This window comes from Mirounga angustirostris, unplaced genomic scaffold (assembly GCF_029215605.1).
Source record: "Mirounga angustirostris isolate CCGP_5_RB_7025 unplaced genomic scaffold, mMirAng1.0.hap1 SCAF_6, whole genome shotgun sequence".
NCBI lineage: Eukaryota > Metazoa > Chordata > Mammalia > Carnivora > Phocidae > Mirounga > Mirounga angustirostris.
Genome location: NW_026991714.1, coordinates 57,892,974 through 57,949,139, shown reverse-complemented (window position 1 = coordinate 57,949,139; position 56,166 = coordinate 57,892,974). Strand labels below are relative to the sequence as shown.

The following is a 56,166-nucleotide window of genomic DNA, read 5'->3' as shown; positions in this document are numbered from 1 at the left end:
CTTCACCACATCCTCACCTCCCCTGCCTTTCCCCACCCTCCACTTACACCTCCCACCCCATCTCCACCCCCTACCCCTCCCAATGGCCCGGTTCAAAATACTTGATTTCCTTGTGATTTCTTCCACCCATTGATTACTTAGATGTGTGTTTAATTTTCAAACATTTGGGGATTTTCCAGATACCTATTACTGGTTTATAATTTAATTCTTTTGTAGTCAGAGAACATATTCTTTTTTTTTTTTTTTTTTAAGAATTTATTAGGGAGGGAGGGCGAGAGCATGAGTTGGGGGGGGTGGGGCAGAGGGAGAGGGAGAAGTGAACTCCCCACTGAGCAGGGAGCCCTAACTCTGGGTTCCATCCCAGGACCCTGAGCCGAAGGCAAACATGTAAACCGACTGAGCCACCCAGACGCCCCCAGAGAACATACTCTAAATGATTTTAATCCTTTAACATTTATTGGGACTTGTTTTAGGCTCTGCATATAGTCTATCTTGGTAGATGTCCCATGTGTATTTGAAAAGAATGTGTATTCAGCAGTTGAGTGGAAAGTTCTAGAAATACCAAATTGGCGGTGTTGTTCAGGTTCTAACCATACTGAGTTTGTATACTTCTATCAATTATTGAGAGAGACATGTGAATTAGAATGTGGATTTAACTGACTTTTCCATTCAGTTAATTTTTAAAAATTTTGTTGATTTTATTATTTTTTTTATTTTTTATTTTTTTAAAGATTTTATTTATTTATTTGAGAGAGAGACTGAGATAGAGCATGAGAGGGGGGAGGGTCAGAGGGAGAAGCAGACTCCCCGCCGAGCAGGGAGCCCAATGCGGGACTCGATCCCAGGACTCCAGGATCATGACCTGAGCCGAAGGCAGTTGCTTAACCAACTGAGCCACCCAGGCGCCCAAAATTTTGTTGATTTTAAACAAAAAAATAAAATACAAAACACAAAAATGTACGGCTCAGTGAATTATTTCAAAGTGATGGTATCACCACCGCCCAGGTCAAGAGCTAGAACGTTGCCAGCATCTCAGGGTTCCTGAATGTTCCTGTATGGTTATTACCCCCTGGGTCCCTCCACGAAGTGACCACTATCCTGGCTTTATCGCGCCACTGCCTTGCTTTTCTTCAGAGTTGTTTTTTTTCTTTTCAGTTTTATCGAGCTTTAATTGACATACAGAACTGTGTAAGGTTAAGGTGTACAGCATCATGATTTGACTTACATATATAGCAAAATGATTACCACAATAAGTTTAGTTAACATCCATCATTCATGTAGATACCAAAAAAAAAAAAAAAAAGTAAAAATGTTTTTTTTCCCTTGTGCTAGGAACTTTCAGGATTTACTCTCTCAGCACCCAGCAGTGTTAACTGCAGTCGTCATGCTGTACATCACATCCTCCGGTCCTTAAAATTGAAAGGCGGTTGCTTCTGACAGCCTTCCTTCTCTCGCCTCCCACACCCGCCTCTGGCAGCTGCAAATCTGATCTCTGTGAATTTGTTTGTTTTTGGATTCCACATATATGTGTGACATACAGCATTTGTCTTTGACTTGTTTTGCTTAGCATGGTGTCCTCAAGGTCCATTCATGTTGCAAATGGCATGATTTTCTTTCTTATGGCTGAGTAGTATTCTCTTGTGTCTACATACCATGTTTTCTTTCTCTGTTCACCCATCGATAGACACTTAGGTTGTTTCCCTATGTTGGCTGTTGTAAGTAATGCTGTAATGGACATGGGGGTGCAGATACTTCTCTGACAGGGCTTTTGTTTCCTGGGGTTTTAATTCTCAGAAGTGGAATTCCTGGATCATGTGGTAATTCCGTGTTTAGTTTTTTGAGGAAACTCCATACTGTTTTCTGCAGTGGCTGCACGAGTTTGCATTCCCATCTACAGTGCACAAGGTTCCCCATTTTCCACATCCCCATTTTGATCATAGCCATTTTAATAGATGTGCAGTGATATCTCATTGTGGTTTTGATTTGCATTTCCCTAACGATTAGTGATGTTGAACATCTTTTCATGTACCTGTTGGCCATTTGAATATCTTTGGAAGCTGGCTTTTTATTGGATTTTTTAAATTTTTAATTGGATTTTTAATTAGGTTACTTTTTAATCGGATTTTTAATTGGTTTACTTGTGGTTTTGCTATTGAGTTCTTTATAGATTTTGGCTTTTAACCCTTTATCATATGATTCGCAAATATTTTCTCCCATTCCATAGGTTGTCTTTTCATTTTGTTGATTTTTTTGTCTGTGGTTTAGTTTGATGTAGTCCTCCCTGTTTATTTTTGATTTTGTTAGCTTTTGGTTTAGGTGTCATATCTGAAAAATCATTGCCAAGACCTATGTCAGGGAGATTTTTTCCTGTGTTCAGATCTTATATTTAATTCTTTAATCCATTTCAAATTAATTTTTGTGAGTAGTGTATGGTTAAGATAGGGGTCCAGTTTCATTCTTTTTCATGTAAATATCCAATTTTCTCAGCACCGTTTATTTATTTAAAGATTTACCATCTTAACCATTTTTTACTCTATAGTTCAGTGGTTTTAAATATGTTCATATCATTACCTAACCTAATATTGTGAAATTTTTCCCTGTGTTTTCTTCCAGGAATTTTATAGTTTCAGGTCTTTTTTTGTTTTGTTTTTAAGATTTTATTTCTTTATTTGAGAGAGAGAGTGAGTGAAAGAGTGCACAAGCTTGGGGGACAGGCAGAGGGAGAGGGAGAAGTAGACTCCCCACTGAGCAGGGAGCTTGATGTGGGGCTTGATCCCAGGACCCTGGGATCATGACCTGAGCCGAAGGCAGATGCTTAACTGACTGAGCCACCTAGGCACCCCAGTTTTAGGTCTTATAATTAGGTCTTTGATCCATTTTTAGTTATTATTATATTGTGTTAAATGAAGATTCAACTTCATTCTTTTGCATTTGGTTATCTGGCTTTCTTAGCACCATTTGTTGAAGAGACTGTTCTTGAGACTGTCCTTTCACTATTGAATGGTCTTGGCAGCCTTGTCAAAGATCATTTGACCACATATATGAGGTTTTATCTCTGGGATCTTTATGACATTCCATTGGTTTATGTATCTGTCTTTACTGTCTTTACTTGTCTTTACTCTCTTGATGACTATAGTTTGTAGTAAGTTTTTAAATCAGGAAACGAATCCTCCAGTTTTGTTCTTTTTCAAGATTGTTTTGGTTATTCAGTTCCTTGGAGATTCCATATGAATTTTAGGATTTTTTTTTTTTAATCTCTGCAAAAAATGTCACCGGGATTTTGATAGGGATTGAATTGAATCTGTAGATTGCTTTGAGAAGTATGGACATCTTATTGAGTCTTATAATCAGTGTACATGGGATATATTTACATTCATTTATATCTTTAATTATGTTTTGTGGTTTTCATTGTACAAGTCTCTCACCTCCTTGGTTAAGTTAATTTTTAAAATATTTTATTCTTTTTGATACTATTATAAATGGAATTGCTTTTGTAATTTCTTTTTCAGAATGTTCATTTTTCTTGAATAGAAATGCGACTGATTTTGTGTGTTGACTTTGTATCCTGTTAATTTCTTGAATTCATTTATTAGCTGTAAAAGGTTTTCTGTGTGTGAAATCTTTAGGGTTTTCTACGTGTAAGATCATACCTGCAAACAAAGATAGTTTTACTTCCTCCTTTCCAGTTTGGATGCTTTTTATTTCTCTTCCTTGTCTAATTGCTCTGGATAGAACTTATAGTACTGTGTTGAATAGAAGTGGCAGAAGTGGGCATCCTTCCCTTGTTCATGATCTTAGAGGAAATTGCTTTCAGTTTTGTACCATTGAGTATGATGTTAGCTGTGGATTTTTCATATGCAACTTATTATGCTGAGATGGTTTCCTTCTATTTCTAGTTTGAGTGTTTTTATCATGAAAGGGTGTTGAATTTTGTCAGATGCCTTGTCTGCATCAATTGTAATGATCATGTGTTTTTTTTCCTCCATTCTGTTAATGGGGTGTATTGTATTGATTGATTTTCCTATGTTGAACCATTCTGAACCAAGGAATAATCCCACTTGGTTATGGCTTACACTCTTTTTAGTATGCTGCTAAATTCAGTTTGTTAGTATTTTGTGGAGCTTTTTTTTGCATTGATGTTTATAAGGGATATTCGTCTGTAGTTTCCTCTCATAGTGTCTTTGGCCTTACAGAATGAATTAGGAAGTCTTCCCTTCTCTTCAAGTTTTTGGAAAAATTTCTAAGAATTAGTTCATTAAATGTTTCATGGAACTCACCAGTGAAGTCATTAGGTCCAGGACTTTTCTTTGGCAGGAGATTCTTTTTTTCTTTTTCTTTTTTTTAAGATTTATTCATTTTAGATAGAGAAAGAGCGAGAGAAGGGGCAGAAGGAGAGGGTGAGGGAAAGAAGGCTGAGTGGGGGGGCCTGACACAGGGCTTGATTTCACCACCCCAAGATCATGACTGGAACTGAAATCAAGAGTAGGATGCTCAACCGACTGAGCCACCCAGGCACCCACAGCAGGAGATTTTTGAGTACCAATTGATTCCATCTTATTAGTTATAAGTCTATTCAGATTTTTTATTTCTTCATGATTTAGTGTTGGTAGGTTTTGTGTTCTTAGAAATTTGTCCACTTCAACTAGGTTTTCCTATTTTTTGGCATATACTTGTGCATAGTATACTCATAATCCTTTTTATTTCTGTGGGATTGGTAGTAATGTCCCCATTTTGATTTCTGCTCTTAGTAATTTAAATCTTATGTCTTTTTTTTTATTTCATCTGGTGAAAGGTTTGTCGAGATTGTTGATCTTTTCAAAGAACCAACTTTTTGTTTTATTTTTCTTTTTATCTCTTTATTTCATTTATCTCTGTTCTAATCTTTATTTCCTTCCTTTTCCTAGTTTTGGGTTTAGGTTGATCTTTTTCTAGTTCCTTAAGTTGTAAAGTTAGGTTGTTGATTGGAGATCTTATTTTTTATTTATTTATTTATTTATTTTTAAAGATTTTATTTATTTATTTGAGAGAGAGAGAAAGAGAGAGAGCACATGAGAGGGGGGAGGGTCAGAGGGAGAAGCAGACTCCCTGCCGAGCAGGGAGCCTGATGCGGGACTCGATCCAGGGACTCCAGGATCATGACCTGAGCTGAAGGCAGTCGCTTAACCAACTGAGCCACCCAGGCGCCCGAGATCTTATTTTTTAATGTAAACATTTATGGTTATAAATTTCCCCCTTAGCACTGCTTTTGCTGCATCCCATGAATTTTGGCATATTGTGTTTTTGTTTTCATTCATCTCTAGGTATTTTCTAATTTCCTTTGTGATTTATTCTTTGATCCAAACGGCTGGGTGGCTCAGTTGGTTAAGCGTCTGCCTTTGGCTCAGGTCATGATCCCAGGGTCCTGGGATCGAGTTCTGCATCAGGCTCCCTGCTCAGAGGGCAGCCTGCTTCTCCCTCTGCCTCTGCTGCTCCCCCTGCTTGTGCTTGCTCTCTCTCAAATAAATAAAATTTTTTTTTTTAAGATTTTTTTTTAAATTTATTTATTAGAGAGAGTGAGAGAGAGAGCGCAAGAGGGGGTAGGGTTAGAGGGAGAAGCAGACTCCCCGCCGAGCAGGGAGCCCGATATGGGACTCGATCCCGGGACTCCGGAATCATGACCTGAGCTGAAGGCAGTCGCTTAACCAACTGAGCCACCCAGGTGCCCACAAATAAATAAAATCTTAAAAAAAATAAATAAAAGTGTGTTGTTTAAGTTTCACAATTTTGTGGATTTTCCAGTTTTCTTTATGTTACTGATTTCTAATTTCATTCCATTGTGGTGAGAGAAGATATGTTGTGTGCTATCTGTGTTTTAAAATCTTTTGAGACTTAATTCCTGGCCTAACATATCTTCTATCCTGAAAAATTTCCCATGTGTACTTGAGAAGAATGTTTATGCTGTTGTTTTTGGATAGAGTGTTTTATATTTGTCTATTAGATTAAGTTGAGTTATTATGTTCTTTATGTCTTTGCTTTCCTAACTGCTGTTTGGTTGTTCTGTCCATTATTCCAAGTGGGGTATTGATATCTCCAATGATTATTATAGAACTATTTCTCTCATCAATTCTGTCAGTTTTTGTTTCTTATATTTCGATGGTCTGTTGTCTTTGGGTGTGTAAATGTTTGTAATTGTTAAAAATTCTTGCCATATTGAACCTTTTATTAATATATAGTGTTCTTTTCATCTCATAAACTTTTTTGATTTACAGTCTATTTTTCTGTTATGAGAATAGATACTTCTACTCGTTTTTGGTTACTATTTGCATGGAGTATCTTTTTCCACCCTTTCATTTTCAACCTGTTTATGTGTTTGGATCTCAGATGAGTGTCTTAGAGGCAGCATATAATCGGATCGTGTGTTTTTTATTCATTCTGCCAATCTGTCTTTTGATCAGAGAGTTTAATACACATATTAAAAGTAATTACTGATCAGAGGGACTTACTTCTGTTACTGTGTTATTTGTTCTTTTATAGGCCCCATGGCTTTTTTTGCCCCTGATTTCTTGCACTCCTGTCTTTTTTTATATTTGGTTGGTTTTTTGTAGTGAAATGTTTAAATTCCTTTTTAATTTCCTTTTGTGTATATTCTGTAGTTATTTCTTTTTGGTTACTATGGAGATTACATTTATTTTTATTATTTTTTTTAAACTTTTTAAAAAAATTTATTTATTTGACAGAGACAGAGCGAGAGAGGGAACACAAGCAGGGGGAGTGGGAGAGGGAGAAGCAGGCTTCCCATAGAGCAGGGAGCCCGACGCAGGGCTTGATCCCAGGACCCTGGGATCATGACTTGAGCTGAAGGCAGAGGCTTAACGACTGAGCCACCCAGGCGCCCCTGGGGATTACATTTAACATCCTAAAGTTGTCACATTCTAATTTGAATGTATAACAGCCTAATTTCAATAACACACTAAAACTGCTCCTTTATAGCTGTGTACCTACCTCTTCTGGTTGTTGATGTCACAGAATTACACCTCTGTATATGTTGTGTACCCCCAAACACAAACTAATAATGGATTTTAAATGCATTAGTCTCCTGAATTATGTAGAAAACAGGATTTGGAGTTACAAACCAAGGTTTCAATAATACTAGCTTTTACAGTAATTCTTTTTTTGCTTTAAATGTATTAAAGTATATTGTCTCTAAAATCATGTAGAAAACAAGAATACCATTACAAACCATTCTTAGAACAAAATTAGCTTTCATAATTGCTTATGTGTTTTCATTTTTTGAGATCTTCTCCATATGGTTTCGAGGTATTGGCTAGTGTGCTTTCATTTCACCTTGCAGAGCTACTGGGCATTCTTGCAGGGCAGGTCTAGTAGTCATGAACTCCCTTAGCTTTTGTTTCTCTGTGATTTTCTTGAGTTCTCTCTCACTTTTGAAGGGCAGTTTTGTTGGATATAGAATTCTTAGTTGACAGTTTCTGTTTTCTTTTAGCACTTTGAATATATTGGCTTCCTGTCTTCCAGCCTCCAAAATTTCTGATGAGAAATCTGCAGATAATTTTACTGAGGTTCCCTTGTATATGATGATACACTTTTCTCTTGCTGCTTTCAAGATTCACTTCTTTGTCTTTGTCTTTCAAAAGTTTGACTATAATGTGTCTTGGTGTGGGTCTCAGAGTTCATTTTACTTGGAGTTTGTTGAGCTTCTTGGATGTTTATATTCATATGTTCTCATCAAATTTGGGAAGTTTTCAGTCATATCTTCAGATATTCTCTCTGTCCCTTTCTCTCTTCTTTAGGGACACCCACAGTGCATATGTTGGTCCACTTGACAGTATCCCAGTGGTCCCTTAGGCTCTGTTCCCTTTTCTTTGGTCTTTTCTGTTTCTCAGTCTTGATAGTTTCCATTGTTCTACCTTCAAGTTTAATAAATTCTTCCTTCTGCCTGCTCAAATCTGCCTTTGAATCTCTCTAGGGAATTTTTCATTTCAGTTATTATACTTTTCAGTGCCAGAATTTCTTTTTTTTAGGCTTTCTATCTCCTTATTGCTATTTCCATTTTGATCCCACATCATTTTCTTGACTTTCCCCACATCTTCTTTTGGTTTTTTAAGCCTCTTTAGGACTGTTGTTTTAAAGTCTTTGCTAATCTATCTGTCATTAAATCTTTTTCAGGGACAGATGCTGTTGAATTCTTTCTTTCCTTTGAATGGGCCATTCAAAGGGCCATTTCCTGTCCTTGTATGCCTTGTGACCTTTTTTTTTTTTTTGTCGAATAGTGGACATTTGAATATAGTAATGTGGTAACTCTGGGAATCAGGTTTTCTCTCTTCTCCAGGATTTGCTGTTTTGTTGTTGTTTGTTTGTTTGTTTGTTTTTATGCAGGCTCCATGCCCAGCATAGAGCCCAAAGGGGCTCAAATCCATGACCCTGAGATCAAGACTTGAGCCAAGATCAAGAGCTGGATGCTCAACAGACACTGAGCCACCCAGGCACCCCTTGTTACTGTTTTTTTGATTGTTGTAGGCTGTCTCTGTGCCAAGGATAAGCCTGAGGTGTAGTAGTTTCTGAGCCTTTTCTTGGACGTGCACTTCCTATTTTTCCCAGTATATGTCTCGTTTTTGAATATCTTAGTCTTGAACGTATGGTTCCCTAACGGGAAAAGAAAAGAATGAAGGTGGGTGGGGAGAGGGTACTGGCCCTTTAAATCTGGAAGTGACTTCAGCTGGAGGGGGTGGAGCTTGCAATAAGTGGGGGGAGTGAGCAACAACAATGGCTCCTTGCCTCTTTTGTGCACCTCTGTGATAAGGAGCAGCAGTCAGCCACCAGAGCACAGATCTCCGACATTTAGAGGTCAGGGTCCTTTTTACCCTTGCTTTCGCAAGCTGAGTGTCTCTGCCCCAGGAACCTGTGCACAGCTGCCTGTCAGGTGCCCAGGGGTTGGGGACGGGTGGCTCTTCCTGTGCTAAGAGCTGAAATTCGCTGAAATACGCTGCAGTTTACTGTCCAAGCCTTCCCTTGGAAGTTGCAAGCCTTCAACAGATTCCGGAGTCCCAGCGTAGTTCTCTCAGATTCCACCAGTGCAGTTGTTACCTAGATGGGAAGACATATTTCAGGTTCTTCCTAGTGTGCCATCTTTCCAGAATCCTCCTCAGCAGTCTGTTGTCCTTTTACTTCCATTGTTTCTGTTAGGAAGTCTGCTTTATGATAATCGGTGTGTCTTTGAAGAAAGTCTGCCGTTTGCCATCTTTGTACTTAGTTTTCAGTATTTTACTGTGATGTACTTGGGTGCCAGTTTCTTTTCAGCATCTTCTTAAGATGGGCTTCACGAACCTTTAGCTCCATGTCTTTCATTCGTTTTGGGAAGGTCTTAGCCTTTATCTCTTCAACTACTGCTTCATTGTTTTTCTTCTCCTTCTGGGACTCTAATATGATCTCTCTCTCCCTCTCCTCTGTGTGCTTTAGTTCTCTTGTTTCTTCAGACTTCATTCTAGATATCCTGGCCTCTTCTAGTTTAGGTGGTCTTCAGCTGTGTCTAATTGTTGAACCTATCCACATTGAGTTCTTATTTTCAGTTGTATTTTTAGTTCTAGAATTTCCATTTAGTTCTTTTAATAGTTTTCAGTTTCCTGTGGAAAAATCCCTACACTTTTACCTCCCTGATAATGGTCAGCATGTATCTGTCAAATCTATTATCTGAAGCCCTTATAGTTCTGTTTGTAGTGTCCTTTGGTTTTTCTGGTGTTCCTTCATATTGTCTTTTTTCCTTGTTTGCCTCTTTTTATTATAGGCATTGGTGTTGCATTTGCAGAATGCTTAGTTGAAATCATTTGAAGCCTGGGATCTTCAGAGACAATTTACACTTGCTCTGCCAACTGGCTGGGGGGTACCAGCCCTCAGGGTAAATTCAAGGCGCTTAGTAGCTAAGTTACGCCTGGTTTATTCACCCGGGGCACAGCTCTTCAAGGCCAAATCCAAAGATAAGGAGGATGTATCAGTTGTTCGGCCTCTTTGCACCCTAGTCTCCCTGGCCCCCAGACTCTGGAGGCCTTCAAAGTGCTCGTCAGATTGTTAGCCGCCTCTTTTGAAATCGGCAAAAATCTTCCCAAGAAAAGCACTGCAAACACCCAGATCACTTCCCTAGCCTCTAACTTCCTCTGTACCCTGACCTTGTAATTCTTTGCCATCTTGTTGGTTCTCTGATGACTTCAAGGAGATGAATCTATTTTGTTCAGATTACCTATTTGTCCTCAGCATGAGGACTTGTTCCGGATTATTTAGTTTGCCATTAGTGGAAACAAAAATACCCTCCTATTAACTTTTGAGATTCTATCATAGCCTCAAATGGCCTTTTTATGCTTTTTTATAATTCTTAAGCTTTTGACTAATTGACTAATAAGGGTAATGACCATTTTAGTTCCCCTTCCTGGCTTTTTTTTGTGTGTGTGTGTTTTTTTTTTTTTTTGCTCAGCTCTCACATTTTCCTTTATTTGCCATCTTCTTTCAAGTTCTATCAAAGCAGATGCAAAACAAAAGAATAGTTAAGTATTGTGAATATGTCTGTGTAGGCAGGGTGAAATTTGATTTCATTCTTCCTACTTTCCTCATAACGAGAGTAGTTTGTTGGGCTGCCTTAGAATTTTTGTGCTTCAGCATTTAGTTTTAGAAGATTACATTTAATTGAGGTAAAATGCTTCAGTTGTACATTAAAAAAGCCTGTTCATTTGGTTCCTCATATATATGTATATGTTTTTTATTATAAAAGACATTTCTCATTAGATTTAGATATATATACATAGTGGGTATTAAAAGCCTCTTTTTTGGGGCACCTGGGTGGCGCAGTCCGTTAACCATCAGACTCTTGGTTTTGGCTCATGTCCTGATCTCAGGGTTGTGAGATCAAGCCCTGTGTTGGGCTCCATATTCAGCATGAAGTCTGCTTAGAGTTTCTCTCTCCCTCTCTCCCTCCCCCTCCCCCCTTTATTTAGTAAAGAAATAAAGGTTCATTTATTAGAGAACACAAGCAAGAGGAGGGGCATAGGAGGGGGGGCAGAGAGAGAGAGAGAGAAGCAGATTCCCCGCTGAGCGGAACCTGATGAGGGGCTTGATCTCACGACCCTGAGATCACGACCTTAGCCGAGATCAAGAGTCAGAGGCTTAACCACCCAGGCCCACCCCCCAAAGTCTCCTTTTTTAAACTTTTTACATTTAAATTCATTCATTCATTCATTCATTCATTCATTCATTCATTCATTCATTTCAATTGAAGTATAGCTGACACATTAGTTTCAGGTGTACAATAGAGTGATTTGACAATTATATACATTAGGAAATGCTTACATGGTAAATACAGTTACCATTTGTCACCATACAAAGTTATTATAACATCTTGACTATATTCCCTATGCTGTACTTTTCATCTCTATGACTTGTCTTATAACTAGAAGTTTGTACCTCTTAATCTCCTTCACCTATTTTGCCCATCCCTCCACTCCCAAAAATCTAGTTTCAACTTACTTTCTTCTGAACTGTTGGATAGAACTCACGCTTCTGTTTTCTGGAGTCATGTTTATCCTTAAGGTAACTCAAGAAGGAGAAAATGTTAGCTTCTATTTAGAAAGTCAAAGAACTTGATTTGAGGTAGATAAGATAATCAACCAATGGACAATGTCTAAAGAAAAAAAAAATCACTAACAAGTTTGTATATAGAAATGATTTTGGACCAGGGGCACAAGTCAGGGAGGTGAGGGTAGGTCTCCCAGAGGAAGCAAGGCTTATGCTGAAATCTGAAGGGGAGGTAGGAAGGAACTTGGCAAAAAGGAGAAATACAGGAAGATGAAACCGTATATGCAAGGCCCACACGGCCAGAGAACGAGGAGGGAAGAGACTAACAAAGGAAAGTGGCAGGGAGGTAGGGGCCGGAACAGACGAGACCGTAGTGATTATTAAATTATCATGAGGTTGAGGGAATTAAAATAAGAAAGAAGGAAATATGTCAGGTAGTGAGGTCCACTGAGGATCAAAATTGAAATTGCTTCTATTTTAATGTTTTCATAAACATTCCTCAAGAGGAAGTACAAGGTGAAATTGAGAAATTTATAGATAGTACAAAGTTCACCTGAAAATAAAAATTCTGCAGCCGATATAAAAGTGCAGGAATATCCAAGCAATTCTTAGGACTGGGCAGAAAAGTGGTGATTGACTAAGCGCACAGTGAAAAACCGCTCAAAGTGTGTGTGTGTGTGTGTGCGTGCGCTCCAACTTGCCATGAAGGTCTTTGGACGTTCATGTGGATATGGTGGGAAGGTATTGTCAACAGAGCAGAAAATCCTTCTGCGGCATTTTTAACCAAAACCCTGGGAATAATTATGAAAGCCCACCTCGAGAAATCTGTGATAGAGCTGGAAATTGTTCACAAATTCCCAGGGTTTGTGAAGAGAAAGGGCCAGAAGAGAAAGGTTTGTGGTCTTCATGACAGAAAACCGCAGCTGGCTGACAGTCTATAAGGGGACATCGGGTATGGAGAGGATGCGTGTCCTACAAGAAAGCAAACACAGGCTGGTGCCCCAGATTCTTGATCCAAGAACTGGAGCTGTTCCTTGAGAACCAACAGAGGCCATTTTAGATTCGAGTTACTGCTGTACAGTAGGGGGGCGATGTGACCTTGTGATTCTGAGAGATAGTGTGGGGGTGGGGGGTGGTCCAAGTCCCCACTGTCACTTGTTGGAGATACAAAACGCCCCTAATTTGTCCACTCCTCCAGTACATTCCCTTCATTGTAACCAGAATGGTCTTCTCGAGATGGATTACTTTTAGGATGAGGCAATGTCTCACACCCTGACCCACAAGACTGAACCGTCTCTCCTGGTCTGGCCCCTACCTCCCTTCCCACCTTCCTTCATTAGTCACTTCCCCGTCATGCTCTCTGGCCGTGTGGGCCTGGTGTATGCGGTGTCATCTTCCTGTATTTCTCCTTTTTGCCTGTATTTCTCCCACTTGCCCTTCAGCTTTCAGCGTAAGCCTCGCTTCCTCTGGGAGACCGACCGTCACCTCCTTGACTTGTGCCCCTGCCCTTAGCAGACTCTGTTCCAAGAGGGCGTGGGCTGTGTCTGTTCTTGCCAACTGCTCTACCCCCGGCCCTTCGCACAGCACCTGACGGAGAATAGGCACTTGAGAAATATATTCTGAATAAATGAAAGTATAAATAGGGAAATGAGGTCACAAGCAGGCAGGTAGACTGAGTCTGTGGACACATTTTGTTTATCCGCCATACAGTATTTAAGATGTCTTTTGACACCTTTGGCTACACATGTGTCTTTCTACTTCCCTGGTCTCTGACGTGCTCAGCCTTCCCACACATTGTCCGTGTGTCCGAGTCCCCAGTTTAGCTGCCTCGGGGTGGTGGATGTATGGTGGGTAGCTATATAGGGAAGGCACCGATCTTTCAACTTTGTCCACATGGAGACGGTCGTATTCCTGTCCCTGTGCTGTGCCTTCTTATCACTGTCAGGGACTGAATTGGGGATTTAGAATGACATTCACATAGATACCTAGAAACTCCGAGCAGAATTCATTTTTGAGTGATCTTTCTGATGAAAAATTGCAGCTATTCGGGGGTCTGAAAAATAGTAGGTTGCCAGTGGTTTTGTAAAATCTAACCTTTTAGACCTGGAAAGGGATGGGCTGTTGGTCTCGGAGGGCATCTTAAAAGGCTCTGATGACATTGTATTGGAACTGACCCCAGACACTAATGAAAGAGTAATCCTCCCTAAGTCCCCCCAAAGCTAGTAATCCCCAGGGCTGCATGTTGGTGATTAAAAAAGAAAGGTAGGAGCAGCTGTCTTTTGGTTCAGTTTAATTCTGACCAGTACCTGGGCGAGTGTTAATTTCCCGGTGTCACTGGAGGTGGGTGGAGAGAGGTGTTAGGTTTCCGCGGGCTGCGGGCCCCCAGTGTGCAGACGTGGGTTCTGTGGCTGTGCTCGGCGATCCGGGCAGTGTTCAGGGGCGCTCCAGTCCATGAGCTCAGGTTGCCTGGCTTTCAATTCCTGCCCTTTAAGTCCAAGACACGGGCCGCTGTGTGCCAGAGGACAGAGCAGTGCTATCGGGTATCAGCTAGACTGCACACCCTAATTAATGCTTCCCCCCACCCCCAACAGCAGCTGCTGGGCCTGAGAGATAGAACTTTATTGAATCATCAGGCGGGAGAGGAACATTTTGCCCTCAATCCCTTCAGCAGCATTCAAGACCAGAGGTCACGGAACCGGGCATCTACTTGGCCCAGCTCCCAGTTCCGAACATTGAGGTGGTGTCCAAGGGTGTGTTCACAGCCAGGCTGTGCTGACTCTTCCTGGAAGTGAATGGCCCTGCCCGTGGGGAACATGGAACCCGTTCCTCCCAGCTCTTCTCCGTGTTCTGTCCTGGGGAACTGTCCTGTCCCCCACCTGGCTGTCCAGCCAGACACTTGAGTGTGACCACACGTGCCTTCTCTTTTGACCACCATACCAGGGGCAACAGCTTCCGTGGACCCTGCCTTCTCAAGAGCACTCACCCCTGCAGAGTCCTCCTTGCCCGTTGGCCCTCCTTGCTCTCCCTCACCCCCACCAGGGCTCCCCTGCCTGCCTGCTTTCCCACCGAGCTCCTACACCACCTGAAGCGCTCACCCTAAAATACTATTCTCAGTGTGTCTACTCGCCTCAAATCACCCTGCAACTCCTCATCACGCACGGCAGCTTTTGCTAAGCACTGGTCAGCTCACCGCCTTTGTGAGGTTCGAGTTTTACCTTCACTATTGCCTTATTAACATTTTAATTTAAACTACATCTCTTTTCTAGTTTTACTTTTTACTTGGCCTAAGAAATATTATCCTTAGAGGCATGGGTTTCCCATGCTGGTTACATTTCTCTATTATAATAACCAGCGTGAGTCCACGTGCCACCTAAAATCATTTACTTGTGCCAACACCGAACATCCAAAGCCCACTGTCATGTGGTCCAGTATTCCATGGGCTGACCTCCTTGATGTTATTTAAATGCCCAGTGTTTTTAGTCCTCTGACCTTTTTATTGCGTATTCTCTCTTCCTGGAATATAGTTCCTTCTGTGCCCAAGGCAAACCACTATTCTTTCAAAACTCAGCTTAAGTGTCTCCTGCTCTGTGAAGGAGTCCCTGGCTCTCCCTTTCCTGTTCCTCCTCCTCGGGAGAACTCCCTGCCAAACTTGCATTGCAGGTAACTCATCAGTCTCCTCCAACCCCAAGCTCCTTGCGGTCAGACGTGGTGCCTAGCACAGAGTGAGCACCAAGCCCTCTTCGAAGTAGGCCCATAAGTGTAAATCCAGATCCACACGAAATTCTTAGGCAGGTGGATTTTTACAGAAGAAGGTCTTTGCTCTCTTATAGAATTCACAATAGAATTACTTACATAGCAAGTTTCCTCGTTACACTTCAAATGCTCCGTAAAGAGGATTTTGGCACATGGGTTGTGTAGTTGTGTATCTGTTTCTTCATGAGGAATGTGGGGCAGGCCCTGTACACCACTCGTGCCTGTTGGGAAGCGTTGGTGAGAACCTGGAGCAGCAATTACACTGGTGGATTGTGGACGAGACATGGTGTGTGGCTGAGCACCCCAGAGTGTTGCTTGTCTCTGCAGCTAGCAAGGGGCCAGGATTTTAGGAGCTTAGGGTTTTGTGTGACATCTCAGTTCCTCATCTCCGTTCTATTTTATTTTATTTTATTTTATTTCATTTCATTTCATTTCATTTCATTTCATTTCATTTCATTTCATTTCATTTCATTTCATTTCATTTCGTGTTATTTTATTTTATAGAGAGAGCATGGGTTGGGGGGGAGGAGCAGACGCGGCGCTCGATCCCAGGACCCCGGGATCATGACCTGAGTTGAAGGCAGACGCTTTACCGACTGAGCTACCCAGGCGCCCCCTCATCTCCATTCTGATATTAAATCACCAGGGCATAGCTTCTTCACAGATTAGGAATAGTATGTATATTTTTAGTTGTGTTGAGCTTTTTGGTTGTGTGTGTGTGTTTTTTTGTTTTTTGTTTTTTGACACTTTGTTGAAAGTGCAGCATTCCCCAATCTAGGAAGAACCATGTAATATATGACTTAAAATCTACTAGTTTTATTATTCATTATTTTCCTTTAAAACTATTTTTAGCTTTTTTTTTTTTTTAAAGATTTTATTTATTTATTTGACAGAGAGACAGCGAGAGAGGGAACACAAGCAGGGGGAGTGGGAGAGGGAGAAGCAGGCTTCCTGCTGAGCAGGGAGCCCGATGCAGGGCTCGATCCCAGGACCCTGAGATCATGACCTGAGCCGAAGGCAGTCGCTTAACAAACTGAGCCACCCAGGCGCCCCTATTTTTAGCTTTCTTAATAGAATATTATCTTTCAATGTTTTTCATCAAAATACCTTTAGGTTATCTCAAAGATAGCAATATGTTTTATTTTATTTTTTAGCAATGTGTTTTAAAAACAAAAATATTCTTGAAAAAATGCTTATGAAATATTAGTAGTCTCTTAAAAATGTCTCAATAAATATTATAATGCCGGGGCACCTGGGTGGCTCAGTCGTTAAGCGTCTGCCTTCCGGTCAGGTCATGATCCCAGGGTCCTGGGATTGAGTCTCGCATCGGGCTCCCTGCTCTGTGGGAAGCCTGCTTCTCCCTCTCCCACTCCCCCTGCTAGTGTTCCCTCTCTCGCTGTGTCTCTCTCTGTCAAATAAATAAATAAAATCTTTAAAAAAATATAATGCCTCTAAAAGCATATAATTAAACAAAAACAGTGATTTGTCTTAAATAGCAGTTTCTACCTCATTGCATCTTGATATATTAAACAATAAACAGTAATTATAGAGGGCGTTCTAGCTAGCTGCTAGGTTTTAGGTTAAAGTAATATGGCATATGATACTGGAGGCAAAACAGTTTAGTGATTTAGCTCTAAGATGCAGGTATGAAGTTCTATTTTTAAATGATGAAGATATGACATTAAATCATGTATTATCTAAGATTGAACTCTGCATTTTAGGAAAGCATTGTGCTGCAAAGAGACGTGAAGAGAGAACAAATGAGTAACTTGTTTTCTTTCTTTCTTTTTTTTTTTTTTTAAGACTTTATTTATTTGAGAGAGAGTGAGAGAGAGCACTAGTCGGGGGAGAGCCTTAAGAGTAGGGGGAGAGGCAGACTCCCTGCTGAGCAGGGACCTGATGCGGGGGCTAGGTCCCAGGACCCTGGGATCATGACCTGAGCCGAAGGTAGATGCTCAACAGACTGAGACACCCAGGCACCCCGAGTGACTTATTTTCTAAGAAGCTTGACCAGAACACCTACTTATAAAATATGTGAGGGATGCAAAACAGAGGCTCTTAGAGAGTAATTCAGAAAGCAGCAACCCGCTGTAATGGAAAGCCGGAATAGCATATTATCTCTGAGCAAGACAAGCACTCCATGAGTGGTTCTGAGCCTTTTTTTCCTTAAATATATACAATGATTGATCCCTTGCTAGTACATAAAATAATAATAATAGCCTTTGGAATGAGAATAACCCAGACTGAAATGGCTTTACAATTTTCTTGGTATGTGACATGAGCAGGATATCTAATTCCTTAGAGCCTGAGTGCCCTCCCTGTATTTAAAAATGTGGTGGCAATGATTCTTTACCAGGTTATGAATATTATATGAGATCATGTATATAAGCAGTGTTTACTTACTTAGTAAGTACTTGGTATAACATAATGGTTAAGAGAATAAACTACTCCTTGGGCTCAAATACTGGCCTTACTATTTGTTGGCTAGATGCCTGTGGGCAAATTACTAAAACCATTCTGAGTTTCAATGTTTTTTTCTCACCTAAAAATGGATTGGTTATAATCATAGCACTCCCCTTATGGGATTGTGATAAGGATGAAATGAGATAATGCATATGAAGTGCTTAGCATGTTTTGTTCTCATCAACTAGCATTATTTCTGAAAATACAGTGTAAGAAAATAATTATGGATGTTTCCAAATATTTATTGTCTAGAATTTTTGTCAAATTTTTTAAAATTATAAAAAAACCCAGAGAGACCCAGTAAATATATATATATATATATATTTTAAGATTTTATTTATTTATTTGAGAGAGAATGAGATAGAGAGAGAGAGCATGAGACAGAGGAGGGTCAGAGGGAGAAGTAGACTCCCTGCCGAGTAGGGAGCCTGATGCGGGACTCGATCCTGGGACTCCAGGATCATGACCTGAGCCGAAGGCAGTCGCTTAACCAACTGAGCCACCCAGGCGCCCAGACCCAGTAAATATTTAAGAATAGAAGATAGGTTAAATAAAACATTTATAAGATGGAATGATTTATAAACATTAAAATAATAATGTAGGCTATTATTTGATAACATTGGAAAATATTCTTATAAACATATGTAATATTTTAAAAATTGGCTTATAGGGGTGGCTGGGTCGCTCATTCGTTAAGTGTCTGCTTTCAGCTCAGGTCATGATCCCAGGGTCCTGGGATCGAGCCCCGCATCGGGCTCCCTGCTCAGCAGGAAGCCTGCTTCTCCCTCTCCCACTCCCCCTGCTTGTGTTCCCTCTCTCACTGTGTCTCTCTGTGTCAAATAAATAAGATCTTAAAAAAAAATTGGATTATAAAATAAATTTTATTAGTGTTTTATTTACTCATAAGGTTAAAAACTTATTATAAGGAAAAAAACAGCATTCATCTGTTTCTCTCTTTCTAGACGCGATCACTTTCCTCTCTTTTTGCTGTTACTTCTGTCAGTTTTCTTGAGATTTCTAAACATTATGTCTATACTGCTGTTTCTTGCTTTTTCAGTTTTAGACATTATTTACTATCTTCCCACTATAGGAGATGAGAATTTAGCACCCCCTTTTCCTTACAATATAAATTTCTCCTCTCATCATCTTATATCATGACTGTTGTTGAAATCAACATTTAATATTTATGTTTTTACAATTGTGTTTCCAGTTAAGCCACAGTATACTGTGATTACATTTTTTTTGGACAACTTGTTTTTTCCCTTGTAGTTCGTAGTTGCTTCAGGTTTTCCACTTGTTTATTTTTAATGTACTCTGGTAGGCAGAATTTGAAGATGGCTGCCAAGATTTCTGTCCCTGGTGGACATGCCCCATATAATCCTCTCCCTTTGAGTCTTTGCAGGACCTCTGAAGATGATGAGATATCTCTCCTGTGATTATGTTACCTTATATGGCAAAAAGAACTTTGCAGATGTAATTAAGATTCCTAATTAGTTGATTGTGGCTTAATATAAGGGAGATCATCTTGGGTGGGTCTGACCTAATCATATCAGCTCTTAAAAGCAAAATGAAGCAGCAGCAGAAATTCTGCTGGCCTGGAGGAAAAAAGCAAACAGCCAAGTTCTGAAATGGTAATGGAGAGGGTGGCTCCTAGGAGCTGCAGGCCTCAGTCCTTCAACCAGAAGGAACAGAGTTCTGCCAACAACCTGAATGAGGTTGGAAAAGGACTCCAAGTCTTAGGTGAGATTACAGAATGGACTCTGTTTTCTCAGAATTCCTTTTTTAACTTATTCTTTTCCTTTGGTCTGACTGGCATGTCTGATATCTGATGATATGTGTAGTTATATTTAAGGGTGAGGTACATAAATGCTGACGGAATGCCTGTGTGCCTGGGTAGGGCTTTACAAATGTTGGCTTTTCCCATTTGATTGGCATCAGTGGTAACTGGGGATGGGTCATTTCACTGAGGACTCATCAAATCTGTTACCTAAGGACTGTGTCTTAATCCTCTGTTTTCAATATGGTCCTCACCCCTGCCCCCCAATAGTGACTGCTGTCTCTGAGTACAAATCCTCTCAAACCCTCTCTCTTCTGAAAGTCAGTTTCTTGTTTTTTGCTGCAATGGGGGCCTGGCTGAAGGGTGGGGATCTCAAAAGGTAACTGTTTCTTCAGTAAAATTTCAAGAACTCTTCCCATTTGGTCCTAGCCAGAAGCACCCACCCCCTCCATTTCAGAGGTATGTGATGTATCCAATCCCTGAGTTATTTCAGAGTTCTGTGGCACACATTGGCTTGCTTCTTACTGGCTTCTGCCTGCAAAGCTTAGATTTCAACGTTCTCAGATCTGCTCCAATAGTCACCACTCAGCCATGTGTTTTGTCAGTTTCCAGCATTGGTTGACATCTCTTATCTGCCCCCATTTCCTCTTCGCTATGCTTCAACTTTGTGGGTTCACATTTTATATTTCCTTAGTGCCATTTTAGAGGGGCTTGGTGGGAAGCAGATATAAAAGCATGTGTTCAAGCTGCCATGCTGTTTTTAAATCCTGTTTTTTTTTTTTAAAGATTTTATTTATTTATTTGACAGAGAGAGACACAGCGACAGAGGGAACACAAGCAGAGGGAGTGGGGGAGGGAGAAGCAGGCTTCCCGCAGAGCAGGGAGCCCGATGCAGGGCTCGATCCCAGGACCCCGGGATCATGACCTGAGCCGAAGGCAGACGCTTAACGACTGAGCCACCCAGGCGCCCCTAAATCCTGTTTTTTAAAGCAGAAAGTATGTGTATATTTGTGGGTAAAAAAATATCTATGCCAGACTTGTTAAGAGAAGTCATCTCTGTGTGTCAAGATTATGTGTAGTTTCTATTTTCTTATGTTTCTCAAAGTCTATGATAAGATAACTTAGTAACTAGAAAACAATTATCCAAGTAAAATGGTATTATTATATAGATGTATCAGTCAAGGCATTTTATATTAGTTTCAAATCCAAGAATTAGGTTGAGCCATATGAAATTGCTGTTTTTGGTTTTTTTTTTTCAGGTAAAACAGAGGTTGAGTATCAGCATTTTCATGTGGTTCTATCTAAAATATCCAATATAATACAATAAAAAAAGAAAATAGAATATTTTTATAAAGATCTCATAAATAAAAAAAAAATATATATATAATACAGATCTCAGAGGAGAGACAGACTAGAAAGTGGAGTGGCTGTCTAGAGAGGCCAGACTGAAAGCCAAGAGAGTGTACACCATTTTTTATGGTGAGGGGACCCTCTCTTGGGGCTGGCCATCACATGTGCTATTCCCTAAGAGCTGTACTCTCCTGGGCCCCCAGGTTGAGGAGACTCATGAGCTAACCTGCTAACCTAGTTTTCAGGAGCTCATGGTTTGGGATGTAACTGACAAGAAACAAACACTATTATTTCCTACTTTTCTCCCTTATTGGTACTTCCAAAACACTTTGTACACTCTGTATTAGAGTTCTCTGGGCCGATGCCTTTTTCTCCCTCTTAGATTGTTAAATTCTTTGAAGGCAGGGATCCTCATTTTGTTGATATTATGGACTATTTGGGGAAACACTGTTCACTGTATCACTCAGTGTTTTCTTCATAAAGATTCATGGGAAAAATTTCTCCCAGGCAAATGGCATGTTTTTATTTTAGGAACACAGTGTAATTATGCCAGATTTGATCCCCCCTCTTTGGAAGAGAAAGCTCAGAGCCACACTTACGCCTTGGTTCTAAGCCGTGCCTTCTTGAAATCACTTGGATGGATGTGTTGTGGTCTTTGTATTAGTTTCTTATTGTTGCTGAAACAAAGTACCACAGACTTAGTGTCTTCATACATCACAAATTGATCTTCTAGTTCTGGAGGTCCAAAGTCTTAAATCAGTTTCATTGGGCTAAAATCCAGGTGGTGGCAGATGTTCCTTCCAGAAGCTCTAGGGGAGAATCCATTTCCTTGTCTTTCCATCTTTTGGGGGCTTCTTACATTCCTCGGCTTGTGACTCCTTCCTCCATTTTCAAAGCCAGCAGTGTAGCATCTTCTCTCTTCTCTGACAGCTGCTCTCCTTCCTTACACCTCTGTTTGACTCTGATCCTTTTGCTCCTTCATATAAAGACCTCTGTGATTACATTGGGCTCTCCCTGATAATTCTGGATAATCTCCCCATCTCCAGATCCTTAATTTAGTCACATATGCAGAGTGCCCTCCCACTCCCTGCGCTTAATAGATTTTAGTTTTTAGAGCAGTTTTAATTTTACAGCAATATTGAGCTGAAGGTATACAAATTTCCCATATACCTTCTGCCCCCTGCTCTGCTATCAACATCCTGCACCAGAATGGTAAATTTGTTATAACTGATGAACTACATTGACACATTATCATTACCCTAAGTCCAGGGCTTCCTTGCTTTCTTCTTTTCAAAGCAAAGTTTATTTATTTTTATTAATTTTTAAAAAATTTAAAAAAAGATTTTATTTGACAGAGAGCACAAGCAGGGGGAGCGGCAGAGGGAGAGGGAGAAGCAGGCTCCCCACTGAGCAGGAAGTCTGACTAGGGGCTCGATCTCAAGACCCTGAGATACTGACCTGAGCCTCGATCCCAAGACCCTGAGATCATGACCTGAGCTGAAGGCAGATGCTTAACCGACTGAGCTCCCCCAGGCTCCTCCCAGGGTTTTCATTAGGGTTCTTTCTTGGTGTTATACATTCTGTGGTTTTGGACAAATGTATAATGACATGTATCCATTGTTATGGTATCTTATGGAGTGTTTTCTCTACCTTAAAAATCCTCTCTGTTCTACCTATTCATCCCTCTTTCTCCCCAACCCCTGTCCACTACCAGTCTTTTCACCATCTCCATAGTTTTGCCTTTTCTAAAATGTCACAGGCTCTAGTATGTAGCCTTTTCAAATGGGCTTCTTTCACTTAATAGTATGAATGTAAGGTTTTTCCATGTCTTTTCATATTTGATAGCTCATTTCTTTTTTGTGTTGAATAATATTCCATTGGCTGGATGTACCACTGTTTATCCATTCACCTATTAAAAAACATCTTGGTGGCTTCCAACTTTTGGCAATTATGAATAAAGCTGCTAAAAACCTCTGTGTGTAGGTTTTGTATGGACATAAATTTTCAACAACTTTGGATAAACACCAAGGAAAGTGATTGCTGGATCATACAGTAAGAGTATATTTAGTTTTTTTTTTTTTTTAAAGATTTATTTATTTATTTTTTAGAGACAGCGTGAGTGGGGGTGGGGGGAGGGGCAGGGAGAGAATCTCAAGCAGGCTCCCCGCTGAGCATGGAGCCCAACGTCAACACGGGGCTCGATCCTATGAAGCTGAGATCACGACCTGAGCCAAAACCAAGAGCAGGAAGCTTAACCCACTGAGCCACCCAGGCACCTCTGCCCTGAGTGCATTTTAAGTATTATCTTTACCCTAACTTTATCTTATCATTTTTGCTTTTATTTTTCCTTTCGTTTTGATCCTCTTTTAGTTGTATTGAGAGAAAAACTCATAACCCCCAGGATCTACTCCGGGTTGGGAAGGTAGAGCTAGCTACCTCTGTCCTTTCGCTCACCTCCCCAATTTGTACTGTGTGTCATGGTAAGAGAAGCATTTTCCACTGGTAGTATATTACTAGGGCATGTGGGCATTCACCCCAGAATGCCAGATAGGTCATGGACTGTCTAATAGAAAAGCCAGGGAGCCCTTCTGGATCCTTCTGGATCAAAGCTGCTCTGCATCGTAATGTCAACAGCTTATTTTCAGTCACTGAGGGCAGAGTGCCTCCGTAGAGAGAGAGTAATACGGTGCTAAATGAATTTTTTTGTCCCTCTGGCGAGGGCTGGACAAAAACAAATTGGGGCTTTGAGTTCTAAGGGAGGCAGGACAAGGTTCAGAGCCCTTCTGTTTGCTGGAGGTGCTGAGGGCCCTTGGAATGAGCAGGGTGTGTGTGTGCATAGGATCCCTCAGGAGGGAGAGGAGCAGGAGGGGGTGCCCGGGGAGAAAGGAGACCTTAGCTCTTTCCTTCCCTCTGGACCTTGACCCTTGAGTGGGTGGTGCACAGAGCATCTTCCTTTACTCTCTGGTACAACTGTCATATTCCTGGCACAGTGCCTTTGGCCTTCCATGTATGCTATTCTATCTGGGGCTAGTAGATAGCTGCGGGATTTGGGTTCTCGACTGTGTCTGGAAAGCCTGCTTTGGCATCAAGTTCCAATCCTCCCCAGGACTTCTTTTCCTATAGGTGCCACATGCCACGATTTATACACAAACATGATTTGCCTGATTGTTGCAGTCTGGGCCTGGAACAATTTTAATTAATGGGAAAATGGTCCTCAAAACAGTGATTAGACCTCTTCAGGTACAACAAGATAAAAGCCTGATAATTTGGATGGAGTACTCTTCTTAAATGTCTATTCTATGCACAGCAGCCAATGGGAAAGCCAGGCTCTCTCTCACCTGATCCAATGAGTAATTAAGAGAGGGCTTTTTCTTCCTACCTCTCCCCTCCCTCCCCCTCCCCACTAAAGCTTAACAGGTTGGTGGTATAATTTGGAGACTTTAAGGGGTGTCATGCTAGGAGCTTAGGCAAGAGCCAGGGCATCTTCTCTCCAGCTCTCCAGTCACTGCCCAGCTGGGTTTGCAAAGCAGGCAAGTGAGAGGAGGAAGGAGGTGGTAGCAGGCGAGATAGGTGACACTTCTCAACCAAGTTTGAGAGGGGCCTATGGCCATGAGCGAGCTGGGCACCCAGAAGGGCAGCGATGGTACTGTTTCTCGCCTGCTAAACGTGGTAGAAAGTGAGCTGCAGGCAGGGAGGGAGAAAGGCGACCCTACGGAGAAGCAACTTCAGATCATCCTGGAGGATGCCCCTCTCTGGCAGAGATTCAAGGAAGTCACTAACGAAATGATCGTGACCAAGAATGGCAGGTGAGTTTCTCCGCGGTCCTGCTTGGGCTGGGAGGGGCTCGGCAAGGGTGGTGAGTCCCCTGAATATCGAAGAGGCTGCCCTTCTTCACTCAGAGGCAGTGGGGGCTGATTAAAATGCTCAGGAGAAGGACAGTCTCACTCGGCTCTCCCCCAGCCAACTTAATTAATTTCCCGAGATCAACAGAGAAGTAGAGGACGAAGCCACCTTGCATGCATTTTCAACGGAGAAATTCTGGGAAGGTACCAGAAGTGGGGGCCTGCCCTATGCATTAGGGAAATTAGTCCGAAGAGAATATTACTTTTTGACTAACTGCCTATCTTGGGGCAGACCTGAGCTCCAACTCAGTTCAGATAAGGTGAAAGTCAACTTTATTTGGAAGCTGAATGTTTCCTCTTAAGTATAGCAAACTTGCCAGAAATTCTGGACCAGCTGAAGATCGGGAGCCAAAGGGCAAATGTAATCTCATTGCTAATTGCTCGCTACCTCTGCTTCCTGGTGTGGATTTGTGGTGAGTGTTCATTTGATATTGTGTATGTTTGTGATGACGTGAGAGCCGTGGAAGTGATAATACCATCCTGAAGCCGTAATGCACTGCCTGAGAAAAGAGAAGATACCTTCCTTTTTCTCACTGCAGCAAATTAGAGATGAACAGAAACTGATCTCTGTTGGCATTTCTTGGATTCTATTAAATCCAGCCCTGCTAAGTGGCTGTCAGAGGTAACTGTGGGAGCTTTCATTAGTAAAGGAAACGCAAGTATTTGGAAAGAAAATCTCTCTGCTCCCAGCTTGGCCAGACTGGCTCCCAACATTCAGTTGATGCTCACAGATCCTTTGCTTCACAAGGTCAAGAAGCACAAAAGTCAGAAGACATTTTCAGTATGGTTAGTTTCAACAGGACTCTGATCGTGGCCCTTAGGAGAAATTCTGCTAAGGGAGAAAAGTTGAGGCCAACGGGACTTCTGGCAGGCTTTTGTCCTTGTGCAAAATGCTTCCTTTCCCAATGTCTTGCTTTCCTATTTTTGAATAAAATGCACACTATAGAAAACGAACCATCCCTTGTCTCTCTGGGAGAATTAAGAACGCCAACGCTGCTGCATGGCATTAAAGTGTTCTGTAAGGGGAAGGTGTGCCAGAAATAAGGGCATTTCAATAAATTGTGATCACTCCTAGTAGAAAGAATATTAATCTTGCTTGGAATACCAATGAAACAAGCTTGATATTTCTATTTGCTGTCTCTAAATGGGTCCCCTACTTATTTCATATATAGGATTTGTTACTTTTAATATTTGCAGTTGTAACGACCTCCGTTCCTACTCTTGATCTGTATTTATCCATTATTTTTGGTAGAAAGAAATAGAAAATCCGTTTTTAATTTCAAAGGATCACCCCTAAATTTCTAGCTGGATTTACTTTCTTTCCTTTCACAGATGAACGATGATGCGATTGTAAAAGTTTTGTGATGTCCAGTAATAGGTGGAACTGTTTATTATTCCTTGTACTCAGTGGGTAGTGGTTGTGCTAATATTTAGCCTCATGCTATCTATTTGGCTGTCAAAGGGGCCATCTATGAAAGTAAAATAAGCACAGTCACCAAGTAAAAATACAGTTTATCTATTCCTATGGGGAAGAAATTACAGTTTCTGAAACCATCTCAGATTTAGTTTAATAATATGATATATTGGCATGTACTTTTACAATTTAGGAAGAGCTTCCTCTTGCCTGTGTTCACCTATATGATATTTTTCTGCATATTTAAAATGTAAAATCCTTCCCATGTTTAATGTCCTTTAATATTAAATATGTGAAAAATATTCTTTGTAGAAAAGTCTCATTACAATCAACTTGGTTATTCTTATCTCTGGAGGTCCTGCTGCCCTTTCCCATTTTCCAGTGAACTGAATCTTCTCTTGGGTTCTCTTATGGTCTCTGAACCCCTTAGGGTCAAGATTTTGCCAGGAGAGAGACAGTTCCCTTTACACTTCAGATAGAGAAGGGAAGACACACGTCTAAGAAATTGATGTGTTGGTAATGAACGAGCTTGGCCTGGAATTACTCTCAGTCTTTTATTTTCACAGATTAAATTGTTAGCAACACCTTATTGTTCTTGATACAGAAAGATCTTGTTTCCTGTCCCCTCTTCTCTTATCCATCTGTTCCTGTGAATCTCCCTTGTACCCCCTGTCCTCTGCCTGCAGACACAGCCCGTCTCCTCCGGATGCTTCACCCCTGCCTTTCACACCAACTCCTGAGCCCGGGGAACTTGCCCCTGTGGCTGTTCTCTGTGGAGAAGATGATTTCTGTTATTTTACACCCAGCTCCAGCCCTTTTCATTCATATAACCTGCCAGCCCCTGTGGGTAGACTTCTGGATTTCTAGAAGCATTAGTGGGGTCATCAGATAGTTCCTGTCCATTATAAGAGTCTTAACTCTAGGAAACAAACCGAGGGTTGCTGGAGGGGAGGTGGGTAGGGGGATGGGGTAACTGGGCGCTGGGCATTAAGGAGGGCACATGATGTGATGAGCACTGGGTGTTCTATGCAACTGATGAATCACAGAATTCTACCTCTGAAACTAATAATACACTCTATTTAATTAACTGATTTTAAATAAAATTAAAAAAGAGAAAGTTTTGAAGTAACATAGGATGGACTGATGAAAGAATTCAGTCTCATTTTCAAACAGAGACCCATTTGTATATATAAACAGGAGGCTTGCCTCTGACATGGATCAGAAGTAGAGGGTTTTCCTCTGGATTACCCCCAGAAACTGGGATCCTGACGACCTTCATTCCTCCCTCCGTCTCTCCTGCCTCCCTCTCTCTCCCTGCTTTTCTTCCCCTGCTTTTTTCCTTCCCTCTTTTTAAATATAACTTTTAGTTTTCCATACTCAGTTGTCTTTCAGATATAACAACAATTATGATACCTCTTTACTAGAACATCTTCACTTTAGGGGACAATGCTATATTTCATATATATTTCCATGCAGTTGAATAATTTTGACTCAGTTCTGATTAGATTTGCCTTGAACAGGTTTTCAGAAATTGGAAGCATTTCGAATGTAACTGGTGCGTCCATTTGTTGTCAGGAAATAAGTATTGGGAATCATTAAGTTGAATTTGCCAGTGATTCAGGGCAGCAAGCTGACGTGAGGACCGTGCAGGAGGGGAGAAAATGGAGGTTGTGCATCAGGCAAATAAATTTCTGTGCCCTGTAGGCCACAGACATTTTTCTCCCAAGTTTACAATTACGATTCATGAGGATCGTGTGTGTTTGTGTAATCTGCTTCTAACCAGGTCACGCGAGCTTCAATATACACATGCGCATATGAGCCAAACACACACACACACCCACCCCCCCACACACACACTCCAAAGCTCCGATGAGCATTTCATGAATATTATAGCTCTGTGAGGAGATAGAGGAAGGTGTTTACAGGTGCGAGTGAATTTTATCTTTAACCATCTCTGCTATTCCCCCACCTACAAAAGCTGCCCCCTTTCTTCCTGCAAACCTCACTCCTCATAGCCTCCTTCAGCAGCACTGGCTCTCGAGATCACCTGTTAGGAAAACAGAAACTGAGAAACTGACCTCCTGGCAAAGGCACGTGGAGCTCATGGGCAAAGCCAAACCACCTGTGGTTCTTCAGCATGGTTTGGGGGAGTGCTTGTTCATCCTGCCACGTTTGCTTTCCTGTTCCTTCTCCCTCTCTCTCTCTTTTTCTCTCCTTTTCCCCCAACTCCTGAATTAGGGACCAATTTACATGTTTCTCAGCTCTTCTAAGACTCTGGGGCTTCTCTGTGGTTAGCCAGACCTTGGAAAGAAAAGGAGGAAAGGTTAACTGGGTTAGAAGTGCAGTTCATCCTGGACAACAAAGCCTGGGCGTGCATGCTGCCCACAGGTAAATACATAGAGTATCCCCAGACGATGCATCCTGCTCATTGTGAAGTGGAAAGAGAGGCGGAGGTGAGGTGCAGGAGCTGAACTTGGCCTAGAGTTAGGATGAGTTCCAGTCCCGGTTACAAGATTTGTGGCAAGGTGACTGACTTATTTATTCCTCCTCGGGATAACGGAGGTTAAAAAATACATAGCATCTCTTAGTTCATTCGTGTGGTGATAAAAGAATAAAAGCATTTTTAAAATAAGTTTTTTTTATTTGAGTATATTGACATGGTGTTGCATTATTTTCGACATAGTGATTTGGCAAGTTTATACATTATGCTATGCTTACCACAAGTGTAGCTGTTTAACAAAATACAAATAATTATAAGTCTTGGCAGATGAAGACTAAAGAGAATAAAGCAATAAGCCATTATGTAACTTTTCACAAAGGTTTTTTTTTTTCCCCCTTTAAGTAGACTCCACACCCAGCATGGAGCCCAGTGCAGGGCTTGAACTCACAACCCCGAGATCAAGACCTGAGCTGAGATCAAGAGCCAGACACTTAACCAACTGAGCCACCCAGCTGCCCTGTAACTTTTTAGCCAGGGCACTATGACTTCTTTACTTTTTCTTTCTTTACTTTTAAAAAAGAGCTTTATTGTGATCATTCACATACCATACAATTCACCCACTGAAAGTGTACAATTCAGTGGTTTTTGGTATATTCACAGAGTTATACATATATTCCCTCAAATAATTTTTGAACATTTTCATTACCCCCCAAAGAAATCCTGCATCTCTAGCCATCACCCCCATAGTACCCCATCCTACTCAGCCCTGGCAACCACTAATCTTCTTTCAATCTGTATGGATTTGCCTACTTTGCACATTTTGTATGAATGGAATCATACAATATGTAATTGGCTTCTTTCACTTAGCGTAATGTCTTCAAGGTTCATCCATGTTGTAGCATTTTTTCTTGCCAAGTCATATTCCCCTGTATACATGGGCCCTATTTTTTTTATCCATTCATTAGTTGCTGGGCATGTGGGCTGTGTCTGCTTTCTTTGCTATTAGGAATAATGCTGCTATGAACATTCGGATACAAGTTTTTGTGTAAATGTGTGTTTTCATGTCTCTTGCATATATGTCTAGGGACGGAATTGCTGGATCATATGGCAGCAGGGTCTTTAACTGGTGGAGGAACGACCAGACTGTTTTCCAAAGTGGTTCCACCATTTTACATCCCCACCAGCAATGTACAAGGGTTCCAGTTTCTCTACCTCCTCAACACTTGTCATTGTCCACTTTTTAATCACAGTCATCCTAGTGAATGGGGAGATGATCCCTCCCTGCACTTTTGATTTGCATTTCTCTGCTGGCTGATGATGTTGAGAACCTTTTCATGTGGTCATGGGTTCTTTAGAACATCAGGTATAGCTCCTGAACATAGCAGGAAAGGAGAAAAGCCATTACACAGTCCCTTATTCTGGAATTAAAGGTCATGCTACATTCTTTGTGAGACCTAGCGTGATATAGTTAGGAGGGAGAGCAGAAATGAAAATTAGATCCCCCCTCCTCATTTTGCCTTAGTCACACTGGTTTTCTCTTTCCTCAGTAGTCCTCAATGGTCCAGGCTTATAGGACCCCAGGGCCATTTACTTGCTATTCCTTTTGTGTGTAGTTGCATTTATAGAAGTCATTTCTGGTGTCTATAGGACTCATTGCCTCTCCTTATTTGGGTCTTAGCTTACTGTCCCCCTGGACCTACTAATATCCATCTAGAGTAGTTTCTCACTCTTAATTTCCCTATGTGACATCACCTCCTTTTGTTCCTTCATAGCACTCTTGCAGTTGAAAATTATCTCCTATATTTAAAAAAAGAAGCCTGTTTACATTTTTTGTTGCCTGACTTCTGGTGTTTCAAGGTAAGCTTCATGAACAAGACACTGGGTCCGTATTTTTTTTTTTTTTTTTACCAGTGAACCCTCACCTCGGACAGTTCCTGCCATAGAGCAGGCGCTCAAAAGTCATTCTTTCAATGAGTGAATAAACCTCTAATTAGGTATTGAGATTTGGGAAAACATTGAGGGGACTTTTCCCTTCTTTGTGACCCATATTTATTTTCTAGAAAAATCAAAAAGGAGAGACACCGTGTTCTACACCTGAAACTAATGTAACATTGTGTGTCAGCTATACTGCAATTTTTTTTAAAAGATTTTATTTATTTATTTGACAGAGAGAGACACAGCAAGAGAGGGAACACAAGCAGGGGGAGTGGGAGAGGGAGAAGCAGGCTTCCCGTGGAGCAGGGAGCCCGATGCGGGGCTCGATCCCAGGACCCTGAGATCATGACCTGAGCCAAAGGCAGCCACTCAACCGACTGAGGCACCCAGGCACCCCTCATTCCTGTGTGTTCTTAAAACAAAACCAAACCAGACATCTTTAGCATTTCAGAAAAAGCAATGGACCGGATATCAGATAATCTGTGTACCTCACAGAAACAAGCCAGGCTCTTGACAGTGACCCAGTGTGGCCCCTGGGATCATTTCTGATGTCCACTTCGGTGATTCTTGGCAAATGGCATTTGTGCCTTTCAGGGGGCTTCTGCTTTCTATACTTGGCCAATATTATTAAAATAATTGAAAATGTTAAAATGTGTTGTGGAAGGGAATAGTTTCCTCTGATATGAAGAGAAAAGAATAGATGAAATCCTTCTGTTGAAGAAAAAGCAAAAGAATATGCAAGTGGACAAATTTCGATGCCACAGGTAGCTCCCGAGGGAAGGACCATCATTTTCCTTTACATGAAAGTTATCATCATGTCATTAAGGGACAGGAGTGACGAGGTGAGTCACTCAGCGCTCAGGCAGGACCTGGACTCGAGATGCATCATCTGATGCAGGTTTTCCCCTAGGAGTTTCATTTAATTCATATACTTGTCCTAACCTCCTATTTAGATTTTCTCTCCTTGAGCCCACCAAGACTGAGGGAGGGGAGAGAGAGCTCTGCTGGGAGCCGAGGGAGGGAGGGAGCCTTCAGCATTTCCCACGCATAATCCCAAGGCCAGGGTCTCCTTTTTTTTTTTTTTTTTTTTTTAAGATTTTATTTATTTATTTTTGAGAGAGAGCGAGAGAAAGAACGAGCTGGGTGGGGAGAGGGGCAGAGGGAGAAACAGACTCGCTGCTGAGCAGGGAGCCCGATGCGGGACTCGATCCCAGGACCCTGGGATCCTGACCCAAGCTGAAGGCAGACACTTAACCGACTGAGCCACCCAGGCGCCCCAAGGCCAGGGTCTCCTTGCAAATGACTGTGAGCCAGCTGGAGAATAAAAGCTGAGATGGTATAAGTTATTGATTTGCTCTGTTTTTTAAAAATAATTCATATGCCATCAAATTCACCCTTCGTAAGTATACAGTTCAGTAGATTTTAGAATGGTCACAAAGTTGTGCAACCATCACCACTATCTAATTCCAGAACATTTGCATCACCCTTAAAAAGAAACCCAAAGCCATTAGCAGTCACTCCCCTTTCTGCCTAGACTTCTCTCCAGAGAGAAAAGTGGAGGCAAGTGGTACCTGTCAGCCAGGCGGGAGAGAGGTGAAGCTGATGTCCTTCGTGTTTTCAGCTTCTGAAGTCACTGCCCCACGGTCGGATTTTGGAACAGAAGGAGAGCGGGGCCAGCTGAAGAGCTTGGTTGTGATGACAGGATAGCCAACACTTGCAAAGCCCTTGTTAGGTGGCAGGCATTAGAATAAGCACTTTGATGAAGTAGCTCATGGAGTTCTTGTCACAACTCAATGAGGCTGGGTAAGCAAGACCATGAGATGGAAGCTTGGAGGGCAGCTTCAGGAAGGGCAGGAGATGGAGCCAGAACCTTCACTCAAAATCACCCTTCTATCTGGCCTCTCAGAGGGACTGTCGAAACCTTGCCAAGTGCCGGACCAGAGACACGGACCAGAGACACGGACCAGGCTGTGTATTCTGCGCAAAGAGATGGGAAGTGGTCTCGAAGGCAGGGCGTTTAGAAAAGGGGACTGCGGGGTGTGGGTAAAAACAGAACCCCTCCATGCAGCGGGAGGACTAAGTTGGAAGAGGAGCCAGGAAAGGAAATATCAGTGAGGTGGGATGCGCCAAGGGAAAACGATTCCCATCTATGTCCAGATTGCTCAGGAAGCCCACGTAATTTCAGCTCAGCAGACCAGGAGCCTGCGTGGCTGGAGTCCGTCTCTAGGTCCGTCCCTTGTCATATCTGTCTGTCAGTTCCTTCATTTTCCATACGTATCAATTCCATTCTACCTCCTCTCAACGCTGGCCACCTCTGGCCATAGTAGGATGTCCTTGGTGACCTTCCAGATCCTCGTGTGCGCCCCTCCCTGCTTTCAACACCCCATTCCTGGCATCCGCAGACCCCTGCTCTCAGTAGCAGCCGGTCCAGTCCATCCCAGCTTCCCGCTCCGGCCACCTGCCCCGTTCTCCTCCCAGCCTCGTAGAGCACAGTCCTCTGACTCCCCCTGCCCTCACTTCCTCGCACATCTCCTGAGTTATTTTCTCAAAAGCTAAAGATGCTCTATACCAGCACATCTTAAGCTTTAATGTTCCTGTGACTCACCTGGGGATTTTGGAAAAGCACAGCTTCTGATTAAGTAGGTCTAGAGTGAGGTCTGAGGTTCGGCATTTCGAATGACCTTCCACCTGATCCCGATGCTGCTGGTTCAGGGACCGATTTGAGCAGCAAGTGTCTAGACTCTGGATTGTTAGCTTCTCATTTGGGGATTCAGATTTTAAAAGAGGTACTGACAAATAAGACAGTGTCTGGGGCAATCAGGTGGTGGTGGGGGGCATGTCTAGAAACCAGGTCTTTTAAGGATAACCTGGAGCAACTTAGTACATTTGGTGAAGGAAAAACAAACCAGCGGGAATGAGAAGCCAGGTGAGGGGCCTCTGCAAATATGTGAGAGCAAACTTGCTGGTACCGTTCTCAAGGATGGCAGCAGGACCGAAGAATCCAGGTCGGTGCGTCTTGAGCACAAATTCCCACAAAATGCTCAGTTTAGGGACGGTTCCACAGTCATGTAAGTTCAGTGTGTGCACAGACCCTATCTTCGCAGAGGTTTATAGGCACCTTAGCATATTAAAGGCTCTGAGAAGTCACGCAGGGAAGGAACTGGTCTAACTCTGTAGAGCCAAGCATTCCCTCACTTCCTTTACCCTGAAACCACGTTTTCACTGTTCATGCCATGACTGTCATTCCGAGCTGGTGTTCTCTCTGAGAGGGGGAAGGACTGGTTTGTGGCATTCGTGTGAAAACTGAGGCACCCCAGGGGGAAGTCTTTGAAGAAAGCTCTCTGTGGGAATGTGGCATCTGATTGAAGCACTTTGGGCTTTAGGTTCCTCTGTCAAATGACTACATCAGTGGTTTTCAGACTTTAAAATGGAGCACAATGGTTTGAAGTAAAAACCCCAATATAACATGCATTTGTAAAAAGAGGCTCTGTTGGGACTGGGGATGCTGCCCTGGGGCATTCTCTGCACCCTGAGGCGCTCCACGGCAGGTCTCCTGACAGCAGAGAGATGGCTGGACAAAGCGCAAGGTGTCCCGCACACGCTAACGTCCGTCCTGTGCCTCAGTTTCTGCCTTTTCTTTTAGACGGATGTTCCCCGTCCTCAAGATTAGTGTCACGGGGCTGGACCCCAATGCCATGTACTCCCTCCTGCTGGACTTTGTCCCCACGGACAGTCACCGCTGGAAGTACGTCAATGGGGAGTGGGTGCCCGCAGGCAAGCCAGAGGTCTCTGGCCACAGCTGCGTCTACATCCACCCGGACTCCCCCAACTTCGGGGCCCACTGGATGAAAGCTCCCATCTCCTTCAGCAAAGTCAAGCTGACGAACAAGCTCAACGGAGGTGGGCAGGTACGATCGGGTCGCCCGGCCACCCGGCCGCCCCGCAACACCAATCAAGAAATATCAAGGGTGCATTTAGGCAATTAGAGGGGTCCTCACCGGCCTCTTCTCCCACGGAAGCCAATTATTCCCTGGACTCCAAATGTGAACAGGAATAAACAGCTCTTAATTGGTGCTTTCGGTTTTTAATGGACTTCCTGATGTTAAGAGAGTGAGAGAGTGCTGCCGTTTACTTAATCATCAAGAGTCCTTTCATAGTTTTGTCTTGTGTGTGGTGCTTTTTACCCAGCCCTGGGGAGGAGATGTTTGTGGGTACCAGGGTTCTGTTTTTCTCTCTCCTCTTTTTTGGTGTAAGTGGCATGTTGGCAATAGACAAATGCCTTAATAAAAAGCTGCTCCTAAATGAAATAATTGCTGTCTCCGCTGGGACATTATGATAATTGTCAATAGAATAGTGAAGCGGCTTTGGGTTTTCAGAAAAACAAACAAACCTTAAATAAGGAAGGTTTTATTTAAGGTCTCCAATTAGAGGGAACAAGAATTCGGGGCTTTTTCCTCTTTTGTTTTCTCTGGGAGGGTTGTGAATACTAGGGTATCGGGTAGGGTTGTGATTTATGTTAGAAAATGTGGACGGTTTCGGGGGCAGCGCTGTGCCTGGGGGAGAGGTTTGCCGACCCCGCTGTTTCGTGTTGTGAGCCTCTCAGCCCTGGGTCTTTGTCCCTCCTCTGACCCCTGTGCTTAGCCTGCGGGGACCCGGGAGCTCAGGCTTTAGCAGGAGGAGGTGAGACACCCAAGTCCTGGCACTGTTCAGAAGGTTCCAGGTGTTTATTAAAACAGGAAATTGAAAAGTAAACGGTTCTTGCCTCCCCCGTTTCACAGCATAAGACTTGCAGTAAACCTCCGTGTGAGTCACAGAGAGTGGACGCAGTGTGACCGGCAGGTGTCCGATGTCATCACCCTTCAGGTAGTTGCTTGCGAAATGCAGCCATGCCAGTGTTTTGAGATCTCAGGTTTCCTCTTATGAAGAACAACAATATATCTTAATGGATCAAAATCTGCATCGTTGTTCTGAAAATAGGGAGAGAAAGGAAAAAAAAGGACGAAGGATTTGGGCAGAGAACTGACACTCTTTAGGAACAACTTTCTGGCAAGTCCGGCATAAGCGCTGATGTTAGGCTCCCTGGAAACTTCCGGAAAACTGCCCCCCTCTTCAGTTCTCAGGCGAGGGGAATGGTGTGGTGGCCCTGGCCAGGCGGGCCATCAAGCCGCACGCTCTGCAAGGCTTCTCTTTCTCTCCTTCTCCTGCTTCCACAGATAATGTTGAATTCTCTGCATAAATATGAGCCCCAGGTTCACATAGTGCGTGTTGGAGGTGCCCATCGAATGGTGATGAACTGCTCCTTCCCTGAAACCCAGTTCATAGCTGTGACGGCCTATCAGAACGAGGAGGTAAGTGTGCATGGGCGCGTGTGCAGAAATGCCCCCTGGAAGGGTGTGGGAGGATGGGGACCACGTGTGGATGAAAGCTGGGTTTCCAGGATCTCAGTGATCTCAGCAGAGATGAAGTTAAACAGTGGAGTAGCCCTTTCCACTCTCTCTTGCCTGTTTGCCAACGGCCTGCCAGAGCTTCATCTCTGGGTGCCAAGAAGGCGAGGTTGTGCATTGCATGGAAGCCAACAGAAGCCTAGGGGTCTTTGTTCTCAGGGCCCCGTGGGCCCTTGGCCCGCACAGAGCTGGGTGAGCTCCCGCTCCAGGAGCAAGTCTGTGAGACTTGAGCTGCGACTGCAGTCCTCTGGGTTGTGTTATGCTATCCGTCCTGTTTGCTAGATCTTCTGAGCACGCTTAGGTCTTTCCTGCCTGAAGGAAGGCACAGCCCTTAGAGCCGAGGAACCAGAGTCCGGCCTCTGTGGATTAGCTGCGGGCATGATGTTCGGGTCCATCTGCACACTCAAGAGCTTCCCAGGTCTGCTCGTCATCAGAAGTGCCAGGGGAGGGTTGGATTCTTTCTGACTAAACTTAAAAAAAAAAAAATTTTTTTTTAAAGTAATACATGTTCATTAAAGAAACCCCCACATAATAAATAAATAGTACAGAAGTATGTTCAGTGAAAATGAAGAAGAAAAGGTACAAATGAGCTCTTTCTGTCCTGCCTTTTGAATCCCACTCCCCAAGGACACTACAAATAATAGCTTCAAGTGTGTTTTTCCCCCACCCATATTCTGTGTATATATAAATATATATGAGAATATGGGCTTCCTCACATAAGTTGGCTCATGTCGTACATATTAGTCTGCAAATTTCTTTTTTTTCAGGTTTATCTCTTTTTCTGAAGTGCCTGCAGAGGATATACTGTATTTCAGGCAGTCAGCTCCCCACCGATGGACATTAGGTTGTTTATAGTCGTTTTATTTGCTATCATAAATAATGCAGCAAAGAATGTCCCAGAACATCCACATCCACTATTGTTTGCTTGCATGGATGAACACCCAGCAATGGCATTGCTCTATCAAGGAGGGCGTGGGTTTAGAATCCTGAAATATCACCAAATTGCCTCCCTCAGAGAGCATACTCATCTCAGTCCCCACACCATTCCTGACAGTGGGGATTAGCAGCCTTTTGCAGCGTTGATAACCTGATAGGTTAAAAAAACAAACAAACAAAAAACCCCAAAACCAAAAAAAAAAAAAAACCAAACAGAAAAACCCCAAACAAACCCCAAAAGGTATCTTATTGCTGCTTTCATCTGCATTTCTTTATTTGGAAGCTCTTAAAGAATTTGGGCTCCCTCCCAGCCAACTGAGTCCGAATCTCCAGGGATGGTACCCAGAATCTGTAGTTTCTAAAGTCTCCCTAAAGGATTCTGATGAGCATCTGGGCTTGGAAATACTACCTTAGTGCCTACAGGTAACATTGAGCTGTCGGCTGAACTCGCGTCACAGATGTGCAGAGAAAAATGTAACTTCTTTTCTACAAGTAGTCTGGCCTCTTGGCTGAGCCCCTCTGACAGGCCGGTGGGAACAGAGGTTAAATATTTGATCATTTCAACAGGTACTGTCTTTGTTGGCAAAAACATGCTGTGTTCAAGATGGCCAGCCCTCTCCTGCTTCTCTTCCTCGGATGGAGTCTGGGTCTTCGAGGGGAGGGTCTGGCTTTAGCAACTCTCGAGAGTGTGTGTTTGTGTATGTTGGGGGGTGTTGGGACTCTATCTTAGCCGCCTGATGCCGTATTTCAGCCTTGATTATGCCCCATGGGAATCAAGCCCAGGGAAGTCCAACCTCAGAGCCTCCCTCTGCCGTCCGCACTTTCCTGCCGAGTCAATGTTGGTGCACCCTGAGAGGGGAGCAGGCCCGTGGGTAGATGCTGGTCTCACTATGCACCTTGACCCCTCCAGGTTTAGACCAGGAGAAAGACCTGGACATCAGACCCTGTGGTTCTCCTCCCTCTTCTGACTTCTCCCCCGTTCCCCGGGTCAGAAAGAGTGGTGCTTTCATTTAACTCTTCTTCCTTCTACCAGGCCCTTGCTGAAATAAACATTCTTTTCAATGCTTTCTTACCTAGCAAAGATTTGTCAACTGTGACCGCCTGCTGGGAACGCCGCGGTGGGCATCACAGATGTGTGCTGCCCTCACATCTGTACATCCCGCGGGGAGAGGCCATGAGCAAATATACACCATGTATGTGTGTATGATGTCGGTGGCTCTGAAGAATGAAGCCGGCGAAGGCCGTGGGATGGAGTGGCAGCGGGTGGGAGTGATAAACTGTGTTTCTGTGATCTGAATCCCTGAGTAAGTGATCATTTAAACTCAGGGAGTGATGCCAGACCGTGCTGTCTGGGAGACGTGGATTCACACCTGCATCACTCCGACCGTGTTCCCGGGGACTAGAAGAGTAACTGATGTGAGGGGGATGTTCAATATGTTTAAAAAAAAACCGGATGAATAAATAAAAGAAAGGATGCCGGGTTTAGCTACTTCGGGCTTTGCACATTTCTAATGCTTTGCCCTTTCTTTGCTCACATCACATTGCATTTCCCATTTTCACCACGGGCCACAACACAACGTTCTTTGTCAGAGACAGCGCACTGGTAATTTCGTGCAGAATTGAGCAAAGAAACATGGAGAGGGAGAACAAGCGAGGGGGGTTATTCTGACTTTACAGAAATTCACAGGCGAAGATAAAGGGCTCTATCCGTTCATACATGTTCCACTTTCACTAACGCTTCTTGTCTTTGCAAACGTAAGATAACAGCTCTCAAAATCAAGTACAACCCTTTTGCCAAAGCCTTCTTGGATGCCAAGGAAAGGTGAGTAGAGAAATTTCAGTAAAATCTTATGAGTTGACTTCTGCAAATGTGAAATTTATGCTCATCTTGAAAGGAGCTTGCATTAGCTTTGATAGAAATAGGTTGGTAACATTCAATTCTATATTCAACAAAATCAACAAAATTCAATGAACTCCTAATCATCTGTCCCTCGGAACAGAGCTCCAGGAGAACCTCTAACTGGCAATGTTTGCTCAGCTCTGTTTTACTACTGGTTCTTGAAAGTAACACAGGCACATGCAAAAGAAATAATGAAGTGATTTAGATTTTTAATAATTCACTCTGCCCTTCCTCCTCAATTCTGAGTAGTATGGTTTCAATAATGTTTTTTTAAACTACATGTAGTCCAGGAAAGGGAGTGATTCAGATGAGTAGTTCATAAAGATGAGAGCTTCATATCTTTCAGGTCCAAGAGAAGACCATTCAGAGACTTCTGGGGATCGCTTCTTGGCCTTTTGGCTAAGATCAAGTGTAGTATCCGTTCTTATCAGTTTAGAGACTTCTGGGATGGTGAATGGTAATGCTACCACTTGAGGCTAGTGATTCTACATCTTCGTGTTTTTCTTTTCCATTCTTGGAAAAAAAAGAACATTGGTACTTAATTGACTTCAATTGACAGACTTTGTCTGTCCTGTTAATATTTGATTTAATTTAATTTCAGATAACTAAGAGCCTGAGGAAAATCTCATGTGTGAGATGAACAGGACTTTTAGTAGGTGGTCCTGACTTGGAGTTTGGAGTCCTGACCTTGCCGTTTCCTGGCTGTTGGATCTTACATAAGTCACGTTGCCTCTCTGAAACCCACTTTTTAACATCTGCAAAGTGGGCATAGCAATATTTTCCTTGCGGGATTATTGGGGGATCTAGCATATCACAGATGTGCTCATGCCCCGAAGTCCTACGCAAATCCCAGCTGCTGTTATTGCTTGAATTTCGTCAGGCAGGACCAATGACCACAAACCAGTGAGATCATACTAAGTAGGGATAGCTGTAAATACGGCAAATTGGAGTAACATTAGGTTGCAATTCAAAGAGGAATTGCACATTAGATAAAATACCCTGGATGAAGAAGGGGGGAAAGATCTGAGACAAAAGGTGTTTGATTTTCTTATTCCAAGAAATGTATTGCTTTCCAAAGAGAATTTGGGGTAGATTTTCTGCTGGACTTGTATAATATGCTGGACAGCCAGGGCGCCCTTTCGCTCTCTTTCAGGAATCACCTCAAAGACGTTCCGGAAGCCGTCTCTGAGAGCCAGCACGTGGCCTACTCTCACCGTGAGTTGGGCGAACACTGGGTGGGATGTGCCTGGGGGGCACTGGGACCCATTGCCCACCACACTCAGACGCTACCTGTCACGAGTGCTCATGGCCTGTTCCAGAGCTTCTCTCAAGACTCAACAGGTTATTTCTTCCACTCGAGACAAGTGTATGCCCTTTCCAGAATTCCCAGAGAGAACTGGTGCTCCTGAAGGGCTGGACGGAATCTCAGGTGGGAGATAGGAACGGGAGTGATGGATTTCTCAGACTGGCATGTTCTTGTCCCAGAGGCTAAGGACTGTCCCAAGTGCATTCTGGGAGTATCTCCTACCTCTCCACTCTCCCCTCTTGGCGGTCTGGCCTGGGTTGCCCCTGTTCTTAGTGTTTGCTCATTTTCGAGTAGGTTCCCACCACAATGCTTCAGGCAGGCTGTGGCCTTGCCCGTGGGGAGGAGTATGGTGGCTGACTGGACAGCCCCAGGTGAGGTGAGTGATAGGCCGCTGGGGACTCTGCAGGTGCTGGGTGTCCCTAACAGGGCGCCGGGCTCCCCGTGTCTGGATGGCAGGGGAGGCCCCGTGAGGGAGGAGGTCCCCTGAAGCTGCAGTAGAAACCCGGGCCAGTGAGGTCAGGGCGGAAGGTTAACCCCGGAGTCGGAGAAGCGTGACTGAGAATCCTAGTGGTCCGTTCAGGTGCTCTGCCGCTGTCAGGCTCTGGGGTTCTCTCCTCGCTGCTTCTCCTAAGCCTTTGTGCATGTTCTGGGGAGGAGCCGAAAGGGAGCAGCTTACAGGAAAGCACTTTTTATTTTTATTTATTTTTATTATTTTTATTATTTTTTTAAAGATTTTATTTATTTATTTGACAGAGAGAGAGATAGCGAGAGCAGGAACACAAGCAGGGGGAGTGGGAGAGGGAGAAGCAGGCTCCCCGCAGAGCAGGGAGCCCGATGCAGGGCTCGATCCCAGGACCCTGGGATCATGACCTGAGCCGAAGGCAGACGCTTAACGACTGAGCCACCCAGGCGCCCCTGGGAAAGCACTTTTTAAAGCGAGCTGGAGAAACAAGCTTTTTGTAATAGTACCGGCCCCGTGGGCAGAACCGCATCTTTATTAAGGTCACGCGTTGCAGTCTTCTCCTCGAACGTCTTCGGGTGTGTCCATTACTTGTGGTGAGCCAAGTGCGCCGGAGCCTGGTTCCGGGCGCCCCCAGGCCTGGCTTTGTCCACTGGACATCAAGACCATTTTCTTTTTCTTTCTTTCTTTCTTTCTTTTCTTTCTTTTCTTTCTTTTCTTTCTTTTCTTTCTTTTCTTTCTTTTCTTTCTTTCTTTCTTTTCTTTCTTTCTTTCTTTCTTTCTTTCTTTCTTTCTTTCTTTCTTTCTTTCTTTCTTTCTTTCTTTCTCTTCCTTTCTTCCTTTCTTTCCAATTTGGATGCCTTTTCTTTCTTTCTGTTTCTTGTCTGTCTTTTTCATTCAAAAACCAATCTCTGTGAAATGTTTTATAGCCTTCCAGAATGTTCTGCGTGATTCTTGCGTCAGGGTGTGCCAGCCAGCTCCCCACTTTTTGCTTCCAGAATCCTCTGTGGGGTGGTGAGGGGAGCCACCGTGGCCCCTCTTGCTGGGAGTGAGAAAGCAGACACCTTCCCATGGGGCAGAAAGAGACCTTCACTCGCGTGTAGGCACACTAAACATTCCCGAGTAGCTGGAGAGGACACATACATCCAACATCCCCTTCTCAGACTGACTTTAATTTAACTCAAGTAAGTCAGAAGCAACTTAACCTTTGCATTTCTGTAACTTACTCATTAAAGGGCCTTTCATTATATGGCTCCGTTCCAGCATTCCTCAAGAGGCTTTCCAAACTTTGATAGGAACTGCCATCCTTGTGCTAAGCAGCCAGGGAAGCTGCTCACATGGAAGGGGAGCGGCAGCGGGGCTGGCCTCCGTCTCTCCGGGGCAGACGTTCAGAGTCGCTCACACAGAGACGTGGTATGCCAAGTGGCTGGGGACCTGACGTCTGGTGTGGAAGCTCAGGGTTGGTCCCTGTGTCTTCCTCTTGTCTCTTCCAGTGGGAGGCTGGATCTTTTCCAATCCGGATGGAGTGTGCGCAGCAGGAAACGCCAATTACCAGTATGCTACCCCCTTACCTCTGTCTGCTCCCCACTCCCACCATGGCTGTGAGCGCTATCCTGGCCTCCGAGGGCACCGGCAGGCTCCCTACCCTTCTGCCTACATGCATAGAAACCATTCTCCCTCAGGTGTGTGGTTTTGCTAATTAAGCCCTTGGGGGTGTGGGTGGGGGGTCGTGGGGGTGGCGATGTGGAGAAATGGTCAATAGCTAGTAGTAAAAAGAAGTGTCTGAAGATGGCATCCCTTTCATCTAATACATGTAATAGTATTATATATTATTATTTTAAGGTTTTGTTTTATATACTAATAGTTGATTATGTAATTATGACATTGTTTGTGTCTTATAATTATTTCATAAGGCAGTCTCCTGGTTTCTATTGGGCGTGTAGGGCCTCCACCCAGGGCGCCGGTGGACTCAGCTTTTCAAGCTGCATCTCTAAGAGCCAAGTTTTGGGGGCTCTGGGATCCTCAGCTCACTGCCTTCCCGTGGCTCTTTTCTACCACTCGTATTCCATGGCTCCATCGGGACCCCCTAAGCTCTGTCTGCAGAGGGTCACCAGCTGCCTGTCTATGTCCCTTCACATGCCGCCCCCAGCAACCTTGGAAGCTGCTGCCAGGAAGGAATAAAATGGAGCTTAATGATACCAGAAAGTGGGCAACGTTCCCACTGCGTCCTGGTTCCTTCGTGTGGTCAGCACATAAAACACAGCTTCTGAGCCCCTGCTAGGTGCCAGGCCCTCTTCTAGATGGTGGGGATAGGAAGGTGAGGAAGGTACAGTTTCTCCTCTGAAGAAGCTCAGGGCTACACGAATACATAAATAACAAATCATAACACAGTGTAGCCAGAGCTCTCCTGTGGGTCCTCAGACCTGTGGCATCACCTGGGAACTTGTTAGAAATGTAGCCTCTTGGGTTCTCCTTCTGAAAGAGTCCACATTTTAACAAGATCCCTAGGTGATTCTCGTGCACATTAAAGTTCGAGAATCGTTCCATGAAACACACAAGCCAAGGTGCTGTGGGAATGAAGGAAAAAGAGCAGCCTGAGCTGCCCAGGGGGGTTGACGCTTAGGTTGAGATTTGCAGGATGAAGAGAAGGGGACAGAGGTGGGAGTGGGCGGGAGTGAAGGTGGATGGCAAGGGACCCAGGAGAGGCGAAGGGCACTCCAGGGAAGAGTGGTTTGAGCAAAGGCATAACGGGGAGAGGACCTGGGGTGTCTGGGGGACGGATTTGGAACAGAGGGTAGCAGGAGAGGTGGAAGACCAGAGCTGAGGCTGAAGAAGTTGCAGAGGCCAGCCAGGCGTATATGCCGGAATCTTCTTCCTCGCTCTTCTCTTTCTCCCTCCTTCCTCTCTCTTATTATACACTATTTTTGCAAATGGAGATTCAAAGACATAGAAGACACTATTCTTTTTTTTTTTTTTTAAAGATTTTATTTATTTATTTGACAGAGAAAGACACAGCGAAAGAGGGAACACAAGCAGAGGGAGTGGGAGAGGGAGAAGCAGGCTTCCTGCGGAGCAGGGAGCCTGATGCAGGGCTCGATCCCAGGACCCTGGGATCATGACCTGAGCTGAAGGCAGACGCTTGACGACTGAGCCACTCAGGCGCCCCAGAAGACACTATTCTTGAGATGTTTCCATTTACTTGGGGTTGCTGAGTAGAATAAGGTGCCGCTCCTCAGAAATCTCATCGGGGGCACTGGCGGGCCCTTGGGGTTGTGTTCAGGGGGTGCTGACACAGTCCGTTCTTACAGGGGAGTGAGTGTGGTACTGTGAGTCAGACAGATCTGCATCATAAAGGGCAGATCGTCCCACCTCTCCGAGCCTCATCTATAAAGTGGAGAGGACAGGTCGTTGTTGTGAAGATCAAAATATGAACGGCATGTGGCATATGGTTGACATTCGGTATATCTGAGAGCCTCCGTCTTTTCTGTTTCCCTCAGAAAGTACTAACAAACCGTGGGTACATGTTGCCCTAAAATGGTATCATTGGCCACCGTCTTTGTATGTTCTATGTGCTTCATCAACTGAACTGTTGTTATTTCCCCAAAGTGAATTTGATAGAAAGCTCCAGCAATAACCTGCAAGTTTTCTCTGGAGCTGACAGCTGGACTTCCTTGTCTTCCACCCCGCACACCAGCATCCTGTCCGTACCCCACACCAGCGGGCCAATCAATCCAGGGCCCAGGTAAGACCAACACCAGCAACTTGCTCATTGGTGGTCTTGGCGGTTGACGTGAGCACTGGAGACTCAAGCTCATTCTTTTCGCTAGGGTGGCTTGGGTTAAGCCATTGTCCTGACTTCTAAGCCACTAGGAAGTGAGGGTAACAACAGGATGGACTTTTCTTTTCTTTTCTTTTTTTTTTTTTAAAGATTTTATTTATTTATTTATTTGACAGAGAGAGAGTGAGAGAGCACAAGCGGGGGTGGGGTGGGGGGGAACAGCAGAGGAAGAGGGAGAAGCAGGCTTCCCGCTGAGCAGGGAGCCCGATGTGGGGCTCGATCCCAGGACCCTGGGATCATGACTGGAGCCGAAGGCAGACGCTTAACAACTGAGCCACCCAGGCGCCCAGGATGGACTTTTCTCTCCCAGAGAGCAGGGAGGGGAAAGCACTTGCTCAGCTGTATGCTCTTTCTTCTGTAGCTTTGGTATTCTATTTTTAAAAGGGAAAAGACATTATGGCCTGCAATCGTTTGTTCTGAACCAGTCAGAAATATTGTAAACTGTGATGGTAGCAGACAGATACTGACTGTAGGAGGATTGAAGGAATAAGTGTAAATAGACATTGAGAATTCAAGATGCTGGGTTGTCTGTGTTCTCATAAGCCACCCGTCCTAACAGGGGGACAGAGTGTGGGTGCCTGGCCCACAACCCAGGTAATAAGCAGAGTGTAGCATGTAGGACCCATGGCATAACGTGCACACCAGAGACCTGAGTTTCGTTCTGACTTCTGGAAAAGAGTGTGGGGGAGAGGACAGGGAGGGACCTTGGAGCTTGATGGACTGGGCTTTAGTCCCGGTTCTATCTCTTACTGACTTTGTGCCTTCATGCAGTTTTCTTGGCCTCACTGAGCTCCAGCTTTTTAATCGCAAAAATGGAAATAATAGAAGCTACTCTGTAGGTTGTGGTGAGCACAGAAGGAGAAAATGCATTAAAATGCTTTGTGAGCAGTAACGTTCTATATAAATGTCAGCTGTTAAGTTCAACATAGGTATGCAGAATTTTGAGAAGGTCCAAAAAGGGATTCAAAATTAAAAGCTGGGTCTTGGGAGATGTCCGATGATGTGTGATCTGCCCGTCTAGAAAACGTTAGGAGATCATAGCGTTTTGGGCTACAGCAGGCCTGCTCACACTTACACGTGTGTTAGAATCACCTGGGATATTGTTAAAATGCACAATCTGATGAACAGGTCTGGGTTGGAGCCTGCGATTCTGCCTTTTAACAAGCTTGTGGGTGTTGCTGTACGCTTGACCTTGGTGGTTTTGATACTGATGCTGCGGTGGCAGTCAGGGTCTCGCGCCGTGCTGCCCCACGCAGCCTCCACCGGCCGCTGGTGGCCACTGAGCCCTCGAAATGCCGCGGGTCCCAGTGGCGGTGTGCTGGGAGTGAGGCGCACACACAGGCTTGGAGATGTAGCGGGAAACAAAGAATAAAAATCTCAACTTTTTTTTTTTACCTCAAATGCATGTTGAAATGATGATATTTTAAATATTTTTGGTTCCATAAAATATAATTAGCCTTAAGTCTCGTTTTTCTTTTTCCTTTTTTCTTTCTTTTTCTTTCTCTCTCTTTCTTTCTTTCTCTCTCTCTCTCCTTCCTTCCTTCCTTCCTTCCTTTCTTTCTCTCTTTCTTTTTCTTTCTTTCTTTCTCTCTCTCTCTCCTTCCTTCCTTCCTTTCTCTCTCCTTTCTTTCTTTCTCTCTTTTTTCTTTCTTTCTCTCTTTCTTTTTCTTTCTTTCTCTCTCTCCTTCCTTTCTCTCTCTTCTTTCTTTCTTTCTTTCTTTCTTTCTTTCTTTCTTTCTTTCTTTCTTTCTTTCGTCTCTCTCCTTCCTTTCTCTCTCTTCTTTCTTTCTTTCTTTCTTTCTTTCTTTCTTTCTTTCTTTCTTTCTTTCTTTCGTCTCTCTCCTTCCTTTCTCTCTCTTCTTTCTTTCTCTTTCTTTCTTTCTTTCTTTCTTTCTTTCTTTCTTTCTTTCTTTCTTTCGTCTCTCTCCTTCCTTTCTCTCTCTTCTTTCTTTCTTTCTTTCTTTCTTTCTTTGTCTCTCTCCTTTCTTTCTTTCTTTCTTTCTTTCTTTCTTTCTTTCTTTCTTTCTTTCTTCTCTCTTCTTTCTTTCTTCCTTTCTCTCTCTTCTTTCTTTCTTTCTTTCTTTCTTTCTTTCTTTCTTTCTTTCTTTCTTTTTTTCTTTCTTTTCTTTCATGTGGCTACTAGAAAATTCAGCCTTGCTGTTGTGGCTCACATTTTATATCTATTGGGCAGTGCTCAACTGGATTATCTAAGGGAAAAGCGTGGATTTGGGTTGTGGTAGGAAGGGAGACAGTGAGTCCTTGAAGATATTAAATAATCGTGTGGCAGGTTCTGTCCTAGATACTTTATGCAAGTAATTTATAGTATCAAAGACATCCACAAGGCTGGCGTTAAAATTCCTATTTTACTGTTGGAGAGACTAAAGCTCAGAAGCATTAAAAACGTCCTGAAGGTCACGCAGTCAGAGGTATAACTGAGTGCATGGTTTTCCCACCGGCCCGGGAGGCATCAGGAAGGGGTCCTGCCCTGAGCGATGTTGTGGAAGCGTCTCTTCTGGAGATCAGGCCCCAAATCTCGGCAAGCCGAGCTGCCTAACACCCAAACACACAACAAGCAAACACTCAGAGCCTGGCCTTCCGTGGGTTTCCTCTGGCCCAGTGAGGTCTGTAGTCTCTGGACTAGGGCACAGAGTGCAGGTGGCATTTCTCCCTCTCGTTCCCTCAGTAGCATGTTTAACCCACTACTGACTCCATAAAGATTCTGCTAGAGAATAGCCCAGGACCGTCACCGCGTAATGAGCCTATTTGCACGCAGTGCAGTATGAGAAGATGCAGAGACTCTAAAATGTCAGGACCTAGGGATGGCCGAAGGCTTAGAGCATGGGTGTTTATCCCACCTGTTCCAAGAGCAGGCATGTTCGTCTGTGTTCGGGTGCAAATATTGCTGCCCATTATGATACACTGGAAAGCTTTTAAAAATCCTGATCCCTGGGGCTGCATGCCAGACTGGTTGAGTCAGGATCCGTGGCAGCAGGACCCAGGCATCAGTATTATTTTGGAACTTGCTCAGGGGTTCCAATGTGCAGCCAGGTCTGTGAACCAGGGCTTTAGAATAAGAGAAGTCCCACGAGGAGGTCTCGCTCCCCAGCCTTTCTGCCAGGGACCAGAGCTGTTGGGTGGAGACCAGGAATGGAAGAGTTCATTATAACCACCGCCCTTTGGTGAGTGCCGTGTGCTAGGCACCATCTGCTCATCTTCTTCTTCAATCGTCACAACAACATCTGTAACGTGTGCATAATTATCACCCTGAGTCTTGAAGATGAGGAAGCTGAGACTCAGAGATGTGAATTGGACCAAGGTCACGGAGGAGTAAGTGGTGGAGCTGGGATGCAAACCCGCTTTTCCCGACACCTGTGTGTCCTGGCTGCTGCACCACGTCAGTTCTCTTGCCAGTGAGCGGTCCTCCCTGCAGGCCTTGCCGTCCAGATCCCCCCCCGTTGCTCTCCTGCCCACCCACGCAGCTGCAGGGCAGGCCTCCAGAAATGAAATGCTGTGTTCAAAATCAAACTTGCCAGTGGCAGGGCCAAGCGTGGAAATTCAGGTCAGGACGCCTAATTATATGCTTATTGCACTGCATTTCCCTGCTCGCCTCAGCTTCCCCACAGGCACAGGGCTATTCTGTGTCAGAGCTAGAAAGAAAGCCGTGGCTGGGCACCCTCTTCCTGGACCTGGGCCCTCTCGCACCGTGTATGTGCCGGGCAGCTGGCCGGCCTTTCTGGAAGCGTCCTCAAGCATTCTGTGTCTCTGTCTCTGCAGCCCCTACCCATGCCTGTGGACCATCAGCAACAGCGGCGGGGGCCCGGCCGGGCCTGGCCCCGACGTGCACACCAGCTCCCCAGGAGCATTTCTTCTGGGGAGTCCAGCTGTGACTTCGCCCCTCTCTGCCCAGGCACCCACTTCGGCGGGTGTGGAGGTTCTGGGGGAGCCCTCGCTGACCAGCATCGCCGTGTCCACCTGGACAGCAGTGGCCTCACATCCCTTCTCAGGCTGGGGTGGCCCAGGTGGGGGAGGGCGCCATTCTCCCTCCTCCCTGGATAGCTAGGCAGGATCCTAGGGAAGGTGTCAGCGGAGAACCTTGTCTGTATAGAGCATTTAGAAACCCCATCTACTGATTCTAGGGAGTTAGACTGCAGGGTCTCCCCACCCAGCGAGCTAGAGGGTGGGGTGGGTAACGGGAGGTGGTTTAGTTTGGTGATGCTCCCTGGTTTCTTTTCGCACTCCCATTTTCTCTGCAGCTCATCCATGACATGCTTAGGTCACCAGGGTTCAAGGACTACCTTCCTTGGCCCTGCCCCTTACTTTCAAATGATTCTAGAAGGCCCCGCTTCCTGTTCTATGGAGGTGATGCAAAGCTGTTAAGTGAGCTCCGAATTTACCTGGACTAAGGCTTCCTAGCCTTGTGCAGCCCTGGAAAGTATCTGTGGCCCCAGGGCTTCTGCTTTGAGACCAAGAGAGGGTGTAAGTCCCCAGAGTGAAGTTATCAACAGTAGCCCTAATCATGTATTATAGCCATGTACCTGGAATTGAGGAAATGAGGTCATGTCCTCCCTTGCTCAGAAACCTTCCATGGCTCACCATTGCCTACAGAATGAAGTCAGACATCCTGACCATAAGGACACCCCCTACCATCTAGCCTCAAACCATGTTTCCAACTTCAGTTCCCTTCATTATCCCATTAGCAGCCTATGTTTCGGTCAAGGCAGACATTCAGCATACTTTCCCCCCCTCTACGCCTTCCCTGGGCCTGAAACATCCTTCTCTGGTCAGTCCCACCTGTGTGAATCCTGCTTGTCCCCAGGGGACTGGCCGAAGCGCCACTGCCTGCATCCAACACCTGACCGGCCTCGGCACGTGGGACCTTGCTCGGCTGCCTGCCGTCCCAGGGGCTTTGCCTCTGTGCGAGAGCTCGTCCCATTCTGCCTTGTATTTTTGTTTACCTGTGAGTGTGTCTCTTTCCCACTAGACTGTGAGCCCCTTGAGGGTGAGGACTAGCCTTGTTGTCTTTGTACCCTGCAGCACCTGGTACTGCCTTGTCTATAGTAGGTGCCCAATAAACTGACCGAGTGCAATTGGTGTGTAGAGCACGTGTGCTAAAAACGAGAGCCGTGGGGCCCCCTGTGAGGCAGAGCTGGAGACACGCATCTGGGACACACTAGTATGTCAGTGTTGGGAGCCCAGAACATGCTGGGTGCTCCCCCTGGGCTCCCTGTCTGAGCCATAGCCCATCTGCAGCGATTGATGCCATGGAAACAGTGTGGGCTGGAGTGGTTACTTCCAAATATTGGTCCTTGGATCCCCTGTGCCAGGATGACCAGGAGCACCTGTTAGAAACACAGATTCCTGGGTACACTCCATCCCTACTGGATCAGAATCTTTAGGGCTGGAGCCCAGGAATCTGCATGTCAACAAGTGCTCCAGACAACAGTCGCAGAGCCAAGTTTGGAACCGACTTGCCTAGAATAGAGAAATAGAGTGATAAATCTTGCAGGAACCTCATTTCAGGTAAGAGTTTTGACCTCCGCCCTGGCCAAGGTTGTTGCTACAGCAAGAATGGAGCCAGTGAGCAAAGTCGCTGGTCCTTGGTTTGCCTTTTTCCTTTTCTACCACTGCGGGATGCGCTGCTAACTACGGGAGTGAGGTTTCCAGACCGGTGTGATGCATTGCTCTCCCAGACCGTTATCAATCACCCTGCGCCAACGGAGTGCTCACGTGGGGTGTCCCTGAGGCAGTGGAAGAAGGTTCTGCTCAGACCCTGCTCCCACCTCTGTTCTATCAGCTGAGCCCATGCAAGCCCACCACACGCCAAGCCTTAGTCTGGGGTGTCCAGACATGACGCTATTGAGTGCTTGGCTCTTTCTACAGGGAACGGGCCTTCACCACTCTGTGGTTAGCACTGCCCGATCTTTCCGTGCCATTCCATTTTTGGACTCGGCTCTCTGGAAACAATGCCCCTCCAGCCACATGGTGTCCCGGGAAGCCACTTTATGCTCTCAGGGCAGCCTGCCCAGTGCTCCAGGTCCCTAATTGATGTATGAGTGACTGAGGCCCCAAGTACCAACACGGCTGCTCTTTGAAAAGCTGCCTGCTCAGCACGTCCCTGAGGCAGGAGTGTTTTTGGTCCCCTAGTTCCCCTGTGACAGTGTAAGAGGCCATTAAGATATTAATATATTAGCATCTCTGCAAGATGCTATTTTGGTAAGTTTTAAAAAGTGGCCATTTCTCATTCCGTTAGAAGTTTAGGCTACGGCAGCCTCCAGCTGCCCAGCAGGCCTGGCCCAGGCTCTGCCCTGGTCACCAAAGCCGTCGGTCATGCAGCCGGAGCTCAGCAAGCAGAATTAGGTCCATGAACCTGTCTCTGGTCTTGCCCTTTCTGCCCCCCTTCCCCCAGCCTGGAGCGGACGGGAAACTTGGCCCAGGTCAGAGGGCAGAAAGAAGCTGATAACCTTCTTCTTTTCTAATCCATCTTGCTCGGGGGATTGGGTCCTCTGTACAGCGACAGCATAAATGTTAGCTGAGTTTTGGGTGATTGTGTCTCATCAGCCTGGACCCTGCCTTGATTTTTGAACAGGTGACACGATGCCTGGCTCTGCATAGAGGGTCTCCGTTTGCGTGGTGTCAGCCGTGCAACCAGAGCGATATGCTTTCTGGAGGTTTCTCCAGATAGTCTAATTTCTGATTGGGAGAACAACCCTTGGTTGCTTAAGTCATTTTAATGAATGGCAGAGTCTCTGATGTACCAGACAAACTTTAGAGCCTTTAATACCCCTTCCTTGCCCAGGCACCCTCTTCACCCAGCTCATTATAAAACAACAGTGATGGCACTTCAGAGATTTAGGCCTGTCACACTGAATTTAAGAGAAACCTAAATCCCACTGGAATAGGGGCGCCTGGGTGGCTCAGTCATTTGAGGGTCTGACTCTTGGTTTCTGCTCAGGTTGTGATCTCAGGGTCGTGAGACTGAGCCCCACGTCGGGCCCTAAGCTCAGCGAAGAGTCTGCTGGAGATTCTCTCCCTCTCCCTCTGCCCCTTCCCCCTGCATTCTCTCTCTCTCAAATAAATACATAACTCTTTAAAAAAATCCCATTGGAATAAAGAGTTAATACAATTCTTTTAGCAAAGCCTGGTCTGTGGAGGTGTCTCCCCTTGTGGGGCCTTTGTTTGGTCTGCGTGACCTCACCAGCCCTCGCTGCTCCAGGTAAGTCAGAGCCTTGTCACCAAACACCTCAGCCCACCGTACCTAGGCCAGGTGCTTCCAGGTGCTTCCTGACACTCAGTGGGCACCTCCTAGGGCTGGGAAGAAGGACGTAATAGGAGGAGAGTGAAAAATCTATGGTTAAGGTTAATTAATTGAATTTAAATAAAAAAAGAACAAAATGGGTAAATAAACATGGTATAATTTAAATAATGCAATATTATACGTAATAATGATTGATCACTTGCTACACAAAATAGAATGGAGGAAGTTTAAAAACATAATATTATAAACAATATTGCAAATGTAGTACCACAAACATAAGAGACAAGATACAAAAATTACATACTGTTTGATTTAAATTTCATAAATTTTTAAAACTTACATACCATTCTATAATATTAGAAAACAGAGTAATGGTTATTTTTGGAACTGAGTAGAGACAGGAAGGTGAATAAAAAGGGATTCTCTTGTGATTCCTCTTCAGTTACATTTCTTGACCTATATATTGGTTTTACATGTATGTTCAGTTTGTGAAAACTTATTTATCTGCACAGTAAGATTTGTAAACTTTTTTCTATATATTGAACATCAATAAAAAGTTAAAATATAGGGCGCCTGGGTGGCTCAGTTGGTTAAGCGACTGCCTTTGGCTCAGGTCATGATCCTGGAGTCCCGGGATCGAGTCCCGCATCGGGCTCCCTGCTCAGCAGGGAGTCTGCTTCTCCCTCTCCCGCTCCCCCCTCTTGTGCTCTTTCTCTCTCTCACTCTCTCTCTCAAATAAATAAATAAAATCTTTAAAAAAAAAAAAAGTTAAAATATAAAGCAACCATTAACAACTGGGAAAATATTTGCCTTTCCTAATATAGTGGGTATTTTCCTTAATATATAAAATCTATCTATGAATATGTAAGAAAAAACCCACCATCATCATCTTTTTGTTATGAGCATGACGAGTAGAGTTCATAAAGAAGGAAATAAAAATGTCACATAAATACTGGAAAGAAAAAACCCTCAATAAAAGATATTTGAAGCCTAGTAGGTATTTGCCACTTTCCCCCAAGACTGGAATAGATTTGGATGAATATCAGCAAGTTAAAATATCACAATTTTGGAGAATATAAATTCGGTTTTATAAACTGCATGTCAAAGTTGGAGAAGAGCAACTGAAGCATTCCACTGATAACTTGTTTCAACCTCTCCCTTTTATTTTCTTTACCCTTTCCCACCTCACTGAACCCCTTGGTGGCTCCTGGACAGGTTGATAGAGCGAACACGGGCCTCGTGGAACAGAGGTCTGGGTGGGGATACACGGTGCCGAAAAAAGCCTAAGGGAAGAGTTTCTGTTGCCTGGAGATAGCAGATCTTTTCTATCCTTGTTATAGAGACATCTCTGTCTGCCCAGCACCCCAAACTTCTGGGACAAGAATCCCACACCCCCCTTCCCACACTCTTGGGGGAACTGTCTGCCTTCCTCCCACCCTGTAGGTCTTTAGTGGGGGGCCACCATGCTCACATTCCATCCTGCTGTGTTGGTTGGTTTGGGGGTTTCTGACACTCACTACTGGTGTCCCATTAACTACAGGAAGAACAAGCAGCCGAACATGTCAAACACACAGAAGGCTCATTAAGTCCAAGTTTCACTATGTTACAGGCTATGTTAGGCCTGTGGAAATGCACCAAAAATGCCTTCAAAATGGAGGAAATGGAGCTGAAACTTGACATTTATTGTGAACAAAATGGAATTGGAAACACCTATTAAGGCAAATGGTTAAAAGCTGTGGCAAGTAGACAGCTTTGTTAGCACACGTGACTAGTCTAGCCTAGAAAAGGGACTGAGATGATCCCTTTAGGTAAAGATTTTCCCATTGGAGGATCCAACATACTGGCTAGATTCCGTGCTAAGCACAAGTCACGGTCTAGTTGGACAAACATCTCTCTCTGATTGACTCGTGGAGACTATCCCCATGCTTGGCTGGGTCCTAGTGGGGACACGCTCATTGTCCCACTGCTCAGCTTGTCTGCCTGGTAATACCACACACATCTTGGTTCTTAGGCTGCTGTTAGGGTCTTGGATCATGAGTACCAAAGTATACAGAAGGGGCTGCAAGGGAAACCCCTGTTCCCATTAGCAGAAGCGAACCCAGATCCTCGTCGGTTGGCAATGGAGGGAGAATGTTCTGTGAGGCGGGGCAATTAGATTTTGCAGCTTTTAGATTCCCGATGAATCTTTCAAATCACCACAGCCTCTGTTGCACTGGGCTCTGGGGCTGGCCCCGGTGTGGACACGTGACCATTCCGCAGTGATACTCAAACCAAGCTGTAACGTCTTTTTTTCTGAAGGCTCAGTGCTTATAGAGGGAAACGAAACATGACAGGTTACATACATCTAGAAAACTTGGTAGAATTCAATCACCTTCCATTTATTGGAGTCTATTTTAAAGATTTTTTATTTGTATTGAGATGTAACATTCAGTAAGTAAACAAATATTAAGTGTATGGCTTGATGAATGTTTACAGATGTATCTACTTATAAAACCCCCAACAAGATCAAGATAGAGAACATTTCCAGCATCCCAGAAAGCTCACCCCCAAGATAAACACTCTTGTGACCACTTTCAGTGTGTATATTAGTTTAACCTGTTCTTGACCTTCATCTAAGTGGAATGCAAAGGGAGGGACCCTTTTGAGTCTGAACACTGTGTCTTTAGTGCCCTGTCTAGCTCCCACCTAACCCTCCATCCTGGAAGATTATCTTTTCATTCATTAGTTGAAATACCCTCAGTAGATAATTAAATTCTTTGATATCCAAACCAAGACATGCCCAGAAGAAAGCAAGCATTTTTCTTCTGTGGCTTCCCACCTTCTCTCTGGATCACTAGCAGAGAGAGTGTCTATCTTCTTTTCGAAGATGCTTACTCTCTCCGTCCCCCCGAATCACAACCACATCCCAACGCAGCATAGTAAATTCAACCCTTGCACATTTCTGGTTGTTGCAAGATTGTTTTGTTACAAGGGTTTTAGAATGCATTTTTGTAGTCCATTCTCTTTTCAGATGAGAAAACATTGGTTTAGCATCGCCCGTGAATGGAATCGATTACAGTATGTGATAGGATTTGAAAGCCAAAGAAAAAGGACCCCCAAAGTATGTATCTTCTGGAGCCTGACCTACTCCAGTTTTTTTTTTTTTTCTAATTTGTGTTTCTTTTGGGTTAAGACAAAACCTCTCTTTTATTATGTAAATATTATCTGTGGTGAATATCTAAGTCAATTTTCTGTTGCTTACAATGCTGTAGGCAATAGAAATTACCTATTATTTAGCTAGTAATTAAATGAGTTCCTGAGAGGACATCAGGTTGAGGGGAAGAGATTATTGATGACTGCATAAAACTTGGCAGGTGTTTGGCAGCCAAGAGACATAAGAGAGCACAGAGTGAGGAGAGAATCACAGGTATGGAAGGTGTGGTGTAGCAATCATTCTCGCCTCTGTTTCCCCTCTTTCTGAAGTTGGTGGTGATGGCAGAGAGGACCCGGGCCACGATTTGAGGATGGAAGAACAAGCTGGAAGGATTCTGAGTTCACCAACCTCTTTGAACCCTCATACCGGTCCCAGAACCTCTTTCTTCTGGGCTTTGTCTACATAAGAAAAAAAAAAATCTATCTTGTTTAAGTCAGTTATTTTTGGTTTTGTGTTATTTGCAGCAGCAAAATCTATTCCTAATTTTTACAATGGCTTGTTATTTAAAAAAATTTTAAAGATACTTACTTTATGTGCTCTTCCTGATTGTTGTATTGTTACCTTGGGTTCCTGGGGACGAATTCTCTAGCTTATTGAGTCTGCTGACTTGTGTTTATGATAAAATTCTTACATGTGTATTTGTGCTTTTGATTGGTTTGAGTTGTGAGAGTGTTTTTTCAAAAAGGTTGACATTTGCTCCTATTTTCTACATCTGGCTCATCCCCAGTTGTTCTGGTTACTATTGCGGCATAACTAACCACCTCTAGCCTAGTGGCATCGAGACAAGCACCATTTATAACGCTTATGGCTTCTGTTGGACAGGAATTCAAAATGCGCAGAACAGAGATGGCTGGTCTCTGCTCCGCAATATCTGGGACCTCAGCTGAGAAGAACCAAAGGCTGGGTGCTGAATCATCTGAAGACTTGTTAATCATGTGTCTGGTGGTTGCTCTGGCTGTCAGCTGGGACCTCAGCTGGAACTGTTGGCTAGAATGCCTGCATATGGCCTCTGCAAATAGCTGCTTAGGCTCACGGCATGGTGGCTGAACATCACTGAACATCCTGAAGAGAACCAGGAAAAAGCTGGCTAAAAGAGTGGTGGTTATAGGGCGCCTGGGTGGCTCAGTCGTTAAGCATCTGCCTTCGGCTCAGGTCATGATCCCAGGGTCCTGGGATCAAGCCCCGCATCGGGATCCTTGCTCAGCGGGAAGCCTGCTTCTCCCTCTCCCACTCACCCTGCTTGTGTT

At 44.1% G+C, this 56,166-nt stretch overlaps 1 protein-coding gene, 1 long non-coding RNA gene and 1 pseudogene across 2 annotated transcripts; 2 read left to right on the top strand and 1 right to left on the bottom strand.

The window, feature by feature from the left end:
* The first annotated feature begins 22,980 nt into the window (after positions 1-22,980).
* TBX19 (T-box transcription factor 19) lies at positions 22,981-50,503 on the top strand. The gene is made up of 8 exons (XM_045877522.2): positions 22,981-24,702; positions 34,231-34,495; positions 35,801-35,935; positions 38,728-38,789; positions 40,021-40,082; positions 42,127-42,315; positions 44,240-44,375; positions 48,246-50,503. Exons 1-8 carry the CDS (start codon positions 24,500-24,502, stop codon positions 48,529-48,531), a joined length of 1,338 nt encoding a protein of 445 aa, XP_045733478.1. The 5' UTR covers positions 22,981-24,499; the 3' UTR covers positions 48,532-50,503.
* On the top strand, positions 39,247-39,404 carry LOC123847293 (U2 spliceosomal RNA; annotated as a pseudogene).
* Positions 50,504-51,394: 891 nt separating the features above from the next.
* On the bottom strand, positions 51,395-55,910 carry LOC123846267 (uncharacterized). Its single transcript, XR_006791239.3, has 3 exons — positions 55,448-55,910; positions 55,268-55,317; positions 51,395-54,032 (listed from the first exon to the last, which is right to left on the bottom strand). It is a non-coding gene; the product is annotated as an uncharacterized LOC123846267 (long non-coding RNA).
* Positions 55,911-56,166: the final 256 nt, after the last annotated feature.

Excerpts from the sequence above, each read along its gene's own strand:
- TBX19 (XM_045877522.2), top strand. The coding sequence starts at position 24,500 with ATGGCCATGAGCGAGCTGGGCACCCAGAAGGGCAGCGATGGTACTGTT. Across the intron at positions 38,790-40,020 it reads TTCTTGGATGCCAAGGAAAG|GAATCACCTCAAAGACGTTC; the intron begins GTGAGTAGAGAA and ends GCTCTCTTTCAG. Across the intron at positions 40,083-42,126 it reads GCACGTGGCCTACTCTCACC|TGGGAGGCTGGATCTTTTCC; the intron begins GTGAGTTGGGCG and ends TGTCTCTTCCAG.